The following is a 72,089-nucleotide window of genomic DNA, read 5'->3' as shown; positions in this document are numbered from 1 at the left end:
GGGATTTGTGGCACTGAATGGACTCATTGCGATTGTATGTGTGTTTGTGTGTTTGATTGTGTGTGTATTTGAGCATGTAGTGATGTTGTTCAAGGGGTTTACAGAGGAGAGAAAAACCCAGAAGAATAGTGAAAAAATCTTCATTTATCATTCAAATTTATATAAAGGAGAAACCCCATTGTATTATACTTTAGGACCAGGAAATATCAATTGTGTCTGAGGTGGCAACACTCACAGTTTGGCTGTTGATCTTAAAAACTACTCAAAGCAGAAGAAAGCAAATTAATTTAGTTTTAAATGCAGGTCAGGTGAAGTATCAAATATATATACAGGGCTGTTAAGTTCAGCTTAAAGTGAGATTTTGGGGGTGGGGCTTTGTTATGGGGCAGGGGCTTATGGAGGGGCGTGGCTTGGTTCGGAAAAAATACAAACACAAAATCCTTGCATTAGCAGAAGTGTATTAAGTGTATATTGATTGTCAAAGTATTTGGTATCTGTACAGAATTTAATTTTCACTAACATTATACAGAAATAGGATTAACATCCATACTGACACCACCACCAGTTAAATATCTGGACATGATTGATGAGTTGTGATTGATATAAATACAATCTTTTTAATATGGGACGCCATTGACTTGACATTCTTTTCTTAGAAAACAATAATTAACATTAACTACTAGGCATGTCCAGATATTTGTCATCTGGAAATGCTTTTGTACTGTTTTTTTTATGATAAAGTTATGTAAAATAACTGCTCAGTGCTGCAAAACAAACAACTCAGCTAATGCTAACTTAATTCTATGTAAACTATGTAACAGCATAGGCCCATTAGTTACTAGCCTAAACTGGACGGAGACATGGAGCACCCTGTAACTCACTGACCTGCCTTCGTTTAGACTGTTGTATGACAAGGCCCGCACGCTCCCGCAACCTGTGTGTCCATTCCCGCCTGCTCCAGCGGACTTTAAATGTACACAAATAGGTATGCTACTGAGACTTAACATTCGTTCAAGTTAACATCCAGAATAACCGATTTTAAACATGATTGCATTTAAATAATATGAAGAAACCGATGCTAAACCAAAGCACCACACATGACAAAAACATTGGGTATTTTTTAATTTTTATTAACAAAACTGAAAGTGGCACCTCATTATATAAACATTTAGGCCTACTACATACATTTTATGTTGAAATTCTTGGATAATTGTCTAAAATACTGCATGCTGATAAATAGCAATTTTCAAAATTAAATACTTAAATTCTTCCTAATTTTATTAATTGTATTAGGCTAATTAAAAAGTATTTAATATAATAATCTAACCTTAGCAAACATAGCCTACCTAAAATGCAAAAACTGAAGAAGTGTATTTGATTTTCGTTCATTTTATTTCCGTGAAAATAGCAGCCATTGTTGTGCAATAGAATATTCAAAACCGGCTCATTAAAACACAAACGGACACACATGAGATGAAATGTGCATACATCTTTAAACAATACACCTAGATTATAATGTCTGTGAAAAGCACGCACACAAGATAAAATGCACTTAAAGAATGCTTAGATTATGAATTGGGTTGAGCGAGCTGAGCTCGGTTTCCAGGGTGACGCTGATGAGAGCTCGGGACATGTGCCCCCCCCCCCCCCCCCCAAGCGTCGTCCTTTTCCTATGGAGAAGCGGAGAGATCGGGGGAGGGGGAGGGCGGGGAGTGGAGCCTGACAGACCTGCGAAAGCTGCCCAAATCCGGGCGAGTGCATCGGCGTTGGCCGTCCCCGCTCAGTGTTTCACGGTGAAGTTGAAGTCCTGGAGCGCGAGGAACCACTGCGTCACCCTGGCATTCATCTCCTTGGCCCGGGCCATCCACTGTAGGGGAACGTGGTTGGTCATGAGGGTGAAGTGGTGGCCGTGGAGGTAATAACTGAGCTCCAGGACTGCCCACTTGAAGGCCAACACTTCCCTCTCCACCGTGGGGTAACGTTGTTCTGCAGGGGTCAGCTTTCACCTTATGAAGATCACCGGGTGTTCCTCACTGTCATGGCCCTGCCATAGGACGGCTCCCAACCCGGTGTCGGATGCGTCCTTCTGCAGCAGGAAGGGGCGGTTGAAGTCGGGGCTCGAAGGTCTGACTCCGTTGTGAGGGCTGCCTTTATACAGTGGAACACTGTTTCCGTCTCGGGGGTCCACCAGGCCATTCTCTGGCTGCCCCTTCCTGGTCAGGTCTGTCAGGGGAGAAGCTAAGAAGGAGAAGTTAGGGATAAAGCAGCGGTAGTACCCCGCCAACCCCAAAAAGGCCCGTACCTGCGTCTTGGAGGTGGGCCGCGGCGCGGAGAGGATAGCTGCCACCTTATTCTCTTGCGGTTTAATGAGTCCACAGGTCAAAGGTCCAGTCGTTGAATAGCTGGGCGGCACTGATTGGAGACGGCCCCATCTGGCCCAGGATCTCCTTCTGTAAGTCCTCGTAGGAGGTGCTTTGTTTTGGGGGAAGCGCGAAGTAAGCTCGCTGAGCCTCTCCCGTGAGCAGTGGGGTGACGAGGCACGCCCATTTCCCCTTGGGCCACACCTCCCGCGTGGCCATGGTCTCGAACATCTTGAGATACATCGTTACATCATCATGCACTGTCATCCTGTCAGCTAAGAAAATACCCACAGGCTCACCAAAATTGGACAATAGAAGATTGGAAAAATGTTGCGTGGTCTGATTAATCTTGATTTCTGCTGCAACATTCAGATGGTAGAGTCAGAATTTGGTGTAAAGAACATGAAGGCATCAAACCATCCTGCCTTGTCTCAACTGTTCAGGCAGCTTCTGGTGGTGTAATGGTGTGTAGGATGTTTTCTTGACACACTTTAGCCCCATTAGTACCAATTGAGTATTGTTTACAAACCACAGCCTACCTGAGTATTGTTGCTGACCATGTCCATCCCTTTATGATTACAGTGTACCCATCTTCTGATGGCCATTTCCAGCAGGATAATGCACCATGTCACAAAGCTCAAATCATCTCAGACTGGTTTCTTAAACATGACAATGAGTTCACTTTACTCAAATGGCCTCCACAGTCACCAGACCTCAACCCAATAGAGCATCTTTGGGATGTGGCGGAATGGGAGATTTACATCATGGATGTGCAGCCGACAAATCTGCAGTATGTATGTATATGTACGGGACTTATGTTGACTGGACTTTTTATGGTCAGCAAGCAATGTAACAATTGAAAGATAATTTCAAGATTAATTAAATTTTGCAGAACTGTATTAAGTAACAGTGTATTAGTGTTTACGTAATACTGTTTTGCTTGGACATTTTCTCGCTGCTCTTATAATTGAAGATGTGCGTGTGAGACTGTATGTGCCACATTTAGAGAGGTGATAATGTTAAATAGTGAAATGACATGTCCTGATTATGCTCAGTCCTGGTCTCTTTTGTGTGTGTGTGTTCATCTAAGCAGAATTAATACAATCAGTCGCAGGCCTGCTGTGTGTAATGAGGTATCCCGCTGCTGCATGCTGTTTCACAGCCCAGTAGCTCTGTGTTTGCACAGTGTTCTACTGCCCACCATCCTCTCCTTCATCCCTCATGCTTATACTCCTCTTTCCCCACAAACCTCAATCGCATTTGTGCTGTGCTTTCAATCAGCAGTGTTTCGTTTCAATCCTAAAGTCTGCGGTGTGTAAATTCTGCACTACAAGTGGCAGCAAATGGCAAAAGTAATGGTTGTTTCCAAACAGGTTTCCAAAACAATCTTAAGGCCCTAAACTCAAACTCACATCACTGGTCGGCCTAGAATTTGACCTGTCAGACTAATGCTTCCTGTTAGCATTCTTATTTACCAAATTTTTATCCAAACCAGAAAAGCTTAAATTCTGATCTGCAGATCTCATTGGTCAACTCATAGAGTCATCTGCCAAGATAAGTTCAGACTTTTCAGGTCAGAAATATTGTGGATGCATCTTACTTGCCAGGAATTTATATGATAAGAAGGCTACATAAGCAGCAGTCATTGCGACAATTTTTAATCCCTTCTCCTCCCAATCTCCTCCTCTATTTCTGAAATTCTCCCTCTATATATCAGCGTAATGGTTGATTGAACTCAGAGCTCAAGCTGAGCCTGGGGTTTGAGCCTCAGTCAAGGGAAAAAACCTTGGGAGAAACCAGGCTCAGTTGGGGGCCAGTTCTCCTCTGACCAGACGAAACCAGTAGTTCAATTCCAGACTGCAGCAAAGTCAGATTGTGCAGAAGAATCATCTGTTTCCTGTGGTCTTGTCCTGGTGCTCCTCTGAGACAAGGTCTTTACAGGGGATCTGTATCTGGGCTCTAGTTGTCCTGGTCTCTGCTGTCTTTCAGGGATGTAGAGGTCCTTTCTAGGTGCTGATCCACCATCTGATCTGGATACGTACTGGATCCGGGTGACTGCAGTGACCCTCTGATCTGGATACAGACTGGATCTGGTGGCCACGGTGACCTCTGAATAAGAGAGAAACAGACAAATATTAGCGTAGATGCCATTCTTCTAATGATGTAGCAAGTACATCGGGTGTTATGTGAAGTGTTTCCGGTTCCGGTTTACCTAATTAATGCAGCCTAAAAATCCTTTAACGGATTTGGATATTAAAAGCATATTAGTATGTTATGTGTAAGCCAGGTTAAAGAGATGGGTCTTTAATCTAGATTTAAACTGCAAGAGTGTGTCTGCCTCCCAAACAATGTTAGGTAGGTTATTCCAGAGTTTAGGCGCCAAATAGGAAAAGGATCTGACGCCCGCAGTTGATTTTGATATTCTAGGTATTCTCAAATTGCCAGGGTTTTGAGAAAACAGCGGATGTGGAGGACTTTAATGTAACAAGAGCTCATTCAAATACTGAGTTGCTAAACCATTCTGGGCTTTATAAGAAATAAGCAATATTTTAAAATCTATACGATGTTTGATAGGGAGCCAGTGCAGTGTTGACAGGACAGGGCTAATATGGTCATACTTCCTGGTTCTAGTAAGAACTCTTGCTGCTACATTTTGGACTAGCTGTAGTTTGTTTACTAAGCGTGCAGAACAACCACCCAATAAAGCATTACAATAATCTAACCTTGAGGTCATAAATGCATGGATTAACATTCCTGCATTTGACATTGAGAGCATAGGCCGTAATTTAGATATATTTTTGAGATGGAAAAATGCATTTTTACAAATGCTAGAAACGTGGCTTTGTTTCTTTGAAAGATTGCGATCAAATAGCACACCTAGGTTCCTAACTGATGACGAAGAATTGACAGAGCAACCATCAAGTCTTGGACAGTGTTCTAGGTTATTACATGCAGAGTTTTTAGGTCCTATTATTAACACCTCTGTTTTTTTTTTCATTCAGAATTTAGCAGTAAAAAATTACTTGTCAACCAGTTTTTGACACTATGCACTATATCGACTATGCATTCTGTTATATTTCCAAATTGGTATATTTTGCTGTGTCGCGACGAAATATAGAGCTGAGTATCATCAGCATAACAGTGAAAGTTAACACCGCAAACATCACAGTAATTTTCTGCTGTTATTTATATCACACAGATCTGAGTTAATATCTCATATTATCACAATCTAGTTTATATACAAAAATCTGAATTATGTAGTGATGTAGCGATATCAAAATCTGTTTTTTTTTTCAAAATTAAGAGCTCCAATCTATGTTCTTAACTTAGAAACTCAAGTCAGAAAAAGTCAGCGAATTTGATCATTTTACCATTTTTTATCATTTTTTCAAATAATTTTACCTTTAAAGGAGACTCAACCCTCTTTCTATCTGATATACAATTTTTTATTTTATTTGATAATCCTCTGGTGGAACCAAACTTTCATACAGTTGTAATTTTTGTGAAAAACAGCAACAATCGTGCTGAACTGACTCTTCATAACTCCTCTTCCTCTTCTTGTTTTATGGTAATTAGTCTGTTGTCAATAGTAAATTAACAGTCATCTCCCATGCTGTGGCTCCTGGAGTGAACTGCAGTCCAGCAGGGTCAGTGTGTGTGTCCAGGAGCTGAATGCTGTTCTGCAGGTGTGTGTTCCGGCACACTCAGCATCTAAACCCTACAGAAACATAAGCTTATTTCTAGATGAATCCTGTATGTGTCAGCTTGCGAAAACAAGCATAATGTGATTTCTGTGTGCTTCCTCTGATCTCTGATATTCCAGTAGGCCATAATATGATTGTTTATTCTACACAGTATCATTTACTGTAAATTCAGCTGTTTAGATGTATTTTCATCCCTCAGTGTCAGTTTTGAGAGACTGAGAGAGAAACATAAAGCATTTGTGGCATAATGTCGATTCCCACAGAAAACAATTTTGACTCATCTCTCAGTAAAAAAAAACAAACCTGTTTATAGCAATGCATTAAACATTGATTTGTGTGTCCACAATTTGTATATAAAGTGTCCGCAAAAAATCTCTTTGTTTCATAAGGTTTGATTTTTTTGAGCCATTTTTAAGCAAAAAGAATGTGCATGCTATTTATATGAAGAAACACATATTTTACTCAGACATTTTTGACAATATGCACCCGAAGATACAAAATTTATTATAAGCCTAGTTCAGAAATAATAATAATAATAATAATAATAATAATAATAATCAGTGGTGGCTCCTGCCAATTCTCTGAGTGAGGGCAAATGTTTGCTCGATTAATGAGGAAAGGTCACCCATTCAATTGATAAATTAACGGCTAGTTAAAGATGTAAAGGGAACTGAACTACTATAGGATTAATTAAAAATAAACTGACATTGGGAATCAATCTCTCGTCCTCCTTATTTTTCTAAATGCATGTAAACATAATTCAGCGGTAAATGAAGACTGATGCCAGGATGTGGTTTTCCCTAAAAAAATGTCTGATGTCTTCCTTGTTCTGTGAAGTCCCTCCTTCAGAAATACGTGGCGAGTTCTGATTGTGCCAGCGGTTCCTGTGTTGTGATTCGACAGCAGCTGAGCGCACGCTGCCCTCCTGGAAACGTGATTGGACTAGTTTTGAGAAGCAAGTGGGCAGGATTTGTTTTGAAAACCTGTCAATCCTGATCTGAACGCACATGCTGGAGATGTACTTATAATCACAGGAGCGTTTTTATTGAGATGCACATGAAAATCGCATTCGTTTTTTTGCACAGCCCATACATCTAGTTCACAAAGCTAAACAGTGTTGCCCTTTGTGTAATAAGTTACAGAAACTGTTAAAAGCACCAACTTAAATAATAAAATACACTTACGGTTGTGGTCCATAAACAACACCTTCTCCAGACTAAGATGGAACTGCTCAATCTTTCAAGAATAATCGTTGTGCAAATCCAGCATTAAACTGATTGAGATTGAGGAAGCTGTCCTCAGCAAAATGTGCTGCACATAGTTTTAAATGTGGATTATAATTTTCGGGAACCAAGTTAATCATAAATTGTAATCATTGATCTCCAAGTACAGTGTCCCTGGGAAGCCCAAACAAAGATGATTGGACTCCGAGATGAAAATAACAGCGTCTCGACGACATGGCGACAAACACAAACGCAACTCTTCCTCTTCTCCGTCGGAGCCCAACAAGACCCTTTTTTGTGTATTCATGTGGGCGGAGGTTAGTCAAAAAACTGTTTTAGTGATGTCATCACTACAGGAACTAGAGGGATGTAGTCTTAACTGGTCGTTCGATGTAGGCGAATTCTGTTAAATAAAATATCTCGTTGGCATTAAACTTTGAGCTTTAAAATTTTACAGATATTATTTATACTCTAACAACAACATTACACACTAACTAAAGTTTAAAACATGGGATCACGAAGAACGGGACCTTTAAATTTGGTCTTGGTTGTCCTAGTACTTTAATTACCAATTTATCTTTATTGCTACAATGAATGAATGGTATTTCTTTCAATGTCATGATATAATTAATCTACGCTGAGGTTACATTTGCCGTGACGTCGATATATGCATAATTTTTTCACATTTGATAAAGATATTAAAGTAGTTTTTCATTTTTTTTCTTGTTGTTAAAATTCCAAATAGCTTTTAAATATTATTGGATGTCACTGTTCCCACCAGTCATTGCACAAGTTAAGGCTACGCACGATGACGAAAGCACGTTAGGGCTAGCCCTCCCGGAACTCATTGAGATTGCATTGCAAAAAAAAAAAAGATCTTTGAAGTCGATGAGAGCACTAGGGGCGATTCTCAGTTTGACCCAAAATCAGAAATCACCCAAAAAGGGGCGGTAATACACAAAACGCGACTCGATGCTGATTGGACTATTTAGAGGCAGCACAAACCGTCTAGAAGAGTGAAAGCTAGCGTAACGCTGTGGTTGAATGTAAAAGAAGAAAAAAATCCCTCCCTTTCCTAATGCCCTAATGGAGAAACCGCCACTGATAATAATAACAAATAAATTAATAAAACATTGTAAAACCCATGTATGAAAGTGATATAGATGTGTATGGTTTGAACTTTAAATTAATAGATCCACACATACAAAGCTTCATATATCTGACTAGGCTGGAGTTGGTTAATTTTAATGATGCTTTACAGTTACTCTTCTCTTAGAAATCCTTATGCATATTGTGGATCAGGTTTATTGACTGTTCATGTTCATGTCATTGAAGCTGAAAGATTGGACGACAATTCAAGCGATTCTTTGTGAATTTTAAGATAATTTTGCTATCCTATCTGTGAAGGTCCACATAGGCTAATCTCTTTACTGTAACCTCAATTTGAAAGTCAAAAGATTAAGGGCCTAACTTGTATCAAACTAGAACGTTGTATAATGCACCTATAAATGGTTCTTTCTGTTCCGTTTGCTGTGCTCTGTTTAGCTGTTTCTGAACGCAAGGACGGCCTCCTGTAGTGCTGTGGCGTTCTGTCAGCGCGCAGTCATTTATCTGGCTTGATTAGGACGCCCTGCCATGCGACCATTTGATATGGGAACAGGAGTCGTGTGAGGAGCGGGGTGGATCAGAGGAGATCCCAGACACACTGAAGCAGCTTTGATGCACTTGAACCGCACAATCTGTCTGAATAACGCGGTTGAATGTGGGTATATGGTTGTTTTGATGAACCCGATCTCTTGGATGGTGGTTTATACCTGCTTTCTTGCGTTCCCTTTGTACTCGCTCTCTCTCACACACATATATATTATGCCCTAAATCTTTCCCTCTAGGTATATAAAGCAGCACACGCTTTGCCCAGCCCCCCTCCACTAAAAAACAGTCATTATTATTGAAGCCTGCAGGCGAAGCACACTAAAAAGGTGGCAGAAATTCACCATGCCGCTATGGAAATGAGGCCTCTCTCATAACGTTAGTCGCCAATATTTCTGTTTTCCTTCCAAAGGGAGGGAAGAAAAGATCCGAAGGAGAGAAAAGAGAGAAAGAAGGGAGAAAATGTGGGACAATCATTGTTCCTTCTCTTGGGTTTTATGAGCTATTAATTAATTATGAATGAATGAGTGAGTGACTTACAGGAAGGCAGGACCGAGGTTTTACCGGTGTTAACATAATTACAATCCCTGCTCAGTCCAGATAGCCACAGAGACCCTTTTCTTTTGCACCTTTTATCACCTCTCATTTTGAAATGAAAGCAGATAAAGCTTTATAATGCATTAATTTGTCATTGATTTGCTGGAGACTCTAAATTTAATTGTCAAAAGTGCCTGCCCCCTCTATATGAAGGCTACTTATAGAAACAGATATACTGAAGGCTAAAATGTTTTCTTTATTACTTATTTTTTATTTCTTTATTTTCTTTAATTTTCTTCCTATTTAATACATGTATTAATCAATTTCTGTTAAGCATTGAGATGCAATTAGAATGATACTGAGCAGGATGAAAATGCTATGGGGTAAAATTATTAAAAATTATATATACTTCAAGACTCCCCACACTGTGTGCTGTGGCTGACTGTGACATTGAACTAGTCTTCTGGACTGATCTGTCATGTCTTTCCCTTTGGTCTGAGCCATGTATCACTAGTGTAGGCCTAGTATAATAAGGCTGGTTTAATGGTTTAGATGGCCCCATCCGAAGGGCGAGATGCAACTTGCAATATTACATTTAATATATTTAAAATATACTTAATCATTGTACTTCACCATTACAAATATGTAATTACAAAATTATTTAAATGCATGATGTACAAGCTTAGAAAGAAATTACATCACAGTATAGTTAGGATAATTGTTAATACATTCAGTAGTACACTTTATCCATATGTTAAATATAGTGCAAATGATTTATGCCTATGTTGAGCTAGCTGTATTTAATACATTTCATATATAATAATAAATATTTCGCCGACACAGCTTTCAAATTGCATTTGTGCATGTGTGCATTCAAACCTGACATGTCAGTAATCTTTGCACCAGATTTCTTGTGAAAGACGCCAGATAGGTTCATTGGTGACAGGTGTGAATGTGAAGAAGCGTGAATTACTTATTAGAATACTGTTAGGCCACACCTTCTCATAAATAATAATGCGAGGTACTTAGAGAACAGTGTTGTGGAGAAATATAATACAATGCTATGATATATTCAACTCTTTTTTTTCCTGCACTAATATCAGACAATATGGACGAACTGGTAAATGATCCAGTTAGAGACCCAATGGGAAATAAAAGAAAACCCTTTCATTCAAGTTCAAGTTCCAAAACATCATAAGGCTATTGACATTTCTGCAATTGCTTTTTTTTTTTTTACTTTATACTAAAAAGTCCTACAGCACAATATGTGTGAATGTACTTTATGTGTGGTCATGTGAAAAACAGATGACACATGCACACACAGAAACCACACATACATTTAAGGAACATGGTTCAATCGAGGTCAGTCCATAAAGGGATTAGGGGTCAAGTATTCTGTCCCTGTATAGCTATTGTGTGATCAATAGAAGTGCATTTCCAATACTAGAGGAGAGAGCAGGTTCAAAGTGTGCTAATAGTATTCACTTTATTACAAGACCTCATTATTTTACCATATACGTAAAGATTGAAGATGGATGATGAATCACTATGCTGAATGTCTCTTCTGAATGTTTGGTTACATGGTCTTGAAGCAATAATAATTAAAAAAAAAGATTTAGTTTTGGAATTGTTACTACCATTTTTCAATTGTAATACTTTATTTTAAGAACTTAGTTGCTTATTAGAATGAATATTACTTACAAATTCAAGGATTTTGTATATCTATGTATGTGAGGACAGAGTAGGAATATAGAATGTGAAAAAACTTAAATATAGACTATGTATATGTTATCTATATATGCAGAGAGGGCAGTGGAGTCCTGATGATCTTCTCAGAAGTCTCCACCACTCTCTTGCAGACTTTTAAGGTCCCTCACTATAGTTCTGCCAAACCATGCTGTGATGCAGCTGGTCAAGACGCTTTCAACTACACAGATGTAGAAGTTGCTGATGATCTTAGGTGACATACCAAACTTCCTCAGCCTCCTCAGGAAGTTCAGCTGCTGTTGTGTCTTTTTAACCAGCTGGGTGGTGTTGAGTGTCCAGCTGAGGTCCTCGCTGATGTGGACTCCCAGGTACTTAAAGCTGCTCACCCTCTCCACTTCAAGCTCTTGGATAAACAGTGGCTGGTGAGTTATCCTCTTTTTCCTCAAGTCCACTATCATCTCATTTGTCTTGTCCATCTTGAGGGTAAGATTGTTGTCCTCACATCATGTTACAAGACTGGCCTCCTCCCTCCTCCAGGCTGCTGATCCAATCCTATCACTGCGGTGTCATCAACGAACTACAGTATGATGTTGTCCTTGTGCGAGGCAATACAGTCGTGTCACAGTGTGTAGAGGATGGGACTGAGAACACACCCCTTTGGGCTGCCAATGTTTGTAATGACAGTGTCTTAGGTCCTATTTCCAATCCTGATAGACTACGGTCTACCAGTCAGGAAGTCTGGGAGCCAGTCACAATGTGTGGGGGTAGTCCAAGTCAAGTCAACTTTATTTATATAGTGCTTTAAACAAAAAAGATTGTGTCAAAGCAACTGAACAACATTAATTAGGAAAACAGTATGTCAATAATGCAAATGACAGTAAAAGGCAGTTCATCATTGTATTCAGTGATGTCAACATCACAGTTCAGTTTAAATAGTATCTGTGCAATCATTTGCAATCAAGTCAACGATATCGCTGTTAAAGAGGTGTCCCCAACTAAGCAAGCCAGAGGAACCGAAACTCCATCGGTGACAGAATGGAGAAAAAAACCTTGGGAGAAACCAGGCTCAGTTGGGGGCCAGTTCTCCTCTGACCAGACGAAACCAGTAGTTCAATTCCAGGCTGCAGCAAAGTCAGATTGTGCAGAAGAATCATCTGTTTCCTGTGGTCTTGTCCCGGTGGTCGTCTGAGACAAGGTCTTTACAGGGGATCTGTATCTGGGGCTCTAGTTGTCCTGGTCTCCGCTGTCTTTCAGGGCAGTAGAGGTCCTTTCTAGGTGCTGATCCACCATCTGGTCTGGATACGTGCTGGATCCGGGTGACTGCAGTGACCCTCTGATCTGAACACAGACTGGATCTGGTGGCTACGGTGACCTCGGGATAAGAGAGAAACAGACTAATATTAGCGTAGATGCCATTCTTCTAATGATGTAGCTAGTACATCGGGTGTTATGGGAAGTGTTTCCAGTTCCGGTTTACACTTATTAACACAGCCAAAAAAATAATTTAACAGATTTGGATATTAGAAGCGTATTAGTGTGTTATGTGTTAGCCAGGTTAAAGAGATGGGTCTTTAATATATATTTAAACTGCAAGTAAAATCAGTTTAAGGAAGGATTACCATTTTAAAGTAATCAAATAATGGTCAATAAATTTATTGAATCAATAAAGAGCATCCTGATATATGTTTTCTTATCTTCCAGATGAGAAAGGGAAACATGGAGGGCAGCAGCAATGGCATCTGAGGTAGACCTGTTGGGCCGATATGCATACTGCAGTGGGTCCAATATGTCCGGCATACTGCTCTGAATGTAATTCAGCACCACTCTCTCAAAACACTTCGTAATGATCAGAGTGAGTACTACTGGCCTGTCGTTCAGGCAGGTCAGGGGCTTTTCTTGGGAAGAGAGACAATGTTCATGGACTTGAAGCAGGTGGGGACAGGGTTTGTTTGTTTGAGTCTTTGTCAGTAGGCCGGGTACATGAACAAAGAGATGTCTGAGTATCCTGTTTATTAGTATTTATTAGTTAAAGCACACATCAATGGCTTATTCTGTGCGACCATACTTTAGATCCCTTGATCCACCTCATATCTAAGCTTTACTAGCTATTAATAAGCAGTAAATAAGGAGTTCATTGAGGTAAAAGTTGCTGTTAATATTTAGTTAATAGTGAGAATTGGACCTTAAATAAAGTGTGACTGTAAAAATAGATGGTAATATTAAAATAAATCACAGTAATGATTGAAAAACCTCTTCAAACATAGGTACTACTAAAACAAACCATTCAACTTGACGAGTAGCTTACCAAGTTCCTCTTCCAGGATAAGAGAAGAAGAATGACTGAGGAAAAATCTCACCATGGTGAAGTGGTCAAGGTTCTTGAAGTCATTCCAACTCAATTTTTTGAACTCTTCCTAATCAAACACACCTGAATCAACTCAACAGCTCATTGGTAGAAAACTCCAAGACCTAAAATGGATGGGTTAGTTATGGGAGACATCCACAATGTGTTCTTCTGGGGAGCCTTCAGGCTTTAGAGCAGGGGTGTCCAATCCTGCTCCTGGAGGGTCACTTTCCTGCAGAGATTAGCTCCAGAAAACCTGACTGAATGTTTCTTCTGATCCAGAAGACCTTTATTAGCTGGTTCAGGTGTGTTTGATAAGTGCTGGGACTAAACTCTGCTGGAAGGTGGCCCTACAAGAGCAGGGTTGGATGCCCTTGCTTTTGGAAATGTGTCCATGTTATAAGTGCATGGTGACATTGAATGAAACTTGCTGAATCAAAATCCAACCGCATTCGTATTGAAGTTGAGATGATAAATTGTAGTTGGGAGATGGACAAGAGGTCCTCATCTCATTCTTGTGCAGAGATGCCACATGTTTCTCCATCTCTCACTTTCCCTCTTTGGTGTGTGATTTATTCCCTGGTCTCAGTGGGATCATTGGCATAACATATCTGGATGAACACTGCTGCTCTGTCATCTTCATTTCATTCGAGTATTCATTCAAGTTAATCTCTCCAGAAGGTTACTGGCCATTGCCTCTACATTAGCGACGGTTAATTCTCATCTGTTAGAGCGGGAGCAGCCACACCGCTCGTTAATTCTGCATATCAAAACTGACACGCTAACCCTCCCTGCAGACAGTCTGATCACGACCAGTTGACTGGGTCAACCTGAGCTCAGCTGCGAAACATTCTAGCTTTCACTATCCATTCTCTCTCACATTGAAAAGGCCATTTAATATTAGTTAATTGGTTTATTCGGATGCTTCGTTTGAACTGAGTTACACATCAGTTTAATAAAGGACCTATTTACACCTAATCTGATTATAATAATACTAGGTGCAAATGATTTTGAGGTGGATTTCCGTCTTGTCATGCAAAATGAAATGCATTCCAGATGCGACTGGACAAAGTGTAAATGCATCCATTTGTTGAAATCACATATGTAAATTTTACTCCTTCCAAAAATGTTATTCCAGCTTCCAGTGGCCAGATATCATAGCTCTACTGCAACATGCATCTCCATCAGAAATGAGTATCTCTCTTTAGCAAGCAGATGCTCAAACTGCCACAAATGAAATTTGACAAGTTTGACATTGCATCCTGGAGCTCAAGACGTAGTCATCTTTTTATTATTATTATTATTATTATTATTATTATTATTATTAATAATATACTTAATTAAATTCTGCTGATCATTCTTGTTTGAAATATAGAAATTATATTGTCAGATTTATTGTAAATTGATCTTTTTAAATGCTCTTTCCTAGGTACCAAGTGAGTCAGGAGTGCTCCTGGTTCCCTGTCAAAACGCACAGACTTGTAGTGTAGCTGACTACTTTTTTTAAGGCTTGCTTGACTGTAGCTGAATTACTTATTAAATTATGAGAAATGTTGTTGGGATACAGTGCTGAAGGAAGTATACATAGAGAGAGAAGACTAGAAAGAGCAAGTTCACTCATCAACGGCAAGAGTAAATCGAACGCAGGTCCTGTCTGCTGTCTTCTACCTTTTTTTTATTCCTTCCTTGATTGTCCCTCCATCTCTCTCTCTTTCGGTCCCTGCCAAAGCTAGTGTTGAGGAACTTATCGATTGCTAACTTTTCGGACATTCTTTCAAAAAATCTTTCCCATGTCATCGTTAAGGTTAAAGGGCCACGGCAGACCATAGCCATATGTGCACTTACCTTAAAAGCCCATTTATACTGAAGAGTGAAAGAGAGAGAGAAACACACACGGTGAGAGAGCTGTCTCCTGTCACCTTGTGATATGGATCGTTTTGTTTTGTGGAGCTTGTTACTGAATATCAATGTCTGCGGATGCGACAGGTCAAGGGTATCCCATCCAACAGAACAGACAGCAGCACACAGATCAGAAGTGGCATGACTTTTTCAACAGAATAAAGAATAATGTATTGATCACAAAAAAAAGAAAGAAAAAAAGTCATCTGGTGTTTGATAAACCTGTAATTTTAACATGTTTCTTGTTGCCGACTTTTCTGATTCGATACATATTATTTATATATTATTGAATTCATTAATACATAACTAGTTGTATTAATGCAAATTAAACATTTAGTTTGGACTTTGGTTTTTAATGCAGCTTGTATAATGTAGCTGCAGTTGATAAGTTGCATTTGAAGCCTTTTCGAGCTAAGAAACATTAACAATTACAAAGCCACGCGATTGAAAATGTGATCAGCACCAGAGGTAACACGGTGAGGATTGATTGTAATGATTATATTGTTTTGAAGCTGTCTCTCTTTCATTGACTTGTCTGGTCTGGCAGCGGTGGCAGACAGACGCTAGGGTCCTGAAGGGCGAGAGAAGAAGACAGGTAATCTTTTAATCTCACCTCTCCATTTCTCTGGCTCCATTCCCACCCACTCCCCACTTCCGAGAGATTTCATATTCTAATCATTCCTTTTTCTCTCCTGTCGAACCGCCTCCGACTGCTGTTCACAGTCCTCCAGGGCCTTTGCGCTTTTAAACCCTCTGCTAAGTTTATTGAATATTTCCCTCCTTTTCTTTCCTCTTTTATGGAATATATTTTGTTTCTTGGAATATAAAGGAATAGCACTTTCCTCTCTAACTCACCCCTTCCGATTCTTGCCCCTCTCGACTGCCTTGTCTTCCTTCTAAGCCTGAAGGTTACAACTAAATGTGCATTATTCAGCGAAAAACAAAAGACTGGGAAAATTGATTTGGTTATCAGACGCAGTAGCGGTGGGGCACTTTGATCAGGCCCTGAAAGGCAGCGCTACATGTCAGAAATGTGCTATAGCAGCTCTTTCTGAGTTTTACAATAACAACACCCTTCCAGTTGTGCAGGGTAAGGCCCTGTGGTAATTTTTGACGTGTCTCCCTCTCTTCCTGCTTCTGTCTTTCAAACTATATCCTCTCACATGCTAACACAGTAGAGTCGTGTGCTGCTTGGCCTATTTGGAGCCATGGCACAGTGGTTAATACATAAGTTTTTGATATTTTGGCTCTATGTGCTCATGTGGAATATGCAGGTTCGATTTTGACTTGAACCAGTTATTGTTCTTGTTAATAATTACTTGTGACACTCTAATATGTTTAAAGTGGATTTATTTTGCGATAATGACTGTACATTATAGCCTGATTGTGAACACTTAAGTATGCAAGCCATTCAAAGTACACATCAAAGACAATGGATGCCTTTACGCTTGCACGATGCCTAGTTATCCTTTGTTTTAGATCACTTTAATCACTCATGCGTCCACAGATGTCAACTCACAAGAAAAAACAAAAACAAAAGGCTGCATGCAAGCAGTGGCATTATAATAACATCATACAGTCTGGATGTGAGCCAGATAAAAAACACGGACAAAGAAAGTATACTTACATCTTTATCCCTCTTATTAAACAACTACTTACCAAATAAATATATGGCCATACTGTAGATTTATGAATATATATTACAGTATTGTTTCTGTATTAATGCACCTTCATTATTTGAGAGTTCACATGAGTACATTTATTAATTCAACAAGTTTATCATCCGTTAAAACCAGAAGTTAACCTGTGTGGCCAAAATGTTTGTAGTATTTGTGTTGACAGCCAGAGTTGGCCGTCTTCTCCATTGCCTGTGGTTCCTGATGCTCAGCTAACAGCCAGCATGGGCAGTTACAGGGCAGCCTGGTACTTAAAGCAAACAGCTTTTAATAAGCAATAGAGGCAGGAGTGAAACCCACAATAACAGACGGCCTACATCAATTATTGGATACATATCCATCACTGGGCTGACTTATATGTGACCCTCAGCACCTGCCAGCCGGGATATTGACCGCGCGCTGCTCTCTAGCGTGCGGTGACAAGTTCCATTTGCAATCGCATTTATTAACTGGCTGTTAAAATGACTGAAAGCACTCCCTCTTTGGCCCGCTTTTCATTAATTTGAGGCTGAGAAGAAAAAAAAGATAACTACAGAAGAGAGAGAATGAAGTGGAGGTGTAAATGTGATTGAGGTGGGGACCTGGAGGAGGAGGAGGGGAGGGGGTCTCACCAAACCAATGTGCCTTTGAAGTGTCTCTCAATTAAAAAGGGAATTTTTGTGGTTGCAAATGTGATGAGGTTCTTTTTTAACCAACAAGCTCTTTGTGTGTGTCTCAGTGACAGCTGTTACGAGCAGCACTGTTACTTTCCAACTCTTCTCTTCTCTTCTCTTCTCTTCTCTTCTCTTCTCTTCTCTTCTCTTCTCTTCTCTTCTCTTCTCTTCTCTTCTCTTCTCTTCTCTTCTCTTCTCTTCTCTTCTCTCCCTTTCCTTTCATTTCCTTTCCTTCTCGTCCTATCCCCTTCTCCTTTCCCTTCCCTGACTTCCCTTTTTAGTTCAGTAAAGGAAGGTTACAAAAATATAATTAACTAATAATATAGAATACCCACTTTTTTATGCTCCAATCCAAAATTGATGGATATGTTATGAATATCAAAATTGTACTCCTCCCATTGCTTTATTTTTAAATTGTACCACTTAAAACTGGTACAGTACACTGGGACGGTAAGACTGAAGAGGGAGCTGTTCTTGAATGACAGGCAGCTCACAGGTAGTAGATCCATTATCTAATGGCCAGTCGGTTAATTACATGCCCAGCTGACATGTTTATAAGGCTGAACTTTACAGTACCATTACAACAGTGCCCGCGGTGCTGAGACAGAGCACTGGGTCGGCGTGGGGCTGCCGCGGGGCAGACTTGGCCCTCTCTCGTCTCCCTGCACCCTATTATATGCTAATGACGGCCATTTGGGAAATGCAGGGTTACAAGGAGTTAATTTAGAGGGTCATTACGCCCGGCTATATTTCACGACGGCCGACCTGTGCTGGCTCTCACAGGGGCTTAGCTCAGAGGTTGCTGTAAGGGGGGCTGAAGGGTGGTTTACATCTCACCAGGGAGAAATGGAGCGGTGATGGCAGATACTTGAAATAAGGACCCAGTAAAAAAGCATTGCTGGCATCTCTACAGGTTAGAAAGGAGGAGACAGGCAGAGGAACAAGACGAGTTGCACCAAATTTGAACAACAGCACAGTGAGGAGACGTGTGGCGCGTGTCAAACACAGTGTATTTGTGTATGCCTGCATGTGTATGAGTTATGCACTGAGCAGGATTGAGAGATTTATCGCTGACATTTATAAGGGTGCGAGAGTGAATGAGCGAGTGATAAGGTGAGGGCTGAATGATGTAGGGCTCACTATCACTCAGACAGGAGTCAAGCTCCCCGCGCTCGCTGCACCCTAAAGGGCAGCCCTTTATAGCTGTCACCTGATATATGCTATTCAACAGCAGATTTAAGAGCACCGCCATCACCCATACTGCACCACTACAGTATTTCACAGCCTTCTGTGAACATATTTAGATTCTAATTTGACATAATTTGCCAACCAATTAAATAATTTGCCCTCACATTTAGTTTTCTAAATCTTTTTCAAAATGTGGACCTATTTGTATGTCTATATACAAAATATCTATGTTTCTCAAATGTTACAAATTGTTTATAAATATCTGAAATTTCAGCTGCTCCTGAAAGGAAAGCAAAAGGGGGAACAATCAAACCCAATGAAATCCTGAATTAAATATAATTAATATATAAATATAATCAAACCTTCCATTCAAATGGTTATGCTGATCACATAATTTAATAATACAATTACTGAAAATTAAAATTAGATAATGAAACATTTTTAAATATTACATATTAGTAAAGTATTAAATTTTAATTTATTCATCATGCCTTACATTTTTATTATATTGTTTTCATATATATTTTAACCATGTTCATGTTTTATAATACAATAATTTTTATGGGTTTATGTTTATTAATTATAAATATACCAGAGTTTAATGCAATATAATATATTACACAAAATAATTACAGCTGATATTATAAAGCATTCCAAATTTGTTTTGGTTAGTTATTTATGAAAAACAACTCATTAAACTTTAATTCAGTATGCATTACAGAAAGAATATATTTGAAAAACTTTTTAAATAATAATAATAATAATAATAATAATAATTATTATTATTATTATTATTATTATATATTTTTAATGCATTGCACTGCATTTAGTCATAACTGGGTATTACTGTAAGAATGAATTATTATTTTATATAATTAAGAGTTATTAAATAATGACACATTCAGTTGGACACATAAGGACTTTCACATTCTGCATCACACACACACTGACTCGTTGACAGCAGTGCTGTACGGAAGTGTTTGGGTCCAGACCTCTTTTTCAAAAACACGTCACTGCACTGAGCCTGTTCAGAAATCGAAAACAACCCTATATAAATCTGTCTGAATGAGATCTCACTCAGACATAGGGCAATTTATTGAATCTTTCGAATTACGAAGTTAAAACAAATTTAGCGTATATTTACGTTTCAGAATTATGCAGACTCTGTCGTCTGACAATGGATGCTCAAATTATATAACAAAGACCACTCTCATTTTATGAATCAAAACAGAGCAGAAGTGCTCTGAAACAGCTTTCTAATTGTATTATCATCCAACAACTTAATCGCTGATTTTCCGTTCAACAACAAACACAGCCTGTAGCTCATCACCTAATGGAAGCAGCGTCGATTGTTTGTGTAAATGGGGATTATGAGACTATTTGAGAATAGATATATTGGTCTTCCTGGCTTATGGTGAGCTATTAGACAAGCTTTTAGATTGTTTGTTATGTACATCCAAGCTCGCTGCATTCAACAAGAAACCCTGGATTCATTTCAAAAGCCATTACTAGCGATCAATGTCATTTTACTTTTGCATTCTACGACTGCCTCCTCGGATAATTCCAGTTATGTCTCGTCTGACTCGAAACGGTGATTTCCTGAATTCCTTAATCAGACGTGCCTTCAGTGGCACAAGCGGTTTGCAGGAACGACTGTCGAATTCTCACCCTTTTGCACTGCAGTAAAACAAAGCTCATTCACCATCCAAATGACTTGATCTTAAAGTCTTAAAGAGTGGAAGTGGTGTTTTTGGTTACCTTGCCATTAGATTTTCCACACAGAGGGTCCTGGTAAGCTGGCCTCGGTCAGCAGTGCAGGACAGGATTTATGGTCACACTTAAGGAGTGGGATCAATAGAAGATAATGCTAGTGAGGAGCAGTACGGTCCAGCGATTTCGTTTTTTAGTGCCGCAACATTTGCTAAGAAAGGCCTGTGGGGATTCAGCACCGGGGAACTGGATTCTAACACAATTTTTTCTCGCGAGCGTCCTCTGAACAAAAAGAGAGGGAACCGTTTTAAGCTTGGTCAGGATATCTAGAGAGATTTCTGGATGAGGGTCGAGGAGATTAAATGCTTCAATAAAATTTACTTGGTAACACTCTACCAGACTTGAACGTGAGACTCTAATATCAGACAGCTGTAAGCAAGACATGCTTGTGTTTTCTAGCAGGGGAGCGCAGACTTGGACTTGTTTTCTTCTTTGAGCTGTGGCTTAGTGGTTAGAGCATGAACTCAAGACATATTGAGCCTTGGTCATTACGGAGAGCCTGGTTCAAGTTCAGCCTGTGCTGATTCATGATCTCACAGACTTTCTTTCATCCCTTCAAAACTTTCAATTAATCCCTCAAATAAGGAAAAAAGCCCTCACATGCATTTATCTTAGGCCAGATATATGCTTCACACAAGTAAGTAAATGTAAACGTATACATAAGTAAGGCAAGGATGTGACCCCTTTGTAAATATTTCTTTAACATGCATTTTCGCATTACTTTGGGGGCAATAATCACCAGTCCTCAAGGTATCATTCGGTAACAATCTATAAACACCTTTAAATGGTTGCTTTTCCTTGTTAGAAGAGAAATGTTACTGAAGAAAAGTTTAGGTTAACTTTCTTTGTGACTATACTCAGAATGCAGAATGATTGCATTTAAGTGGAGAGGATGTTTTTATTCCACTTACCGTACTTCCAGGTGATTATTTTATGATAAAAAAACATCTGATACTGATGGATTCTTATAGAGGGTCGTAGATCTGTTTCAGGGCCATGAATCTGGGCTACTTGACTTCACCACTGCGTCTTATATTTGGATATGTGTAAATTTATTAAAAATGGTAAGTAACCTAGATACAAACACTCATTGACTTTTTACTTCAGGTGTGTCCAATCCTGCTCCTAGAGGAGGCTGTCTTGTAGAACTTGGCCTAATTAAACACATTTTTTCCAGCTAATCAAGTTCTTCAGGATTACAAGGAACATCTAGGCAGGTTTGTTGGGGCAGGTTGAAGCTAAACTCCGCAGGACGTTGGCCCTCCATGGGCAGGATTGGACACCTGTGTTCTGCACAAACTTTCAGTGTACCCATCTTAATAAGCGATGAATGAAGGACACCTATCGAGGATCTGCTGTTCAAATATCGCTGCTTTGACACTGACATAGTTCTGCTTAAAAAAAAAAAAAAAACCAAAGGCAGAAGACACACTCATCATAACGTCAGCTGTGTCCTTCCTGCAACCTCTGACCTGACCATTTTGGAGGCTGGGCATCTTAGTGAACACTTAAACCTTGCTTGAGGAGTCTGACCCATACACTGACACAGACTCCCTCCGCCTCCTTCCAGACCTCCGCCCGCCCTCTCACTGCAATTCACCCCTTCAATAATCCCCACAGCCAATCAATAGTAACCGTTCTCTCAATAATTCATAACATTAACATGCGCTCAATGGCCCAGTGGATGGATGGGCGAGACAGAGGAGGCCCATCATTCCAGTATTGATCCCCCAGAGGGAGTCGATAGCCCAGGATGTGATGGACTTATTGCCAGGCCTCTTGCAGACACCACCGCTTATCTGCTTGTAGAGAGTCCAGAACACCCTAAACACACCATGATATATATAAATCATATATGCATGGGCTCTCAGGTGCTCCTTCTTGAGGTCATTAAGTTCAACATGATGTCATTTTGTGATGTAGTTTAGGTTTGTATTTTCCTTTGCCTTGTTCATGGTTTTCAAGGATTCGAAAATGTTCAGGTTGGCATCAACAAACTTTGCCTAACCTCAGCCAAGTTTTGCTCCAAAATGCAATAGAGCTTGTGCTGTCAATAATGAACGTTAACAGAGACTAGCTTTTAAAAGTTAATACTTCTATATATTTTAATATCTCTATCTTGATCTTAAACCAGCTTGAGCTGGTTTTCCGGCCTTAGCTTGTCAGTTTTCTGCTTTAAAAGAGTTTTTTTTTTTTTTTTTTTTTTTTTTGGGTACTTTTCAAATTATGAGTCTGGGAGACCAGCTAGCTGCTAAACTAAAATAGCTAAACACCAGCTTGTCCAGAATGGAAATTCAGCTTGACCAGTTAAAGAACAAATTGGCCAGACTGGGAGACCAACTTAAACCAGGTAAGACAAGTTTGAGCTGATTTAAACATTATTTTCCCCAGCAGGGAATTTGAATGTTTATTTTGCAACTTGTTACTTGCAATTATTATTTTTTGTCTCACAATCAGAACAGACCTGCAACACATTTTTGGCTTGAAACTGAGCCACTGATACATACTGGGGTCCAAAAGTTTGAAACTATAAATGAAAATGCATTAACACTTTAGTATAAGAACCAAGCTGCTTATTAACATGCCTATTATTAACATGTTATAAAGCACACATTCTACACGACCATATTCTACATCCCTAATCCTTCCCATTACCTAAACTTAACAACTACCTCACTAACTATTAATAAGCAGCAAATTAGGAGTTAGTTGAGGCAAGATTCATAGTAAATGGTTTGTTAATGGTGAGAATTGGACCTTAAAGTGTGACTGAAAATGCTTCTATTTAGCCTATTTCTACTGTTTTCATTACAAATAATATTAACAGCAAAACATATTGAAAGAAACATTGTCATGAAATGTACTTAAAATTGATTAATGACCTTGAAAATGTGCAGAATCTTAAATATAGAAACACACACACACAGTATCTGCTATTCTTACTCCCCGGAGCCTAACCAGGGCAATTAACCACTAATGAATTAATCTAGTCCTGTATATTAGTCACCAGTCTTCAGGAATATGGCAGTGTGTGAAGTCGCTGTAAAGGTTTAGGGACTCTCTCTCACACACACACACACGCTCTCGTGGTAAGTGTGTGGCGGGATGGGCGGTTGGCAGGCAGGTTTCCTCTCTAGGGAGCACGCTGAACTCAATTCCAATCGTTTCCACTTAAAGAGAGCAAAAGCGGGTGGAGGGAAGGGAGGGATGCGTGGGGAGGAAAAGAGCGTGGCTGACAGCAAGAGCTTGAACTGATACATGGGAATGTGTGTATGAGTGGATGCCCTGCATATGTGTGTGTGTGTGTGTGTGTGTCTCATTAGCATGTCAACTGACTACATCTGCTTTGCACATGAAAGGTGTAGGATCACGATGTGTAGGCGGACAATGGAGGAGGAGGAGTGTGTGAGCCTTTATCCCTGTCAGTCTTTACTTTTTCTCCCCACTGTCCTCCCCACTGTCTTGAGTTATTCTGGACACTTCATTTCCACCATGTAAACTCCTGGCCCAGCACAAATTTCTCACACAAGTTTGCTTAATTATTCTTAAGCATATTTTATTGAAAAAGACCCTTACGAAAATTATCCATGGTTTTACTTAAAAAAACAACAACAAAATATGATTACTACAGTTAAACCATGTTTTGCTTCACTAACCATAGTTTAACCATGGTATTTATTGTAAAACTGTGGTTATACAAATGATACCCATATGGAAATGTAATATATGTACACATATGAAATATACATATATAAAATATATCCACATAGAAAGGGAAAATATAAATGTACATATATATCTGCCCATATATAAAACCTATTAGAAAATGGAACAATTTCATATATTGACATATAAAACTGGCCCGTATATTTTATGTATGTATAATAGTGTTTTTTATATATGTCAAAATCAAGATCAAAATGCTAATACCAAATGACAGAATGCTGACACAAAATGGTGGGGTCCCTCAAATCTAAACGTGTGCGAAGTGTGGGAGAAATGAGGGCTCTTTCCACCCCAAGCTCATTGGATATATGTCCATGTGACGACATTTCGTCAACACCAATATTATATACCTGACTGCATGTTTTAATGGCAGTTTCAAATTGAAATGTCCAGTAAGTGGTGCTAAATCGCACATTCAATACATGAATTTGGCCATGTTTTTATTACATTGATACAGACACGTATTGATGTGTTTTATTATGTTATTTCGTGTACATATTGTAGTTTTTCAGAATTCAAATGTGCAGTGAGTGTCACAAAAAAATTTATCCTCTCTCATGTTGGAAAATAACAACCCCCCTACACCAAACCCAGCCCTAAACCTACCCAATAGTGTTAACAAATGCAAAAGTGACATAAAAGCTCATTCACTGATGCAACAGTGACATTTTAGTTTCCTTGTGTGTGGGTTTTGAGCTGTTTTGTTGAACCGTAGTTTCATAGGATTCGGAGCAATTCACCACACAAGCAGAGCACCATATTGCATGAGCTACCATAAAAAACCCATACATATGAAGCTGGACATGTGACGCTAGCATTCAAAAGTATCAGTTTTCAATTTTGCAGCATGTTGTGAGGTCATTGTGTGAAAAACAGGCTCTTTAATTCAAAACTCTGGGCCTGCAAATCATACTTAGTGTGAGAAGGAATACAAGTTCTACTGAGTTTTACTGCCTCTAGTGTTCATTTCAACTGGAAACTTCAGTGATTCGTATGTATAGGTGTGTTTTTTGTGTGTTTTGCAGAAGAGGCAGGTATTTCCAACAAGACTGGCTGAGTCCTTTCAGCACGACTCCTTCAAATGACATTTATGAGATCTATTAGACAGCGATTTGAACAATTTCACTGTGTCATACTCATTCTGTTGCATTATTTATATCATTCAGATGTCATTCTCCTTCACATTCCCACATCAAGGTGAACCGTCAAAAGTGCAGCAGCGCTCGCAAACCACAGACTCGAGAAGCATGTAAAAGGTGAAATAGAGTGTTAGTGCACAGAGAGGCGTTTAAGTGAAGGGTATAGACCTCATCCAGCTGTTGTGAGGTAAACAAAGACAAAGGAAGAGCCCTTGGCTGCTTCTCTGACAACAGCATGTTACGAATTAAAGTGAAATGGGCCGTACTGGATGATGGGAGGGCAGAGGGGGGCGAGGATCACTCCAGAGGTGATGAGAGGGGCTGTTGTTACCACGGGCAAAAAAACCCCACAACAACTTAATTCACCATCAAACACTTTTTGTCTTTGGGCGCTGTTAGCGTGTTGGATGACCTTCCTCATACACACATGCACTTTATAGTTCACCGATGAACCACACACAGAGAGAGAAAAAAGTAAATCCTTAGAAATGCTTCTTAGGCATCAGGGTTTCAGAGTATTAAAGAACAGATGCACAACTTGACATATTCTCAGAAGTCCAGGATGAAGACTTCATTAAAGGGGTCATATGATGCAATTTCATTTTTTCCTTTCTCTTTTGAGTGTTACAAGCTCTTGGTGCATAACAAAGATCTGTGAAGTTGCAAAGACTAAAGTCTCAAACCCAAAGAGATATTTTTCATAAAAGTTAAGACTTGTCCACTCCCCCCTAAAATGACTTGTTTAAATGCCACCACATGTCTAAGTCATGATGTGGTAAGAGTTGCATAATGCCGGCCAAGTTTCCACACAAAGAAAGAAGGTGTAAACTTTGATTCTTGCTGTTGCCGCCGTCGCCATATCATGGAGACGCTGTTTTGTTGTTAAAGCAAAAATACTTTGTTTGGCCTTCCAAAAGAAGACACGACTAGAAATCAGTGGTTAAGTTTTATTTACAACACTGTTCCAGAACAGTTCAACCCAAATATTCAGATCTGTGCAAAACATTTGATGGAGGACTGTTTCCTGATCCTGGGAGAGAAGACTACAATGCCGTCTGTTCTGACTCACAGTCTGTAAGTACGTTTACATTTGTAAAGGATTTGCCACTGATGATTCAAACGTGAGTTTTGAGCATTGTAGAGCTGCGGTTCTCAATTCCAGTCCTTGCGCCCCCACCCTGCTCTGCACATTTTGAATGTTTCTTTTATGGTTTCAGACGTTTGCTCTATTAGAACAGTATCACAGTACTGAGACTGTTCTAATTAGAGTTACAAATGACCTGCTTTTATAATCTGATCGTGGTTGGATCTCTCTATTAGTGGATCTTAGTGCTGCGTTTAACACTATTGGCCACAGCATTCTTTTGCATAGACTAGAAAGCTTTGTTTGCATTAATGGAAGTGCATTAGCATGGTTATATTATTATTTCATACTTATATGAAAGCCATCAATTTGTACCAGTGAATAAAGAAGGTATCATATTGATCACAAGTGCAGTATGGAGTACCTCAAGGCTAAGTACTAGGGCCGTTACTCTTCACACTTTGCATGTTGCCTTTGGGAGATATAATTAGGAAACATGGTGTTAGCTTTCACTGTTATGCTTTTGATACTCAGCTCTATTTCTTTGTGGCCTGGCTAAACATACCAATTTGAAAAATGAACAGAATGCATAGTCGATATAAAAAACTGGACGACGAGTAATTTCTTATTGCTAAATTCAGAAAAACAGAGGTGTTAATTATAGGACCTAAAATCTCTGCATGTAATAACTTAGAATGCTGTCTAAGACTTGATGGCTGCTCTGTCAATTCTTTGTTATCAGTTAGGAACCTAGGTGTGCTATTTGATAGCAATCTTTCCTTAGAAAGCCATGTTTCTAGCATTTGTAAAACTGCATTTTCCATCTCAAAATTATATATATAAATTAAGTTTTTCGTGCTTTTTTGAAGCTTTGTGTTTACAGTGTGCAATATAATGTGTTCATGTTTCGCGTGTAAAAACAAACACAGTATTTTTCACACAATTCACCTATCTGTATACCGCTGTTTTCACTGTGATAAAAATGGGCTGATGACTTCCTTTTTCTATAAAGTGCCTCCTTCAGAAATATGTGACGAGTTCTGATTGGGCCAGCGGTTCCTGTGTTGTGATTCGACACCAGCTGAGCGCTTGCTGCCCTCCTGGAAACACAATTGGGCTAGTTTTGAAGCCATTGGGCAGGATTTGTTTTGAAAACCGCTGGAGATCTACTTATAATCACAGGAGCGTTTTTACTGACAAGATGCGCATGAAAATCGCATTCAATTTTTTTTTTTTGTGCAGCCCTAACATCTAGTTAACAAAGCAAAACAGCGTTGCCCTTTGTGTAATAAGTTACAGAAACTGTTAAACGCACCAACTTAAATAATAAAATACACTTACTAGTTGTGGTCCATAAACAACGCCTTCTCCAGACAAAGAGGAAACTGCTCAATCTTTCAAGAATTATCTTTGTGCGAATCCGGCATTAAACTGATTGAGATTAAGGAAGCTTGCTGTCCTCAGTAAAATGTGCTGCACATAGTTGTACATGTGTATTATAATTTTCGGGAACCAGGTTAAACATAAATTGTAACCATGAAACTCCAAGTACAGCGTCCCTGGGAAGCACAAACAAAGATGACTGGACTCCGAGATGAAAATAACAACGTTTCGACGACATGGCGACAAACACAAACGCAACTCTTCCTCTTCTCCGTCGGAGCGCAACAAGACCACACCCCCTTTTTTGTGTATTCATGTGGGCAGAGGTTAGTCAAAAAACTGTTTTAGTGACGTCATCACTGCAGGAACTAGAGGGATGTAGTCCAAACGGGTCGTTTTTTTTGTACGCGAATTCTGTTAAATAAAATATCTGGCTTGGCATTGAACTTTGAGCTTTAGAATTTTACAGATATTATTTATACTCTAACAACAAATTACACACTAACTAAAGTTTAAAACATGGGATCACGAAGAATGGGACATTTACTTTTTAAATGATAATATTTCATTCTGTTTTGACTTGCCATTTCAAAGACTTCATTTTAACAATACTATACTTCATTATAATGTCTGTGATCATTTAATCATTATCATGCAATATTGTATTTAACTTGTTTATCATTTCTCACATACTGTAATATGCTGCCAGATCTTAGCCTGATTTGGGCCACATATCACCTGACTGATCTGGGCCACACTCCTCCCACCAACAATCGGCCCGGATATTGTTTGCCGGATCTCTGCATGCCGTCATTGCCACACATGTCCCAGCTCTGGCTGAAAGGGTAAATGCCATTGCCGACATTAGGCCACATTTGGGCCAAGTCCGTTTCCTATGTGGGAATCAGCTAATTAACTAAAAAAAACCTGCAAAGGCCTTTAAATGGTCTCTCAGTCTAGTTATGTAGGCTACACAATCATGGAGAAGACTGCTGACTTGACAGTTGTCCAAAAGATGACCATTGACACCTTGCACAAGGAGGGCAAGACATAAAAGGTTAATGAATTAATGAAATTAATGAAATGAATAAGCTTTCTTATTAGATATTCTAATATATGACCAGCACCTGTAAATATTCACGAGCGCTTTTCCTCAAGTCATGTCAAGTCGAGTCTTTTCAGGTTAAGTCTGAAGTCAAGTCTGAAGTTTATAAAACTGCTACTCGAGTACAACTCGAGTCCGAGTCACTAACTCGCGTGCCCATCTCTGCCTAGAATAACAAAATCAACTGCGGGCGGCAGATCCTTTTCCTATTTAGCACCTAAACTCTGGAATAACCTACCTAACATTTTTTGGGAGGCAGAAACACTCTTGCAGTTTAAATTTACATTAAAGACCTATCGTTTTAACCTGACTTACACATAACACACTAATACACTTCTTATATCCAAATCTGTTAAAGGATATTTAGGCTGTATTAATTTGGTTAACCGGAACCGGGAACACTTCCCATAACCTTCCCATAAGGGGAAGTCGTGGCCTAATGGTTAGAGGGTTGGACTCCCAATCGAAGGGTTGTGAGTTCTAGTCTCGGGCCGGACGGAATTGTGGGTGGGGGGAGTGCATGATCAGCTCTCTCTCCACCTTCAATACCATGACTTAGGTGCCCTTGAGCAAGGCACTGAACCCCCAACTGCTCCCCGGGCGCCGCAGCATAAATGGCTGCCCACTGCTCCGGGTGTGTGCTCACAGTGTGTGTGTGTGTGTTCACTGCTCTGTGTGTGTGCATTTCGGATGGGTTAAATGCAGAGCACAAATTCTGAGTATGGGTCACCATACTTGGCTGAATGTCACTTCACTTTCACTAACACCCGATGTACTTGCTACATCATTAGAAGAATGGCATCTACGCTAATATTAGTCTGTTTCTCTCTTGTTCCGAGGTCACCGTAGCCACCAGATCCAGTCTGTATCCAGATCAGAGTGTCACAGCAGTCACCCAGATCCAGTACGTATCCAGACCAGATGGTGGATCAGCAACTAGAAAGGACCTCTACATCCCTGAAAGACAGCGGAGACCAGGACAACTAGAGCCCCAGATACAGATCCCCTGTAAAGACCTTGTCTCAGAGGAGCACCAGGACAAGACCACAGGAAACAGATGATTCTTCTGCACAATCTGACTTTGCTGCAGCCTGGAATTGAACTACTGGTTTCGTCTGGTCAGAGGAGAACTGGCCCCCAACTGAGCCTGGTTTTTCCCAAGGTTTTTTCTTCATTCTGTCACTGATGGAGTTTCGGTTCCTTGCCGCTGTCGCCTTTGGCTTGCTTAGTTGGGGACACTTCATTTACAACGATATCGCTGGCTTGATTTCAAATGATTGCAAAGATACTATTAAAACTGAACTGAGCTTGATCATGTTGAATGCATGAATTCAGTGATGAACTGCCTTTTACTGTCATTTTGCATTATTGACATACTTTTCTAGTTGTCCTAATTAATGTTGTTCAGTTGCTTTGACACAATCTGTTTTGTTTAAAGCGCTGCATAAATAAAGGTGACTTGACTTGAAATGAGGTAACTTCAACTGATTTCCCCTGCTGGATGGATTTTATTATTTTTGTCTTGTCACGCCGATGTTCTTCTGACTGGGACACGCATCACAGTATGTTAAGAGTGAACATTTCCGTCACACTCTTAAGGTATTCACATTCAGCCAATCATATCGCACTGGATAGCTGGCCAATCACAGCACACATACTGTAGCTTTTCAGAATGATGATCTTTGTAAAAATCAATGTATTTCAGAAAGGGCAGGGCATAGAGGAGCAACAATAATGTACAGTATGTGGAAAATAATGTTTTTTTTTTTTACCTTAAACTGCATAAACATTTAATTACACCAAATATACAGACTAATGTAATTTTTTTAAGAAGTTGCTTATTAGCGTTCCTGTTATTAACATATTGGCTGTTTATTAGTACTTATAAAGCACATGTTCAGCATGAGTATATTTTAGTTCCCTTATTCCACCCCAGACCTTATCTTAACAACTACCTTACTAACTGCTAATAAGATGCAATATATATATATATATATATATATATATATATATATATATATATATATATATATATATATATATATATATATATATATATTAGGGGTGTAACGGTTCACAAAATTCACGGTTCGGTTCGATACGATACACTGATGTCATGGTTCGGTTCTGTACGGTTCGGTATGTTTTAGATACAGCAAAATGTAAAAACATCTCAACTTTTCAGAATGCCGCAAGCGCACCGCGGGTCATGTGACAAGAACTAACCAATCAGCTTCATCCTTTCCTGTAACAATGTTGAAAGCTAAGCCAAGATGAAGGAACAGCTGATCATAGTTGTATATGGATTGCAATTTTGAAATAAATTTAGTAGCAAAGCTAGCCTACTGCAAGCGATTTTTAGAGCTGCAAATCCATTTATCCTTTGCTGAAATTTCCGTGTCTTCATGGAGAGAGCAGGTCATTGTTGCTTAGCAAAGGCAGACGCCTCAGGGGCGCTTCTGCCCGAGCGCTTTGGAAAGGAGGAGAAAGACACGCCTAGCGTTTTCCACGCATTTTTATCACGCGCTGAAGGCTCGTTGCAAAATGTCTAATGCATTTAACAGACCAGAAATAGAAGATCCTCCAATAACCAACAGTTCTGGTGTTTGGGTGCACTTTGGATTCCCTGTAAGCTATAATGGTGATGATAGAATGAATTGTAAATATTAAAGGGGGGGTGAAATGCTATTTCATGCATACTGAGGTTTTTACACTGTTAAAGAGTTGGATTCCCATGCTAAACATGGACAGAGTTTCAAAAATTAAATGATACGTTTGAAGGAGTATTTTTGTTCCCAAAATACTCCTTCTGGTTTGTTACAAGTTTCGGAAAGTTTTTTTCGAGTATGGCTCTGTGTGACGTTAGATGGAGCCGAATTTCCTTATATGGGTCCTAAGGACACTTCTGCCGGAAGATCGCACGCTCCGTATAGCGAGGCCGAGCACAGACATTCACTGATCAGAGCGATTCACTGATCAGAGCGAGAGCGTCGCGAAAATTCACAAAAGAAGTGTGTTTTTGGTTGCCAGGGCAAGACAACCCTGCACAGATTACAAAAAAAAAAAAAAAACAGCATTAAGGGACCAGTGGATGGAGTTTATTTTTACAGAGCATCAACGGAGTTGTGCAAGTGTTTTTGTTTGTTCCCTGCATTTCGAAGATGCTTGTTTTACAAACAAGGCCCAGTTTGACGACGGATTTGCGTATAGTTTTTTTTTTTATTCCGGTTATTTTATTGTCATGTAGATGCGACATACCGTTGTTTTTTTTATCCACCACTCTCTTGCCATCACCATTAAAGCTTACAGGGAATCCAAAGTGCACTTAAACACCAGACCTGTTGGTTATTGGAGAATCATCTGGTCTGTTAAACGCATTGGCCACCGTGTACCGTACATGAACTGCTCGCTCACTCAGTACGCGCTGAGTGTTAGGCTACTGACTGAGTTAGGCTACTGACTGAGTAGCCTAACATAAACATATAAGTTGTTGTTTTTTTCTTCTTCGGGGGTGTCAGGGGCGTTGCCTGTTACGTCGTTTGGGTTATTGGGCTACCTTGTTGAACGCATATCATTATATTTCACTTTTTTTTTTTCAAATATAATCAATTAGTCCAACGAACCGTTCGGTACATAATGCGTACTGCGTACCGAACCAAAAGCCTCGTACATAACGGTTCAATACGAATACCCGTATCGTTACACCCCTATATATATATATATATATATATATATATATATATATATATACATACACTCATACAGCTCAAATGTCTCCCCTAAATCATAATCTTTTTACTGCTCTATTTTGTTCTGTGAAACGCTTGTATGTAGGTCTTTCCATATAATGACAGTTCATAGTGACCATCTCTTGAAGAAAAAATTATATCATGGAAATAATACACAAAACTGAAACTGAATGTAATGTTGGAAAATCGCAAGTTAATTGCAATTGCATGGAAATGTAGTAATTTTTTTCATACTCAAGTATGTTTTTATGTAAATTCATAATTAGTTCTAATGTCTTTTAAATATGGTTAAAGTGTACTGCCAAATGCTGACAAACATTTATTGTTAAACTGAAATTTTTGTTTCTATTGAAACTTTTACATCATGTATTTAAATATAATAATTACACAATTGTAATGATGAAGTACAATTTATTAAATTTGAAATATAAATAAAAGTAAACATTTTTAATAAGAACATATTTTTTCAACACATGCAGATCAATGAACTTTAAAGCTTGGCAGAATACAATTAAAACAATAATTTCAAATGTGCTTTAACTTTTATTTTATCATTACAAAGTGCACTTTTAGGGATCATTGTATGCCCATTGTCAACAAGCTGATATGATTCTTTAGGGCCTTAATGAAAAGTCTATAACATACTTTGGTTAAAATATTTCAATGGTAGTGTAAAACAACAACCTTTTTACCCTGTCAAAAACAGCTCTGTTCACAGCATGTCGTTTCAGTGTATGTCCCTTTTAATGCTAATGAGCTCACTGCTTCTAATAAGACTTTTTACTTTAGTTTCATTCATCAAGAAACTTGCTAACTAGCACATTATTAGGAAAGGAGATTTGCAATTATTCATAAAAAAAAGACAAAAAAAAGACAAAAAAAGGAACAGAAAAAAAATAAAAAAATTATTTAAACTGTGTATGAACCAAGTACCAGTAACACAGTAACAGTTTAGTTACCACCTTAATCCACCCCTGCACACTACCAACACACACAGAACAACATGACAACTGAAATAACATCCGCTATATAAGGGTATGTTTTAGCTGTTACCATATTTTGTATTTTAACATGACTGAGTGTTGGCATATCTGTTTTATTTTATGCCAAATAGTGAGAAAACATAATTCCTAGATGGCAATTTTTACCATGTTTCTTTGTGCATATTCTATCCCTGTTTTCAATGTGAGGGTCTGACGTATTTTTTTTTTTCCCTCCACTAAATTTTAACACTTGTGAAAAAAAAGTTAAGGTGACAGTGCATAGAATGTGAAATACATGCAGGGCAGGGATAGAAAGCAGAAAATGGTCTTTGTACTACAAAGGACACTCAGATGAAGTTGTGGCATGACTTTATCTAACTTTGTAGTAAAGGCACAATGTCTTTGTTTGAATGACAGATTTCTTGAATTGTGTGTGCTTCTGGTAAACACAGGTATGCGCAATGCCAGAACATCATGACCCAGGACAGAGCAAACGATGTTATACATAGTGAACGGACTCACTGCTCTCCGCAGTCATGTCCTACATTGTGCTTTTACAATGTTCACATTGATATATAATCAATACATAACTGGGCTTCATTTTATGGCCATGTTATAGTTCACAATATCCACCTGACACCAACCAACCCATTGTCCAACCCAGTTAAGTTTCATTCAGCTTACAACAAAGTAAATGCAGCTACATTTGATGACATGACAGATGGGCATAATCAAATGTTTAAACTGTATTTGTATCTATTCACGTTTATGTTTATTTTAAGACATATTCTAGGTTTTTAAGCCATCTGTGAAGTTAAATCAGCATTTTCTTTTTCTGCTAAGCTTTCTATAGGTTTATTTCGAAGTGTCTCCTGTTTGTTCCAAGTGAGAATAGTGTGTCATCCCAGAATAAGAGTTTTTTTTTTTTTTTTATCTCCCGGTCTGAGTCATGCATGACACAGAAATAGGGGAAGCATGACTGTCCTATACTCAGGTTCATCAGTATGTCATGTTTTGCCTTTTCTTGATACTACAGCCGCTGAAAATATTGCAGCAAGGCCAAACAAACATCCGCAGACCATGAAGTTCCCGCTCTGGGAGGAGGGGGCGGCAGTGTTCCTCAGTCCCACTCATGGGCTCTGGCGCTGGGCAGAGGGGGCACGTCTCGCTCCAGTGTCCTGGTTGTGGTTCAGGGAGTGTTTGTTTAGTAGAAAGACTGGAACAAGTCAGCACTGGAGCAGTGCTGACACATTCAGTTTATCTTTAATAGTCTGAAAACATGTTTTGGGTACGGTAAAGAAGATTTCTAAAGATTTATTTGGAGTAATAACAGATAGGCACCAACATAAATGCATGCGTGCTCAAATGTTTTGAGGAAACTGTTTTTATGGAAATTAATAATCAGACATTCTCTCATCAGGTTACAAGCTTTTTATCTTCATGTTGGGCAGTTTTTTGTAACAGTCCAAAATGTGTCATTGTTGCATATGTTACATTAGTAAAAGATATAAATGATCAACCCCTAAACCAAACCAAACTCTATTCCTGACCCTATAGTAATTACAGCTGCTTAATATTACTCAGTACTTAAATGTATATTTAAAATAGTAACAAAGACACTTTGAAATAAAGTGTCACCAAACATTCTTGTATATAATTAACTGAATTATACCTATAAATTTGAAATAAAAAAATAATAATTTAATAATAATAATTATACATTTTACAATATTCTGGATTTTAATACACTATAATACACTATTTTAATCAATTATAAAGAACTGTGATGAGTGGGGCGTGGCTGAGAGCGTGGGAACGGAGCGAGGCCGGTGGAGTGATTTGGAAATGAACAACCCCTGCGACACTCACCGGTCTCGAGTCCCACGGAGGAGATGGAGGGATATAAAACAGGAGTGACAACAGTGACGGACGAGAGAGAACCAGGCCTGAATTTTAGTTGTGTTTGGATTTTGATTATGCGCGGCAGTCGTCCGTGAATGGCTTCCGCGCTGTTTTGTCTTTATTTCATTATTAAAGTCTCTTTTGATTGTCTGCCGGTTCCCACCTCCTTCTTCCCACGAAAGTAAGTGGTTGCAAGAACCTTTTCTGGAAAGATTCTTCTTGGAACCACTTATGCTACATAATGCTTATTTTTAAGAGTGAAATACACACACAAATACATAAGAATTAGATTTAAAAATAATATTAATTATACATTTTAGAAATACACAATACGTGTCAGGATTTTTTCCCCATTAGGTACAACAGAGAGAGAGAGAGAGAGAGAGAGAGAGAGAGAGGAGGGCAGCCTAGCTGTGATTTGAATACAATGGTCAGATACTGGACCCCCCCCTCCCTCCCTCCCCCACTTTAATATCAGAAGAGTTCCTCCTCTTCCTGCACCAAGGAGGGATGTCAGCTCGGGCTGAGTTTCTAATAAACGCCTGGCCTGGGGTTATTTGTGAGCAGTGAGCCGCTAGACAGACTGAATGTAGTTTGAGGTTATCACAGCCGGATATTGTCACCGGTTCAGTGGCAGAGAAAGAAAGACAAAAACATCTGACTCTTGAAATGCTGGAGAAAGACAGAGAAAGAGCGAAGATAATAAAGTGTAGGATGAAGAATGGATGCCAAAATAAAAGTGTAAAATAATTTGTAATATTTTACTTTTGTGGTATTTTTTTTAACCTTGATCGCATACATACTATTTAACTGACATATTACAGTGAGTCTAGTTTAATTGTAGATGATCTACCCATATGACCTCCACACACACTGGGACACTAGGACTGGGACACACACACAATCATTTGATTCTAATAATAAAGGGCTAAACAGATGAGGCAGAGTTTATTCATCAGTCTGTCATTCAACATCTAAATTAGATTCAGTGCTGAGCGGCTCCCTCTACAGGTGATCGTATTTGTGAATGAAAAGCCCTGAGGACGGACTATAACACACTAATGGATTATGACTCATTTACAGTGTGTGAACTCTATAGCCAGCAGCGTGCTGAAACAATTAAAACAACACAAGCCATTGCAGAGATGACTAACGCAGACACTGTGTGTGTGAAGGGTTAGCACGAGGACACAGCTGCAGGGGCTTACGGGATTCACTTCTCCGTGAAAACTCACTTTTAAACATCTGCACGGATCCATCACACGGAAATGCAGCACAAAGCAGGGCCACGACAAAATAAATACAGAGCCTGTGATCTTCAGCATTAATGGGGATGAGTGGGGTTGCGTGTATGTGAGCGGTACGTGGCATGGCAAGCTGTAAAATCATTAACAAGCAATAAAAGAAAAGTTGCAACACTTTTAGATCCTTTCAGGGCAAATGTTGGATCCTTGCATCCACTTACGCTGAATTCATTGCTGGTCCAGAAAGCCTGTAAAGCTACCTCCTCTGCATAGCGTCACGTCTGCATTAACACTAAAAAGGGTCATATTGTACACTTTTGAAGCGTTTTGCCCAATTCATGTTATTAGATGTTTGTTAAAATCATTTTACATCCTTTATGTGATTAATAGAATAAAAGGCCACTGCACCTATAAGACTTGCATATGTAAATGGGCACTGTTTTGATTGGCTAACTTTTGTGTGTAAAAACAGATCACCGGATATACAATGTAAAATAATAATAATAATAATAATAATAATAATAATAATAATAATAATTTATGGCAAAAAAAAAAAAAAACTGACAACTGTTGTTGCCAGAATTTTACTGTAAAAACAAAAAACAAAAACACTAGCAACATTTTAGATTCTACGGATTAACTTTTAACTGATATTATGTTCATATACAAACCTACTGAAACACTGAAATATATTTAGTACCTTTTTGATACACTGATAACCATCAAAAGCAGTTGGTGATGAGAAAGTCACATGACGAACCAAAGCCCATCACAAGCAACTTTTAAATGATAATGCAAAAAGAAGGTGCATAGTGTCATTCACACAAACACTAAACAACATCATGGTATGATAATCCAATGAACATTCATTTAACAACATTAGATGATAACTGATAAGAACAACAACTAAGAAAAAAATAGTTATTTCAGTAAAAAAAAAAAAAAATAATGTGAAATGCAACACAGAAACTGGGGATGTAAATTTTCTTTTTTTCTTTTTAACTTCCAAAATCTGTATTTTACTATAAAAATGGACATTATAGTGAAATGTCCATTACAGATTTTCACTGTCTATTGTAGGGGAACGTAATGTTAACCAATTAACAGGTTTTATGGTAGCCTTTTTACATTATTTTACCGCTAAAATCACATTTTTTTTTTTTTTTTTTTACAGTGTACAGTTAAATAGGCACTTGTAAACGTGGGTGGGTATGAGCTCATATGATGCCACAGCAACTTCTCAATGACACGTTTTTGCAGTTCAGTTTCAATAAATATCATTTTGGGGCACACAGAGCATTGCCTGATGTTAGAGTGTGTCTTGGATCCAAAATAATGAACACTGCATATTGAAGGTTCCTGGTTGTGACTATGAACTACTGTAGTCTGCTAAAGCCTCTGAAAATTGACAGATCCGAAAATGTAAGTAGACAGGACTTTATTTATGAAGAAAAGTCTGGAGAAGAAAATAAAGAAATAATAAAAATGGAACGAGAGATTACATTACAAATGCATTCATCAAGACGTGTTGGTCAGAAGTCATTCACTTGGCTCCACTGTCACAGTTATTTTGGCTCCATAAAATACATGATAACTAAAGTATGCTACAGGACTTCTGAACATGACCAACTTAAAATCAGGATAACCAAAGGCTGAAATATTTAGTACCATTCCTTTAAGCCAATCTAAAAGAAGGACAGTCTGGAGAAGAATTGTGTATTCTTAACACAACCAGCTTGAACTTATTGACTCTGTTTGTTACTAATGACTATGGTTACAAACGTTTGTAAATATCACAATAAATCACACTTTGCTCAATCATGTTGTTAGCGACTTGTTTTGGAATACGCTCCGTTGCTATGGAAAGATCAGATGGAGCCTTCTGGGCCAAACAGAGGTTTCTAGTCTAACTGTCAAAATAAAATGATCTCTCATGCAATGTCATGAAACTATTGAAAACAAGACCTTGGTTTTCTAAGATATGTCCAGACAAGGAGGCTGAGTCTCCTCACAGGGGAAAATCCGCAGCCAGAAGGAAACCTGAATCCATTCAAGGAACAGCCTGGATAAGTAAGAAACTATTTTCCACAACTCTCCTTAACCCTGTTGTGAGTGTTCTTGGGTGGAGGAAGATGTTATGGCTGGAGCTCTGGAAAGTGAGACGTGCCAAGTTTTTTGTTGTACACAAAATTGATAACGTCCCCCAAAAAATAGGCCATGCTTTCTGTAAACTAATTGAGAACTTAGTAGTATCTCTAAAAGGGTTTAGAAAGTGTATCTTAACCCAGATTACTTTTCTCGAACCAAGGGAGACTAAGGAAAAGTTCTGGAGCAAATTATGTGTGAGAGACTATGTGCAATGGTTTGTTTCAAAGAGCCATGGAGTACATACATCTGTCTTAACAATTTTCCTGAAAGACTGAAACTAGTCTGGATCCATCATTTTTATTAACTGAAACTCTACCTTTAGACATATTAATTAAAGCGGTCCTATTCATTCCCTTTTACAAATACTTGATTTTATTCTTAGTGTGAACTACAGTAGTATAGGTTTTCTTGCTTGATTGTTCCGGAAACTTTTTTTCTCACATATTTTAAATAATTGCAGCACTTCTCCTCCCAGTCTGTCTAAAACACGCCATTTAGTTCCTGTTTCGATGAAGCCCCTCCTTCTAAAATAGAAAATGTGGTTCGATTTGTCAGCAGGCCCAGTGAGTTGTGATTTGCGAACCGCTTAAAGTGTTTTCTGAAAACGACATGCCTCCTACCTTAACCAGGAGTTTCATCTGCTTAGCTCTAAATATTAACAACCATGTCAACCTTGCCATACTGCTATCCTCTGTAAAATGTAGAGCAAACAGAAAAACTTCGCAGTTATCATGTTTAATAATACATTTGTCCGCCCAATGAATGCCAAACAAAGGGTTTTTGGCACTGGAGTGAAAAAAAAAAACAAATGAAAAAAACAATGTCTTTTCACCATCTTGTTCTCCATCCTCTCTAATGCGGCTCAACAAGGCCCTGTCGGCTTTCTTGCATATTCCATCTATGGGAATGTTTTAAATGAGTGACATTGTGACTTCACAATATCCAGAATATGATTTCTGTTAAATAGAATATGTTTAGTTTTGAAACCTATTACCTTTTTGGATTTTTTTTATTCTCAAATGGCAACACTACACACTAACTAAAGCTGAAAAAGTGAAAAAGCATAATAGGCCCCCTTGAACATCCACAGAGTGCATTGGTAGGATCTGTAATATAAAGCTTTCACAGAAAATATTGTTATTATCTTTGCCTTGCCGACTCAAAGAGATGACTTCATCTATCCATGACACTTCAAAAGCTCTAAGTTCTTCTTGGCAGGAAGGGCAATGACTGGGCCTAGTGGTATTAGTTTACTATGAGATCATGCAGGCCGACACTGCAAATGTGTAGAAAGCAGGTGGGTGGCTAGAGTCAGCAAAGCTAACACACCTGGCCAGACTAGGTGTTATGGTATGTCAAAATCTGAATTAAAGGCGTCCTGGTGTGAAGCGACTGGGATCTTTTTGGGGTTTTTCAGCTGAAATGATTTCGCACATTTTACAGGTGTTACAGGAGTTTGCCTTCGCATTGCTCACATCGCCTGGAGAGGGGGCAAATAGAAGTGTGTCCTGCTGTGTATGTAGCTCTCGTCACTTAACCCACTCAGATGTTGGGAATACTTTATTAAAAAAAGGCTTGAGTTTGCTGACTCTCTTTATTTCCCCTAATGCTGCGTTCACTGATGTGGTCACAATGGACCACACTGGTCCATCTGGGAACCATGGCTGACAGACAGAGACAGAGACCGCTGGTTTCAGGGAGAGATGTTAGCAGGTGGCTCAGTGATGTGGGATTCTGGAGTCCATCAGTCCATCAGGAAGCTATTTGGGGTGGCAGATTAATCATTCTCCCTACCTCTCTCACTAACCACAAATGTATAGTCCAAGTCTCTCATCCAACAGGTTTCACAAAAGTAGTAGAAACCAATGAGGAGACAACTGTGAATCTGCTTGCCTGAAGTAATATGACCAATAATAGACTAGCATGAACTCATAATTTACTGCTTATTAATAGTTAGCAAGTTAGTTGTTAAGTTTAAGTATTGGGCAGGATTAGGGATGTAGAATATGGTCATTTAAATATGTGATTTGTACATACTAAGAAACAGTTGTAATTGTGTAATAAAGTGTTACCAAAAAGTGTCTTGTGCTCTTTGTGTTTTTAACACCAGCCTTTAGAACTATGGGGCTCGTTAGATTAACATGGTTCAACTGTGCTAGCAACTGTGCTAAGATTCAGAATTGTCATTAGGAATCAGAAAAGTGATCGTGAGATGAAACAAATATGTGCCTGTACTAACTTTTGAACATGATTTGAAGTTTTTAGGTTTGGTGTTGTACAATGATGGACCTGGAAACTAGATGTGGTCTTTCGTGTTCTTTTTTTTTTTAACCATTGTATTGAGATATGTAGAGATGTTTTATGCACAGACTATAACAGTTTCATACTCCCCCATGTCCTGACCTAAGAAACTGGTCCCCACACTGGATTTCCAAGGTGGCCCGCAATAGGATGCAAGTGAGCCAAGGTTAGAATACTTTCCACTTTATCCTGAGGAATTACTGCCAGAGCTTTTTTTCAACCCTCCCAGAAGCCACACAATGAAGGAGACTGTTTTTATCAGACAATTTGAAGTGGGAGCCTGTTATTGGTGTCCATGAACACTGACGTATACATGCGACTAAAGGTTACGACCTGACACTCCTGCTTCTGTGTGCCCTCCTTCAGACGTTGGAGTATCCCACTGGAGATGGAGTATGTGAAGTATCTAGAACTGCTTTATAAAATATTTACTACATGGCCTCTACAAGGCAGCATCTGTGGCTTAAAATGCAACCTGTCCTCCAACCAATCCACCCATATAGGTCATTTTTCCAAATCCCTGTATACCATATACTTCAATTGTATTCCTGTCGGCAACATGATGTTTTCATATTAATGTTTTGTATTCTTTTAATGGCACCATACTTTGGGTTTTATGTAGCTCAGTTGGTAGAGCATTGTGCTATACAACGATATATAATCATACGATCATTGATTTCGATCTCAGAGAACGCACATGCTCATAAAATGTATATGCTCTTCAAATCATAATTTTGCATGATTTCTGTGAGGGGTATGTTTAGGGGAGGGGTTAGGTGTGGTCATTCGAATGCATAAGCCACCTTGTAAAACTTGTACGAATTACTGTGAGATCGGTGTAAAAAGTCCACACATTGCATTTAAATAAATGTGTATTTTGATTGGTAATGACAGTTATACGTATTTCATGATTACAGACGCAACACGATACTGTCATTATTTTTACGCCTGCTAGAAGGCGCTTCATTTTAAAACCTAAATATAAGTTATAATAAGGTGCTTGCACAAACGACCTGCAGTATATGGTTGTTTTTTATTGGAGGATTGTTGGCTCTTAAAATGACAGCACTTCAGTATAGAGACCCATTCTCACTAATAACTAATTGTTCATAGAATACTTATTATCAACATATTAGCTGTTTATTAGTACTTATAAAGCACATATTCTGCATCCTAATTCTACCTAATAGCTAAACTTAACAACTATTAATAAGCAGCAAATTAGGGGTGTATTGAGGCAAAAGTCGTAATTAATGATTTGTTAATAGCAAGAACTGGACCTTAAAATAAAGTGAGACTCTTAGGCCGGCGACACACTGGATGCGTGGCGCAAGCGTCTCAGCCGCGTTGCGTGTCGGCTCTCATGTTAACAGGTTAGAGCATACAGACTGCCTGCATGAGACACGCGTCTCGGAATAGTGGCGCGGAAAACGTGTGCATGCTAGAAATAGAACCAACGCCTATTTTTACCGCTATCGCGTCAGGCACGCTTCTGGTATGTAAAGACACTGAATCCGCCACGCTTCTGGGACGCTTCAGACATGCGGCGCTCACGCCACACAGCCAGTGTGTCACCGGCCTTACACTGGCAGAAAAGTTAACCGACCTGGGAAAAGCCACAATGTAATATGGTGATCAATCCCAAACGCTGGCTAGGTGATCATAGCCTACGACTTTTGCTAATGATCTCTCACGTTTGACTTCTTTTGATGCTATCATGGTAAGGTTACGCAGAAGTTTGTAAACAATGCTACTCTTTAGGCTGCCCAGATAAAAGGCACTATTTTACCTGGTGTTGTTTCCCAAAACTATTGTTTGCTACCTATAGTCGTTAGTTCCATTGAACTCTATTGGTAACAACATAACTTTCGTTTCATAAATTGGACCCTGACCAACACTTGAAACATACGTCCAGCTGTAGAATTACTAAGTCTCACACACCAGCAGAGGTACACACTAGCCAGTATTGCACCCTTTAGCATTTCTCATTTGTTGGCTTCACATCTAAAGTATGTTATTACAGGAAAGGTACAGAGAATTATGAAAAGAGAAGAAGGTGCTCTGGTGTGTGGGCCATATGTTCTGCCCTGAGGATTTACAGTGTGTGGTAAGTGGGGCAGATGAAGGGGAGCAAGGCAGCATGACGTCTGCACTTATCTTACTGGGACTCCATGGTTCCTTTCCTGTGTTTCTTTGATTACAAGTTTTGTGGAGCAGGTGTTGCCAGTTCCTTTCCTTTACGTTTGTCCACGTAACCGTGTTGGTGCTCAGGGTGGTGCTGAAACCTGTGAAGTTAAAGAATGGTTGTTTAAAATCTGTTTAAATATCTGTTTAAAAGTCTTAACCTTCAGTACAATACATTTTTTTTGCCTAATTTACATGCTCCAATCTGATATATATTAAGTACAGTTGATGCTGCTGTACCATGGACTGGCCCATTATGATCTCTGATTGGCTCTATCACCCCAGGGTGCCCTTTGTGTGATCTGCACATGACACACAGTCTGAACCGCTGACTCCAGCTCTGTGGGGTTTTGCACTGGAAAGTCCCTGGCCAGGAGAGCGGTGGATCTGTGGGCTAAATGCACACATACACACACTATCTGGATTTGTTTTCCTCGTATCGTGGGAGGAAGTCATAGTCGTGCCTTAGCAGCCCCAAAACAGTGCCTGAATCAGGTCAGGGGGAGAAAAGGAGAATAAACGATGATGAAGGGATAGAAGGTATTTACCCAGTCATGTGATAGTCCTGTTTTTGTGTGAGTTTATGAGGTGGGGGTGAGAGTGGGCGGCATAGGCCGGATGGTGGCACAGATCCAGACCTCTCTGTACTTCAAACCCCCTCCTGTCTGCTTCTGCCAATAAGCTCTGCTGAGTGCTTGTGACACATCAGACACACTCTCCACACCGCATCTTACACACGCATGGGCTACATTACGCCTATGTCTCTCTTTACCTTCCTAAGCATGACTGCTCAAGAGCTATTTTTAGCTGACCCTACTGTGTGCTATTTCTCACGAGAGTGGGCAGGACTTACAGGAACTACATCTGTTTGGGTCTCAATGTGTAGATTCTTCATAATGTTTTGCTTTCGCCTTACTTCCTCTCAATTTGCTGTTTTGGAAAAGAGTAAGAGCTCAGAAAAGTACACCCTCAAGGCCACAGTTTCAGATTGACCACACATTCTGACATCTGTCTCGATTCCCACATTTATGACAGCAGCTGCTTTTTGAACACTTTGTTCTTGATCAGAAATTTCCAAAACTAAGAATCTTACAGACCCAGGATCAAGTTATCAGGAAGTAAATTGGCAGGCCACCCCATTTTATGATCAACTGAATTTATCTGTACCATTTGACAAAATAATGTCTAAAGCGGTCATGAACTACCTTTGTTTTTAATTTTGTACTGTTTTCTGAGGTCCACTTATAATGTTATCAAGATGTTTTTGCATCAAAAACCTTTAACCCCGTTATCAGAACGCTCTGTATGAAAAGGCCTGGAGGACTGTACTCAGAAGTAAATGCCCACCACTATGATTGGCTAATAGTTGTGTGTGTTTGACCGTGTACATTACTCACAGATGGACGCTGCTGTGATTTAGGTTAAAAAGTAATAAATACTCATATAGAACTGTAATAACAGACAAAGTGACCACACTTGTGTGTTGCAACATTACTGTCAGATCCCATATAGTTGCACAGCATTGTCTTTTTGTTTTATATCATTCTGAAAATTCCTAGTCAAATTGTGCCTTGTTTGTAAACGAATACGCAGTAAAATGAAGTGAAAAAAGGACCAATTTCTGATGTATATGTAAAATCAGTGGGCAGGGCTAAACAGTCAATGATGTAGAATTGGTGGGCGGGGCTAAACAGTCAGTGATGTAGAATTGGTGGGCGGGGCTAAACAGTCAGTGATGTAGATTCGGTGGGTGGTGTTAAACAGGAGTGATGTGGAATTGGTTTGGCCGGACTAAACAGGCAGCACCTCCATCTTCTGTGGAGGTGGTGCTTTGCCACACTATTACATCATAGACTGGTACATTCCACAAGATGTCGTTTTGGCAGACTGCCTTCAATACAAGCTGTTTTTAGACTAATAAGGAAATCTTGATTTCCGATACTTACAAATAAAAAACTTATAAATAAATTACATGTTTATGAACAAGTAAGCACTGCAATTAATAGAAAATATATCTGTCCAACAGTGTTGGGGAGTAACTAGTTACATGTAATGGTGTTACGTTAATTTAATTACAAAATAAATGTAACTGTAATCAGTTACAGTTACTAAGAAAAAATGTGTAATTAAATTACAGTTACTTATGAAAATGTTAAAAATTACAAAAGAGATTACATTTTTATATTTACACACATCCACATACAGAGTTGATTTATTTTCCAAATTTCACTGACTACGCTGAGACAAACGGCCCTATAATTTCCGCAATGCAGAAAACACAGTCTGGTTCGAAGAATCCGGTCATAAAAATGGAATTCCTATTGCCTAACATGGACGGAATTTGCACATTTTGGACGAATAGATCAATAGGTCAGTACACTTGAATCAAAACGCAATATGGACAAGTGTCTGTCACCTTTATTTATATAGTGCTTTAAATACTGAAAATAGTGTTCCTGTAGCTCAACTGGTAGAGCACTGCGCTAGCAAGCAAGTGCAAGGTTGGGGGTTTGATTCCCTGGGAACACATGATATTTAAAATTGATAGCTTGAATGTACTGTAAGTCGCTTTGGATAAAAGCGTCTGCTAAATGCATAAATTTAACTTAATTTAATTTAAATTAAATTTAATTAAAAAGATTGCGTCAAAGCAACTGAAAAACATTGATTAGGAAAACAGTGTCTCAATAATGCAAATGACAGTTAAAGGCAGTTCATCATTGAATTCAGTGATGTCATCTCTGTTCAGTTAAATAGTGTCTGTGCAATCATGTGCAATCAAGTCAATGGTATCGATGGAGTTTACCCAACTAAGCAAGCCAGAGGCGACAGCGGCAAGGAACCGAAACTCCATCGGTGACAGAATGGAGAAAAAAACCTTGGGAGAAACCAGGCTCAGTTGGGGGGCAGTTCTCCTCTGACCAGACGAAACCAGTAGTTCAATTCCAGGCTGCAGCAAAGTCAGATTGTGCAGAAGAATCATCTGTTTCCTGTGGTCTTGTCCTGGTGCTCCTCTGAGACAAGGTCTTTACAGGGGATCTGTATCTGGGGCTCTAGTTGTCCTGGTCTCCGCTGTCTTTCAGGGCAGTAGAGGTCCTTTCTAGGTGCTGATCCACCATCTGATCTGGATACAGACTGGATCTGGTGGCTACGGTGACCTCAGAATAAGAGAGAAACACACTAATATTAGCGTAGATGCCATTCGTCTAATGATGTAGCAAGTACATCGGGTGTTATGGGAAGTGTTTCCGGTTCCGGTTTACCTAATTAATGCAGCCTAAAAATCCTTTAACGGATTTGAATATTAGAAGCATATATTAGTGGATATCAGTGTTATGTGTAAACCAGGTTAAAGAGATTGGTCTTTGTGAATATTAAACCGCAAAAAGACAATATATGAATCCTGTATGTTCTTCGTGCATGTAAAAATCGGACGCGGACTGGCCATTGGGAGAACAGGGACAATTCCTGTTAGATCAGAGTAATCAATGAAAGAGAGAGAATGAAGTGGATTGTGGAAGCTCACAGGTGGAGCAGAGAAGTACTACTGTTCAGGGTTTCAAGTGCAGGTCAGTTTCATCTGTAAATAAGCTATTGTTGTTTTGTCTTTGTTTAATTAGTTAAGCAGCAGCAGCCCATTGCTCATCAGCCATCACTCAAAATACTGTATAAAGGACATATTTTTTATCTAATGATACAATAGTAATTTAGCAGACAAATAATCATATTTTATAATAGGTTTAGGGGGAGCTAGGGCAGACAACAACACAAACCTTAATTGACAATGATTTTACTATAAATTCAAAGACAAAGGTTACTCATTTTAAACCATGGAAACCACAAATTAGCCAAAGTTTTTACTACACTAACCATAGTTTAACCATGGAATTTGTAGTAAAAAATTAATTCAAATGGTAATCCATTTGCCCCCCCCAAAAAAAGATAAAATATAAAAATAAATAAAAACATGGTTACTGTACTTATAATAAAAGCATGATTATTTTTTTACCAGGGAAAAACATGACTCATGTTCAGTGTTAGGATTTTGTTACAAAGATATTGTAGTGATGTACTAATTTTGACATGTAGGCAATTTAGAAAGTATAGTTTTGTTAAATCTTGAGTATTAAAGTCATGAGAGAGAGATAGATATCAGGCCAAAATAAAGAGGCTGAAAAGAAAAATGGAAGTGAAGGTGCAGTTCAGGAGAGAACTTTGAATTATTTTGCATGTCCCTAACCTTCAGATTGAAACCTTTTTTATGTGAGGTCCATATAATACAAAACAATACGCTTCTCCATGTTTCAGAATATGTTGTGGGTGTATGAGTGTTCAAAATTTCCCGGCCTGAATGTTTTTTCCCAGTCCGCCCCAGTGGAAATTAATTGCACAGACATGCAATTTAATTTACTACACATAGACCTACTAATGCATGTGGTGTTTTCAGAGTACATGAACACACAAACATAATCTCTAGAATTGCTCTGAATCACTTCATGAGCATTTGACTTATTTTGAGAAAACTATCTTCATATCATAAACAAAGAGATGTTTCAGGAGTTTAGTACACAGAATAGGACATATGCTTCATAGATAACCGTATTTGAAACATTCTTTTATTTATTATTTATTTAATTATATATATTTTTTCCAAACCATTGTTAGATGCAGTGTTTACTGTAGTTATGTAAATATCTGGTTTCAAAAACAGTATCAGTAAACAATTTCTTATGATTTTAAATCTGCATTGAACTTCAGATCAATCTCAAAGTAAAAGGCAGTACTAAAGTCTGATTTTGTGGTGGATGTGTTCAAATCTGATAGTCTTAATTTAAAAGATGAAAGATTTCGAAAGTCTGACAGTGTTGAGCACTACTGTAATGTTAACCCTGCATGGTATTACTGTTTGAAAATGATTAACAGTTTCAAATAAACATTCATAAGAAATTTAGAAAAGTAATCAAAAGTAATCAAAAGTAATCAGTTACATTACTTTAATAAAGTAATTGAAATAGTTACAATACTATTACATTTTAAACAGGGTAACTTGTAATCTGTAACCTGTTACATTTCCAAATTAACCTTCCCAACACTGCTATCCAACGAGAGGCACAATTTGACAAAACTAGATCAACATTCAGCATTGATTAAAATGGGCTAGGTTTCCCACTTTGTGACCTAAAAAGAACAAATAATGTCAGAGAGCTAAAAAAAAAAAGAACAATGAACGGCTAAAATATTTGATAAATATTTGAATATTTTTGCTGCTTTGTTCAACGCACAGATCCTCAATATCCTACCAGCTCCCTTACCAATCCATTCCCATTTCAATGAATATATAAATAAATCTTTAATTCAGAATATAGAGAAAATAATGATCATGCATTTCTCTCCTGATGAAAAATGAACGCCTCGTGGTATATATTTCACTTTGTGTCTTACACAGCAGTGATTTGCCCTTCAGATAAAGATGACTCAAACTTTCAACCCTCAACTCACAGTGCTCAATGTCTTTATTAAGGTAGTAAAATGAGAGAAATGAAGGAGGGTGAGGGCGAGGGCTTGGGTGGCGGAGGTGCATGGGCAGGGGGTGCAACTTTAGCCCTCTCCCTCATCTGTTCATGCCCCGACCCAGAGGGGCACCTTGGTATCCTGCAGACAAGCAGCTGCTTATTGTAATAGCTCCATTTGACTGTCCTCATGTTCTCAGCCCTCCGCCGTAGGTGTGATGCCTGTTTAGCTTGCATGAAGTTTGCTTGAAGAACGTCCTTTACCTCCTGTGTATGAGGTTTTTATGAAGGGCTCTGACCTTCAGCACGTGCTCAATAAACAACGCTGTAATAACATTAAAGGAGTTTGCGATTTTATCCTTCGATATGCTGTAAAGATGTATTTTGAACATTACTCAAGTAAATAAATCACACTATCAAGCAGACGTATGCGTATGTGTATGTGTATGTGTTTTTTTTTTCTAATTATTTCAAATAAAGGAAAACAAAGTGTCTGAGAAATTATCTTTACCACTTTCATGCACAGTTGGTTTAGCACAATATGCTCTAAGGTCAATGGGTCTCTTCTCAAATCCTTTGAGGGTGTCTGGACGTCTGCCCAGTGAGCTGTCAATAAAAGTGTTTCTCTAGAAAATTGTGAATAACTTAGAAAAAGAGGCACACAGTATGCTCAACACTGCACCACAGGCTAGTCACATAAAGAGTTAAATTAAAAGATTAACTTCAATTAAAAGTTACCTTGCCAGCAAGCTAGAAAGGACAAGGTGGAGCTAGATAATTATAAGATGGGTAAGAGAGCAAAATAACAAAAATATGCATATTTACTATCCATCCATAAACTAGCTGCAAAATACATTGGAATTGTGCACATCTGGCATTTTGATAAATTGATTTTAATTTCAGCAGTGGAATATATATCATACATTCAATAAGATAAATAAAATAAAATAAATCAACATTAAGTTTACATACAGTTAGTTTTATCATCTCAATTAAAATATATTTAAATATATTGTAGGTAAAAAAAAGGGGTAGATATAAATAAAGGGAAAATAATTACACTTAAAACAGGCTTCTCCTGCAGTTTGATGAATTTCTGTTTTAAGCTCCACCCACTTCCGGTTTTATTTCAATACAGACACAAATCATTTTGAGATTGTTACAGATAAAGTTATTTGGTCCACTGCACGCTTCAATTGCAATGATCCTCTAAAACCTATACTATCGCACAACATACATGGGCAATTGCATTGTATTTAGTTATATATAGAGTTTGTTTACACTATGACCTGATTTGCATAATTTCTTTTAGTGAACTGGGTTCTAAAATAGCACAGCATGTGCAGACAAATTACATGATCAGATATTAGTTCATTTTTGGCAAATTTCCCCTTCTGTGCGTAGCTGATGAATGAAAAAAGAAGAAAAAAAAAACACAAACAAACATTTAGATCCTTGTAATCTTAAAAGTCCAATTAATTGCACTTTCAGTGTGCATCGGTTTCCATAACCTTTGAAAGATTTTTCATGTTAGTCTGATCGGGTTGTGTGCTTTATTGTGTTTGAGTTGAGCAGATTATTTGTTTTATGCTGTCTCCGTACTTGCTTCTATCTGTTTTTTATTAAAGAGCCTGTTGCTCTGAGCTGATCTGTTTCTGTCTGCCTCCTCTATTAGTCACATGAGCCACATCACAGCTGAAGAATCTCTCTCTCTCTCTCTCTATCTCTCTCACACTCACACACACACACACACACACACACAGAGACACGGAAATTAAGCCCACATATATCCAAGATGACCCTCAGTGTACTTTTGTAAAACATATTTTAAAAGTCTGTGCCACTTTTTATGTTGAACTGCTGGTGAGAAGAAATCCCCAAACTGTCATTTTTAGCTCATTTGAGCTTGGTCAAAAAATCCTGGTGTGTTTACAACCAATCCCAGTGACTGAGAGGAGCCTAACTGGACTCTAATTGGCCAACTCTGCTGTCTTATAGAGGGTCTTACAGCTCCAGGGGGCACAATTTCCACTGGCAGTCCAGGCTTTAAAAAGCATTTAGTGAGTACATGACTCACTGAAATGACTCGAGTTTAGGGCTTTGGGCTTTTGTGCTCACAGGATGTACAGTGCATACCTGACAATACAGTACAATCCTTTGATATGTCTGCAGTTCTCATCTCAGAACTGCTCTTGATGTACTTTTTAGGTTATGCACAGGCTCAGACAAACTCTTAAAAAATGTTACTGAACAAAATAACCCCTAGGCAACACCACTTTCCTTGATTGTCCACGGATTGATTATGCTCTGGTATTTCATCAAGACTTCTTGACTAGCTTATTCAACAAGATATATTTGGTTAATCAGTAAAACCAAACAAAAACAGGTGAACTGGTCAGCACAGACCAACCTTGACCATCATGGGTCACGCCTTTCCAGTGTTGGAAAAACTACTTGCCAGCTATAAGCTGCTCATAACTGGTAGAAGACAAACTACTTTGTTATGACCTCAACACGTTTAACATAACACATTATTTGTAAACAGATTTTCATGTTTGTAGCATATAACCAACTCCATGTGTACTGTATAATAAATGTAGTTGGTAACTATTCACTGCGTTCCCACCAGTCTTATTATAATCTTCATGTACCTTCAGCTCAAACTAATCTAGATAAAACTGCTTTTGAACATGTCTTCAAATGAAACTTGGGCTAAATCAGTTGGTTTCTTTTAGTAATTTTAAAACACTTTTGCGTGTAATAGAAAATTATTTAATGATTTGAAAATGCTTTTAATGCTGTATTTTTTCAATATTTTATTGTTGCGATGTAATGATTTTTGTTATACCTGTATTTGTATATCTGGGCCACCTATTTTGGCCAGGACACTTTTGTAAAGGAGATTTTGAATCTCAATGAGGATCTATATATACTGTATACTTCACTTATATGTAAACTTGCTTGGCATCTCACCTGGTACAGCATTGCATGCTCAAGTCATGACACTTAATAAAAAAGCTCAAAGACTAGTAGAAACTACTGTAGCTAAAATGGCATGGTTGTTTCAGTGGCAGGTTTACGTTATACGGGTCTTAAGCAAAAAAAAAAAAATATTGCAGGGCCCCACGTTATTGCATGCTTTGCGTGGTGAGTATGTCTCAGTTCTGAGAAAATAAGTCAGAATTGTGAGATATTGATTTGAAATTACAAGAAAAAAGTAGTCAACTTGAAAAAGTTACAAGTGTGAGAAGTCACAATTATTAATTTTCCTTTTTTTGTAAATGAAGTGGCAGAAATGGCTTCCATAGTCAACACCACTGGTTAGGTTTAAGGTTTTAGGTTGGTCTAGGTGTTGCTTTCCTTTCAAATGCGACTGAACATTAATCTTTTACTGCCACTCACCAGACATATCATTTCCAAACTGCTGTGATACGTACAAAAACCACTGTAATAAAATGTTGCTATATTCACAACTTGCTTTGAACTCCACTCATTTCAATTTAAAAGTGCCGTGAAAACTGCAAGAAGCAAACTATAATACTTTTGCTGAAATGTCACCACAGGCATGATTTTCCAATGAACCTGGCTTGAAAAAGTACTTATCTACATTGCAAGGTATTACCAAAGACTAGTTGGATACATTGAAGCTATTGAAAGGGGTGCAAAGGAATAACCTCTTCTTCTCTCTTTACTGTCATCTCATCTCTTGTGCTCTCATAGCGATGTTCTTGACTGGAGCAGGCATTGAAAAGGTAGGGTACCACAGGGGATGCCGGAGTCATAATTCTACCAAAAATTCTGCAAAAAAAACCCCCCAAAACAAAACAAACAAACAACAGAAAAAACCTATATGTATGAATTGCTGAAGTTTCCTGTTGAAATGAACAGTAACATTCTAACAAACTTCACAATTATTTTTAGACAAGGTGTTGTTTACAGGGTCAGAGTTTTGAATAAGAAAGACACATTTTGCTACAATTCTTTTATGACTGTTACGACTTCAAAACAACATTCTGCAAGATTCGAAAGCTGTTACTTTGGAACATTAGCATCACATATCCAGCATCAAATGGAAAGGTTTTCTGAGGCAGTAGGTTTGCTCGGTAGCTCACCTGATACGTCGTTGTACTTGTGAGGTGAAGCACTATAGTATGGATCCTGTTAAACTACACTACGACAAAACAGCTCAAACCCACATATGAAGAAGTTTTTTTTTGCATTAGGTAGGTTTAGGGTTAAGTTTGGTGCAGGAGGTTTGTTATTTTCCAACACAATATAATTTTTTTTTTATTTTTTATTTTTTCACCAGACATTAGAATTTTGAGCTGCCACAAAATAAAGCAAAGTAATAAAAACACAGTGATACATGCCTTTACCAGTGTAATCAAAATATGGCTATGTTCATATATTGAATGCGTGTTTTATTCTACCTTGTCTCTTGGCATAAAAGTACCTGGGACACTTTTTAGTTGACAAAACAGTTAAGTTGCAAATAAGGAAGTTGAAATTGCACAGTTGCATGAACAAATGCGTTTTACACAATTTTTGCATTCTGTTAACACTATCGGTTGGGTTTGGTGTAGGGCATATTTCCAGCACAATAGAGAATTTACTTTTCGCGACAGTCCACGGATATTTGAATTCTGAACCGCCGCAATATGTACCAGAAGCAACTTAATAAAAACACAGCAATACATACATATATTATAAAAAACGTGCCAGGGTTCACGTATTGAACCAGTGTGAAATGTGCAGTAAGGTATGTAAAATGGTGTTGTACAAAAAGTACATTCAGGTACGTATTTTTATGAGACCAGGTTGGTTTTAGTGTCACTCACTCGACATTTCACTTTGAAACTATCACAAAATGTGCAGTAAAGTATGTAATATCAGTGTTGCAGAAACGTTGCCACAAGCATGCATTTCCAATAAGCCTGGGTTACTAATCTAAAAAGAACAGAGCCACTGTCACAGTAGTTAAGTTGGTAGCACCACTGCTTTTAGTTAGTTTAGTTTCTGCTCTCCCAAGTTTCCCCCAGAGCTCTTTCACGCTCATTATTTCCTTTCCTTTTTTGTGGTAATGTATCACTTTTACACCTAATGCACGTCCGTTCCATATTCTCCATCTCGATACCTCGACGACCCTCGACCTCTCCTCTCCACCAGTCTAAGAGCCATCGGCAGGAGCATCATGAGGTTAATGATTTCACTCCTGACAGCCCTTTGTTGGCCGAGCACCAGCACAAATGTGGTGGTTAGGGGTTAACGCCGTGCACCCTGCTGGGGAAACAGTGCTTAATTCTGGGCAAGCAGCCATGCTGTCCTCTGCCTCTCACTCTGGATTCCCAGAGGAATCACTCTAATACTATAACTTGTGTTTATAACGTTGATTATGTCTCAGAAAGCCTCCTGCTTGACTGCGGTAATATAATTACTATCACAATATGAGCATTAAATTATGTTTTCATAACATCGCAATAATGCTTATTAGGCACATTTGTTTGGGGTGGGAGCTGTATATCATTTTATGTGATCAATAGCTGCATAGATTTATAAGTGAAGATTAGTATTATGAATATCAATTAAGAAGAGGGATCGATCGCAGTCACACAAACAATACGTTTGTTAATACATAGGACAGCACCGTGGGGTCCACAGGGAATTTACCACGAGGAAGATAGCGCCTCAAATAGCACTGAATCCTGGGAATTAGAAGACTTTTTAACTGCATAGTATGCAGTAGAAACGGTCTACTGTCCTTTAAAAATAAGAATGCGTTTAGCTATGGTAAACATCTCAAAACCATTGGCAAATATAATGCTATAATGACTTCCGGTTCATCCATAATGCTGGAAACGAAGATAAGTAGAGTGCATGGCATTGTGATATACGTATACTGTACAGTTGATCATTTTGTAAAATCTGCCTTCTGAACATAACTAGAGAGACAAAAGACTGATTGGATACTTGCATACTCTTTTTGTTCTATTAGCGTAATTAACAGATGGTGTGTTCTGTGTGTGATGAGGTGAAGTGTAATTTGGTGAACAGGGGTTGTTATAACGTGAGAAAGAAAGGGTGTCATTTGTGCCCCCCCCCCCCCCAAAAAAAAAAAACACACACATTCACTCTATCTCACACACACATACACACACAAACACATTTTATGGGCCTGCGTACTTTGTACTTACATTCAGATGAATAATTTTTGCACACTCACACACACACACACACACACACACATGCACACACATTAGTGTAGACAAATCTGTATTTAATTCCTTTAGTTACATCTATAATTACACCATTTACCCTACTCTTACACCTTAACCTATTTAACCCTTAAACCTAACCTACCCTAACCTGACCAGACCACCAAACCTGTTCCTAACATTAACCACATCCCACCTCAATAACAGCAAAAGAGTTTTTCAATACATCATGAACACAAGAGGCACATTGTACCTAAGTAGATAAATTATCTACCTACATAGCTAAAGAAACCTAAAATACAGTGGGACCAGTTTGATAATTATGAAATTTTTTGCTTTTTACAGAAATATAAGGATATGTGACTATTCCCTTGTGGAAAACAATACACTTTTACATAGTATTTACTTATTATGGAAATAAGTGCAAACTGAATGTATAATGCTGTTAAAAGTTATAGTAATTACACATTGGTAAGACTTAAAATATGTTACATTTAACATGCTACAGTTATATATATATATATATATATATATATATATATATATATATATATATATATATATATATATATATATATATATATTTCCTTGTGACTATCATTCACTCACAGTCAGTGTAATTTGACTGTTTGTGTTGCATGCAATCTGTAGTCAGAAAATATGGTCAGTGTGTGTAAGTATGAGTAATGGAACATGGTGTGTGTTTAATTCTGGTGTCTCATCAAAGCTTATGAATAATCCCTACGAGATCCCAGACAGATCCAATTGTTTCCCATTTTAAACAACCTGCATGTTTAACAGAGAAGTGTATTCTCTCTCTCTCTCTCTCTCTCTCGCACGCACGCACACACACACACACTCACTCTGCTGTTGTTTAAACCGGTCCTTACATACTAAGCGTGACGGGATACAAGTCACACACACATCATGTCCTCAAATGAGAGTGAGTGAATCAGCCTGCACTGCTCACTAATGGTTTACACACTCGTCAAAACTGTCAGTATGCCCCTCCACCCCAGATATCTGATCCCTGGAGAGCCCGTAGAATCACATTTCTTTTCAACATCAGCATAAAACTGTCCAGATCTCGGTCAGATTCACACCACACCCCTTCACCGTGTCATCTTACTGAATGTGTCAGCTCTTTAAGCACTCATCATTTAATTTAGGGCTAATTATTACCGGACTCGGATGCTCTGTGGGAGAGATTCACAGTTTTGTGCACGCTGTCATGAAAAACACTTTCCTTTCTAAGGGGAACTTTGCCTTTTAACATTTGAAAAGTCTCATACATTTTTGTAAAACTTTATTTTGATAGTCCACTTTAGACATTATACTATGTCAACTACAATCATTAGGATATTTTGTAGACTGTCTGCTATCAGTTTATTTATTACTATCTGCTTACAGTTTATATTGATTGTTCCTTAACAGATATTCTACTGAATATAAATTTGCAACTTATTCTATTAACTATAACCTAACACTAACCTAATTTAAAAGGGAGCGAATCTTTATTTCTACATCTTCCCCATGGTTGTTCTTATCTGCTCCTCAGATGTCCCTCATGCTGGCTTCAGACTTCGAATGCCTGGAGATATCAGAGACTTGGTGTGATCCTGCCTGGAGCTGGTCCACCATCATCATCATCATCAGCTGCTCAGTGATAGAGAGAGTGAAGGAGGAACAGAACTGATGTTACTGATTTCTCTCCAGACTATTGTGTGTGCACTGTAAGTGGGTCTATAATGAGGATCTCTGGAGCCGTGTGTTTATAGTTAGTATGACTCAAACATTTACTTTTATATCAAATAGGCCCCTATGACCCCCCCCCCCCCCCAATATTTTGTTTACTGTTTCTCTGAATCTTGTTATGGTCTGTTTTAATGATGTTTTATCTTGATTAAATCCTACTAACTTTAAAGTTGTTAGTTATATAGTTTTATAATACTCTACTGAGTGCTATTATTAGGTTCACTAATCACTTCTATAATATTTGAATTAAATGTAATACATTTTAAGATGCATTAAGATGTTGGACGTGCTGCTCAAGTGATGATGAATACACTATTATGTATTATTCTCATTAAATTCTCTTTACTTTAAATAACTTTGAAAAGACATGGCAACAGCAGTTATTACAGCATTAATAGACTGTAACGTAATGCAAATGTAACATCAAAAATCGAATTAAGTGTAATACAGTTGTAAGCCCTTTTTAAATGAATGGATTTAAAATTTAGCAATTTCTGTACTACTAAACTGTTGTTCTGCAACTGTCCCTGCAATATAGACTAAAACATATATATATATGTATATTTTATATATCCCTGAGTTAACTTAATTTCTGTCATGATAACTCTCTCTGAGAGTTTAGCATGGTAATAAAAAATTTGACATGACAAAACATGACAAAGATTTATACTTTCAGCACATCCACAGACGTTCTGCTGTGAGCATGTAAGAAATACTGCTGCTGCACATATAACACCAATGAAATAACCCCCATATGTAACACACATGAATCACACATGCAGGTGGAGCTGGGGAGGTGGGGGGATTCTGAAATGCAATACAACTACAAGCACTAGCCAAGTATTTAAATGCTGAGCAGCAAGCTAATTGTCTGATGCTGATGTGAAAAGAAACCCATCAGCTGCACCATGTGTATGATGATGTTATGTCAGATTCAGTTAGGAGCTATCGACCTGCACCATCTAGAGTTTCATGACACAACTTTGGATTATTTTTATTTTTTATTTTAAGGTGTCCTTGTTGCTGTCTAGTTATAAATGTAAGTACTGAGTAATATAAGTTCACTACATGTACTTACTAGATAGTTAGCTTTAGGAATAGGGTTTGTCTTAGGGTCACTTGCTTGTAATTATGCATAATTGATTGTTATTATAATAGTAAGTACATGTAACCTGTAACAAGGACACCTTAAAATAAAGTGTTACCGAACTTTGCATTAATTTATATCACTAGTTTATGTGGGTTAAATCATGTAGAAATAGCTCTTTAAAATAGCAGTTGCAGGTTACTACTTTTTGCAGTGTAGTAATGTACACCATCAGGGGTTATGCATGACCACAAAAGATTTCTGTGAAAGATTTCACCGGATTCAATGTGGTCACACAGATTTGCCATGTTGAACAGCTGAAACCTTCTTGGTTTTAAAGTGATTTCTGTGTGAGCTGTGCTTCATGCATTGCTTCACTATTGATAATAAATAATGGACCTGTGTTGCCTGTTACATCTTTACACCTAACCTTTATTTCGAAGGTTTGTAGAGTAAACCTTGTGACTTTCACTATTGTTTTATCAAATGAAAAATTACTCCCTATCCATTATTTGCCAAATTTCATGCCATTAAACCCTAAATCCAGTTTTTATGGCTGTGTTCCATGCTTCCGTTCTGGTTTTCTGTGGTAATCACAGGACGTCTTGCCCTGTGCTGTAGGCTATAGCACTTTGAACAGTGCTCATTTGAGAAAGATGAACTAGACTGACAGATTGCTGAAAGATGGGACAACGAGGGACAATAAAAGACGAGAGGAAAACAAGAGGAAGGAGTGAAGTATTTTTTCACGAGGTCATTTTAAAGACAAAGGCTGAGGTGCAGGTTCCCCGAGCGCTGCAGTTATTTGCTCCTTGTTGCTTCTGTCTTATTGAGAGTGACATTGACACGATTATGGTGAAACAAACCCGATTAGACACATGGCTGGAGAGCACCGGGCTTCTCCCGCTGAGAGAGGGTGACTGTTTTGACGAAAGAGAGAGAAAGATGATCTAATCAGTAACTCTTTCATTTATCAGCGCTGCTTTCACCTCCCCGCCTTTAATGCTATTAGTATCGGTGGATGGATTTGTCTAATGAAGTCAAAGTGAAGTTTTTAAGATGCTCTGGCCTGGGCTCTCTCACCTCAAATGAACCTCAGCAGAGCCACACTAACTGCAAATGAAGATACATACTACATACTGAACAAGAGCCAACAGAAATGCTGTGTGGGACATTTAATCTATGATGGCCTGGTTCAGTGGAGATTTAAAATAATGTCAAGAAAAACATGCATATCTACATGCACATCTAAATCTGTGTAGTTATAATTAGAATAACTCAAATCTAAATGTGCGAATAAACTCAGGTATTTTTCGTTCTTCATTTAGGGGTAAAAAGAAGTTTGAAAAACTTTGCATACTGTAAGTGATCATCCTTACGCTGCTAAGAGCAGGTTCTAGGTCAGTATGCAAATATGTGCTGTGCATTTTCCTCTCAATAACAAAATAAACACAATAACAATGACAACGACAATGGTGAGAAATCAGCAGTTAGGAAAGCATCTGATTATATTCATGTTGATATGTTTGCATGAGTTCTGCAGTTCAGCACTCCAGGCAAAGAAGATCATGTTATGTCTGACCTTGAAGGAATAAATGGAGGAAATTAACTGGACTGGAGCAGATTTGATGGTCAAAAAACGTGAAGCCCAGTATGGAAGCTGTTTCCGCCTGAGATGAAAACCTTTTAATCTCACAATTTTAACTTCTTTTTCTCAGAATCGCAAAATATAAACTCTTGCTTGTTATAAAGTCAGAATTTCAGAAATTAATGATATATCACAATTCTGGAAAAACGTATTTTTCCCCTTTAGAATTTGACTAGAATTGCAATTGCGAGATTAATCTCACAGTTCTGAGAAATTAGGCCAGAATTGCAGGATATATCACAATTCTGATGTTATTTCTCACAAATGTGAGTTTACACCCCACAATGTTCACTTTATAAATCTAACTTTATAAGTTTGAAGGTGTGAAAGTTTCCTTCACAAGCTGTTTCAGACTCCTGAATCGAACTTTGTTTTGGCCTGGTTTTATTTAAAATGATGTCATACCAGTTTGTTATTCAATTTCACAAAGTATATTGAGGCTTTAAAGGTGTGTCTACATTCACCGTTGCTCTGGGAAATTTTGTGGATGAAATTTAGTCATTTCAGTAGAAATCCAAGTGTTCAAGAGTTTGACGTGAGGGTGAAAAAATAAGTTCCACATGCAGATTTCAGTCATGTTCAAGCTGGTCCCACAAAGAAAGAAAGAAAGAAACTTGTTATACTTGTTTCACAAATTTGTTCACAAATTATAGCTAGTAAAGTAAACATTCTCAGAAGGTAATTACAATCACCTGAACCTTTTAGTCTTTTCTACACATTATTAACTACAGTATTTGTATTAAGCCGCCTCCTTGTGTCCTACACTGTGTGTTCTGCGGTATAAAGACTTTAGGTGGAATCTGACCCTTTGTCTCTCTCGCTGGCTGATTTCTGTCTTTCCCCGAGGGGCCTGAGGCTGGCTGCAGCTATATGAGTCTTACAATTCAATTGATCTTTAATATCACAAAGTGGTATTGACTCTTGAGCATGTCCGTACTAAAGTACCAAATTGGTGTGCAAGCAGGGGTGGGACTCAATGGTCTGGGCCCTTTCTTTCTCTGCTATGTTTCTGTGTGCACTGCAGGACATTGCAGTGGATTTGACAGGACAGTAGCAGCAGCTTCAGTCTCCAGATGATGCTCATTCATTTACAGATCATTAGAGAAAGGTTTGGGGTAAACATGAAGATGGTAAAGCAAGTATCAGTCATTGATATGCTACTTTTGTGTAATTGTCAAAGTTATATGTCGATCAAAACTGCACCCAGAGTACTTTGACACTTGTTGTCAGCATGAACAAGTCAGACAGCATTTCTACCCAGCATGCATCTGCTGATTATCACTGGTAATCGGTACAGCAAAGATTTTTTTATTTTTTGCAAACAATCCTATTATTATTATTTGTATAATAATGCCTCTAAATACACAATGTTGAATGAAGAATGTGTGAAAAAGTGGCCCAGCTGACATAAATTCACCCTTCATTCACCTCTTTAACCTTTTCAAATCACATTTTCATAATCAATGTTAAAATCATTATATAAAGGATTTTTTTTTTCGATTGGAAGTCTAATTAAGAGAGAGAGAGAGAGAGACTGACCTCTCTCTCTCTCTCTCTCTCTCTCTCTCCACTGATATATTCACAGTATAGGAAGAATGAACAACAGGTAAGCCTTATAAATATGCTCTCTTTACTGAACTTAATGGTTGGAGTGAAAAGGTCATTTCTTGAAAAGAAAGCCTTTGTGTATGAGTAAGTGTACAGAATGACTTATGTACACATGCTTACTCATGTGTTACTCATCTGTGTACATGAGAACATTTTCCCACCATGTTCTGCTTCTTTTTTTCTCCATGGAGTATTGGAATATAGTGTGTTTTGCCAATGAGGATCCAGAACGTTCTTCTTCCATAGGTGCACGTCAGAGATGTCCAGCTACCAACGTTTTATACTTCCTTCTGAAAGATTTTGGCGATTTAATTTAAGGTTTTCATAGGGTGATTTTGGGGATTTACAAATTACTTTCGAAGTAGTATATTACAATATTGCATTACTTTAAGATGTAACTAATTAAATGACATTCACGTTACAACTAACTTACTAACTATTTTAATTGACTCCAAATTAGGAATTTACTGAAGTTAGTTAATAGTGCGAACTGGTGCCCAAAGTAAAGCACTACTATTATGAGTAACACTTTAAATTAGACTTTAACACTTAGTCACTATTAACTACAACTTTTCCCTCAATACATTCCTAATTTGCTGCTTATTAATAGTTAGTAAGGTAGTTGTTAAGTTTAGGTATTGGGTAGGATTAGAATAAGTCATTAATATGTGCTAATTATGACTAATAAATGGCTAATATTCTTGTAATACGCATGCTAATGAGCATCTAGACCCTAAATAAAGTGTTACCACTATAATAGTGTAATATCAGTATTTAATATAGTATAACCACATGAAAATAACACTGTAGACAAGTGACTACCACGAAGAGGTGTGTTTTCTGACTTTTTAATGTGGTATCTTTTCTGCAGGAAATATCTGACAAAAATAGTTTAACGTGAATTGGTGGGCTGAAAGACAACTTTGTTGCACTCCATAGATGACCGAGAAGCCTCTCTAGAACTACAATATCCATCATGTTCACACATCCTGCACCGCTGTTTTTATCAGTAAATGAATCGAATCATTTTAAGAGAACAAGTCACTGTTAACGTTACATATTATTCCAACACTGTTTATGAGTAGCAAGTATTGAGCTGGAAGGTCTGATTGTGGTACCCAGTGTGTGTGTGTTTACTCTTGTCTTTTAGTGTTCCTCAGCTCTCTCTCATTATATTAGTCTCAAGGGGGGAGTAGTGCATGTGTCCATCTCTAGATTTCCTTTGAAAATATAATTGGACTGAATGTAATTCTCTAGTGGCGTTTAATTAAGGCAAGGTGATGAAGTAGAACATAGCAGAATTTAAGAGTTTCTAAGTGTAAATGTCTACATAAGAGCGAGAGAAAGTGTTTGTATCTGATTATGCTCATCTTTTTAATGTTTATCACACATTTTAAATCAAACCTGGAGCAGCATTTATTTTGTACATGATATATGTGTACTGTTAAATCGTCCTCGTGTAATTCCCACCTGACATGGAGCGTGGGTCTTATTGCTGTAAACATTTGAACTTTGTTGGTTCTTCAGATCTTTTCATTGATGTGTGTTTTCTCTCAGACACACTTGTGTACACACTTTTGTTTGGTTCTGCTTATGCTAGTGGAGCCGTTTCACAATGAAGCTCGCTGCTACTCAGATTTCTAATCTCAGACAACTAATCATGTTTTAAAATGTATTTGCGTAAATATATTTTCTACTAATATAAAAATGACAAAAAAAAAAAACAAAAAAAAAATGGAAAAAAAGAAAATATTTGTTAAAATATGATTTAACATATTTATGTAAATATATTTTCTACCAATATATGTTTGTGCCGTTTTTTGGTATATTATTGAAAATATATTTTAAAAGTATACTTTGACCTCCATATACTTCAGTCCAAGAAAATGCATTCATGCAGTAGAGGGAGAGTCGTTTTACTGTAGCACTCTCATGAATGCCTGTTCAATCTGTTCATTTTTTTCCCAGACATCTCACTAATTTCCTTTTTCTATCTCATTCACTTGCTTTCACTTATGGATCAATCCAATCATTGATCAGAAACATTGATTGGTTGACTGATCCTTCCAGCCATCCGTCAGCCGCTGACAGGCTTTTAATTGATGGGAAAGCAGGTCAAATGAAGCTATTAGGCCAAACAGTGAAAGCAGACGGATAACTACACCCTGACCAGGTGAAGAGACACCGCTGGAGTAACCACGGTGTGGCAGGAATAGGGAGATGTGGAGTGTTTATGCTTTTTCATTTTGCAACGTGAATGAATTTTTCATTGCGATTCATAAAATATCCATCGCTATTTTACCTGAGGAGAGAATAAAACAGAGGACAAAGAGAAAGAGAGGCCTTATGAATCAAGAGTTCATTGAAGACACTGATGGTGGAAGGTGTGGCTCTGAACACCTGACAGACAGACATACAGACTGGGTCTGGGGGGGGGGGGGGGGTAATATCCGGGTGGAAATCTGAGGAGGAGGTGTGGGGAAAGATGGGCCGCTTGAGAGGGGTGACGGAGGCAAAGATAGCACCACTTACAGTAACACCAGCAACAGGAGCGTGATTGGGTGATGCTCATTCTCACCCTGTCAGGAGACAATAGATGATGCCAAGCGTTGTCACAGCATCATTCCACACGTGAGAGGAAATCTTTTGTTAAAAAACAAGATAAACACCAATATCCAATGAGAGCGAGCAAGTGTCTTACTGGATGTTGCATGCTTCTATAGCTGAAACTTGGCAGCCCGCAAACATGCCATGAAAGCAGAATACATAGCCCATATTATTTTTTACACTTTGTTTTTCACAGTGAAACAGAACGAGGGCATGGAGAGCCAGCTGACTATGTTGATTGTGAGATCTCCTGTCACTGTGAAACCATCCCTACAATCGACAAGTGTGTGGTCTTGTTCTGGCAGAATCATCTAGTGTGCATGTTCAGAGGTTTATATAGCAAAAAAATCATTTGAAACTGAGTTCATGTCACTGGTCTCTTATGCTTTGAAAATCGGTTAAGATTTGAAAATTGTCTAGCGTGCAGCCAGCTTTATGCCACCCAGACTCTCTACCTACAATTCTGTAAACCACACACATAAAAAACACACCTACATGTACAAATCCCTGCAGTTGAAATTAACACTAGAAGTAGTAAAACTCTCACAACTTTTACACCTTCTCACACAAAGTATGCTTTACAGGACCAGAGAATAAGAAAAAAGAAATATACACGAGTCCTTGCAAATTATAATGTTGTGACCTCAAAACAATTTTAACATGTGCAAGATTTGAAAACTGATCCTTTTGAACCTTAGTGTCACTAATACAGCTTCATATGTGTGAGTTTTTTTAAAACACTGTAGGTTTGTGTTGCACTTGTGAGGTGAAGTGCTTTGGTATGAAACTACAGTTCATCAGAATAGCTCAAACTATCATGCATGCAGTCACACATTCAGCTCTCTGTATATACATACCCTTACACGTAAAATTTTACCTGGATTATTTGTGTTCCATTCAAAAGTCGCTCTTGAGAAATGTTATGTGTATTGCCCCCGCCCTCCAACTGAAGTTAATGCCCCTGATTTTAGCAACACTTACTAGACATTTGAAAACTGAACCCTCACCATATGTACATGAGGGAACATAATAAACATGTCACAATACATTCCTGTACCATTGTGATATAAATATGGCCATTGCCACATGTTTGGTTATTTTAGCATCACTTACTTGACATTTCACTTTGAAACTACTGCAAAACATGCAGTAAAGTATTTCATACATGTGTTGCAGAACCATTAGCCACTAGCACAGATTTTCAGTGAGCCTGGATTGTTCTTAATTTTTATTTATTTTATTTTTTTCAAATCAAGTCACTTTTATTTATGTAGTGCTTCATACAACACATATAGTTCAAAAGCAGCTTTAGTGTAATAAACATCAGATAAGAGACGCATTTAAATTCTGCTGTAAAGCAGCTCTAAAAAGTCAGTGTCATTATTCAACTCCAATCAGTCAATTCAGTTCAATAACTGTGTCAATAACATTCATTATGAAACAAGTTCAGTTCAGCTATAAGCAGCTCTAGAGAAGACAATAGTGTAATTATTTTGCTTGATTAAATTCAGGTCATTAACAGTGATGATGCTGCTTCAAGTTTTGTTCTTGTCCAATAGTGTCCGTGCTGTCAAATCGATAATTGTACTAAACATTTGGCACCTAATTGAACTAAATAAGCCAAAGGAAACATTGGCAAGTTTTTTTTAAATTTATTTCTTTATTTTATCATAACTTGGGATGACTTGACAAACTGTACAAAACGTAAGGTGAGGCAAAGGATATTTCATCATATCACATGCAGTTGAAGTGGTTTTCGGCCCAGAATCTGTCAGATTTCGGAGATTATGTCCAGCCACACCAGGGCATTGGTAACTCCATCAGCCTTATATTGGCCTGTGACCTGTGGACTGCTTTGCTAAATCCACCCCAGCTCAGCCAGAACACTGTCCCATTTGCATGAATTTATGCATGCAATGGATGCCATCATCCGTCTGCAGATAGTCAATTAAATATCTAATTAACTCAGGCGAAGATTTAAATAATTCAGATGTATTGACTGGCCTCTGGGAGAGCAGATTCACCACTAAATCATGTCAGTGCCGTGAGTCTTAGCTAGCCCTGCTGCAATCATAAAACAGACCCAAATGATTCCTTCTCTGCTCCGGCAGAAAAACCTTGTTAAAGGTTCAAACTTGCTATTTCGCTATTGTCTTAATTGAACTACTACTTACTACTTACTGGTTTGTCACAATATCATCTGTTGGATGTGCAATTGTTACAGTTGTTGTTATTGCTGGTGTAGAATACAATGTGAAAGTACATGCATGCAGGCTTTAACTGATCCAAATCTTTCTATTTTAACATATTAAAATCTGACACACACTTCAAGGGCCACAGTAAATAAATCTTATTTGGATATACAACATCTTTGCTGATGCTCTTAATGGTAGGGGGAAAAAAGTATTATGAGGGTTGTTAATGAAGCTAAGTACAGTATTTTTGCATTTACAAAATGACTTAAAAATGAAGACAATACAAGCAATCAAAGCAACAAAAGAGCAACAATATTAAAGTGCTGTGACAAGGTCCAGGGCTGTGTTTCCCATAAGCATCATAAGCATAAGTTGATTGTAGCTCCATTTGTTTCAATGGGTTTACAGCGTATGTAAGCTTAGGATGCTTTTGTGAAAAGTAGCCCTGCTTAGTCTAATGCAGCACACGCAACAAGGTTTATGTATTAGTTTTATATGCATAGAAAAAGTGTGCTATTGTGAGAGGATCAAGTGTATATGGAAGAGATGTGTTTTTAGCTGTTTCTTAAATCGATCTCCCTCTCTCTCTCTCTCTCTCTCCCTCTATATATATATATACAGTACATATATCTAACAAATATATAAAATCGTAAGATATAAAGTATTGAACTACTTAGGCAATGGGCAAGTACAAGAAATCTGGGGCTTTAACCAAACAACTCATTAATTATTATGTTTTTTTTACTGTAAAGCTGTAAATTATTTGTGCTATTTACCACTTGCTTTTAGTAAATTATATATCATTAAAATATAATTCAACTGATCAGGTGTGTGTATTTTCTCTATTTCAATTCTAATAGAATTCTATCTGATTTTAAAGCTACCACACCGACATCCATTTTATGATTAAGATCATCGAACTGGTTTGTGAATACAAAATACATTGCATTCATGCAGTATGTGACATTTTAGTTTTCCGTTGAGGTAAGCTAAACACTTCCCACGAGAACAGCCATGAAACTGGTTTGTCGAGAGAAACCGACCCCAATGAGAATGACCAACAGGTCAGCGGTTTCTGATGATGAGGGCTACATCAGATGACTGAGGTGGTGTCAACTTACTGTTTTCCCATCATGCTGTAAGTTAACATATGCAGACTTTGTCAAATGACCATGACAGAAGTTTTAGTAGCACACGAGAATGTGTCCCCCAAAAATTGAAATAAATAAATAAAACGTCGATGTAAAAACTAGGTGCAGGAATTTATTGGCTGGGCACACATTCAGCATTGTTCAAGTAACAATTAATTTTAATAGATGGCAAACTGTGTAACTGGTTTGAAACAGAATACTTCACCTCGTGTGAACTCAAACTGGGCCTAAGAAGAGAGTATGAGTGCCAGCAGAAGAAAAAGAAAATGCATGCTATCTATAGACAATGATTTATGAGCTCGTACAATAATGAGTCCTTGGTGAGTATCCTAAACCAGAAAATACTTCACCGATTATAATGTCTCATAATATCACAATCTCTCTGAGCTGAAAATCCTCCAGCACTCTGAATGGGATCTGTGTTTGAAAATTAACATCACTACATCTGAAATCAGACCAAAACCACAAAACTGCTAAGACCACGACCCTGCCAATATTGCATTCCTTTTCTCCTGGCTTTGGATGTAGTTTGTGCTTATCAGTTGTTTTTTTTTTTTTTTTTTTGTGCAGAGATTAAAAGAGGTTTGTTTTGTAGCTTATTCTCTCCTTATCTTTTGAGGACACCAAAGTCTTGATGTACGGAGCACGCAAGAACTGCCATGAGCAAAGATGGCCGATTTTACAGCACTGTCTTCTGTGAGGTCCTGTGCGCCGCCGGGATGAATGAGAGTGCTAGTGGATAGCTATTTAGAGGTATTACAGACCTCCTTGGCTCAAACAAACAAATTGCAATGCCATTTTGTGCCTCTAGTGGTGCAAAAATGACACACTTTAACTTAAAACTGGCTTTGAAAAACAGATTGCAAGTTTATACCTAGTTATCCTGAAACTATGTAAGCCACATACACAATAAAGTCAGGCCTGCGAGAATGTAAAATTCTGTCATCATTTACTGACCCTTATGTTTTTTGGGTCACTTTTGTCCATCCATTGAAAATCCATGCAAATGACAACCATATTGATTTTCACGCATCAAGCAAGCAAATCTGAGGTTCTGTTTACCATATCTGTTGTAAGTGCGCTAATCAATGTTTCTATATGAATAAAAGCCTACATATTTTTATTTTTTTTGATCAAATAAAGCATATTAACCACATGATTCATATGGATTACTTTTAGATGTATTTTAGTACTTTTTGAAGATGTGAAAGTACTTTTAATGTAATTTTAGGATGAACAAATGTCTTACGGTTTTAGGGTGACTAAATATTGACAGACTTTTCATTTTTGGGTGAATAATCCCCAAGTATCCCCAAGAATAATTTCCCAGGTAGGATGGATTTGTTACTCACAGTCTTGGGTGTTTTTCTAAAACATTCAAAACGTCTCTCTCTCACAAACTTTCCTTCAGAGTATCTCTGAAAGACTTAATTAAATAAAGCAAGAAGTAGTGTTCTTACTTTAACATGAACCACATTGCAGTAAAATACTTTGCTTTATGCATGATACTGTGATTTGCTCTATGTTTGAAGATCTGCTCATTAAAATAAATAAATAAATAAAAACAATTCTTGGACTTTAAATAAGATAAAGATTTTAAATAAAAGTGGGTTGCACTTTATTTTACAGTATGTGTACATACATGTACTTACAATGTACTTACCTGGTACTTACCCAAGAAAGTACTGGTTATATAACGTACAACCTGTCCTCCAACCAATACGCTCATATAGGTCTTTTGTCCAAATCCATGATATGACCCATTAGAGCGTATACTACAATTGCGCCCCTATCGGCAAAAGGTAATTTTCATATTAATGTTTTGTACTCTTATTTGTCCTCTGGTTTGCGTTTCGTGCAGCTCAGTTAGTAGATTATTGCATTATACCTTGATATGTAATCATGCTATCATGGGTTCGATCCCAGGGAATGGACGTGCACGAAAATGTATATGTTCAATAAATCATAATTTAGCAAGATTTCTGTGAGGGTTAGGTTTAGGGGTGGGGTTAGGTTAGGTGTGGTAATTCGATTGAATAAGCAACCTAGTAAAATATGTAGGAAATACTGTGAGATCGGTGAAAAAAGCCCACACATTGCATTTAAATAAATGTGTGTTTTGCTTGGTAATGACGACAGACGCAACGCGATACTGTCATTATTTTTATGCCCGTTAGAGGGCGCTTAACTTTAAAACGTAAATATAAGTCGTAATAAGGTGCTTGCACAAACGACCTATATGGTCGTTTTTTGTTGGAGGACAGGCTCTTTTCAACACAATGCAGAAAACACACAGCTAAAAGTAGTGCCGTGACCCGGATATGAGTGATGTTTAGGGGGGTGAGAGTAATGGAGACCAGCGAGTAGGTGCTCTGCAGGTAAACCTCACTCCCCTGATCTTAAGAGATGCACTAGCGACTGACGCTAGTGACTGCAGTCTTTAAGCCTCTTGTTAGTGTATCCATTTCCCACGCCAGAGATCCAGGTTCGAGCAATATGTGGTGGTAAGGACCTGGAAAAGAGGGGTCTGTCTGTCTTTACTCACCTATTCATCCGGTCTGTTAACCTCCACACCGTTCCATTCTCTCTGTCTCTCTTTCTCCTCCAGCGGGACAGGTTCTGGGGGAGAGACTGTCCGATTAAATCAGCCTCTGCTCCCCATCACTGAGTGCTGGGATCCAGGGGAGGGTCTTTGGCTTACACTCCATGAAAACACTCCATTCAGAAGCCATTAAAGCTATGCCTGTGTTAAATTCATCATTCATTAGAGAACAGCAGGTTAAAGGGAAAGGATTAGCTGAAGCCTTATATAACATACATGTTTTTAAACACTAATGTGGTGAAATAACATTACAATTTAAAGTATGTGTTTTCTGTGTGAATATATTGTAAAATATAATTTATCAATGTAATAAAAGCAGAATTTTCAGCATAATTTCTCCATTCTTCAGTGTAACATGATCCTTCAGAAATCTTCAAAACATTCAAAAATTCTAGTATGTATCCGTTTTGATGCTTAATAAACATTTTTTGATTATCGTATTTCATCATATTGTTATGTTCAAAACAGTTGTGCTGCTTCATAGTTATGCATAAACCGTGATATATACCACAACACAAATGTTTTCATTCAGGACACATGAACCATTATTAAGAGCTGAACATCAATACTAACTGGTAATAATAATTTATAATAAATAGATTTTGTACATCTCTAAAGTTCTTCCTCAGTAAAGTGTTTTATTTTGGAGCAACAGATATGGACAACTGTCTTTTTATATGTTTGCAAACTGTAACCAAATTCAAAACCTTCTCTGGAGCTGGTTCAAAAAGCATTACATCTGAAACCTGCATGTGGGTTACACATAGACCACAAAACCAATGGGAACTGGATCTAAAACAACTCATATCTTTATCTCTGTGAGTCACCAGGACCCTCTCATGAAAACAAACACACAAGACAAGAGCGACTATAATGCTAAATTACACTATCCACTGCACTGAATTATTATTATTATTTTTTAAGTTGTAAATAATATGCTGCTTATTAATAGTTTGGTAGTTCAGTTAAGTTTATAGGGTGAAGGGATCTAAAATATGGTCATGCAGAATAAAGCATTAGTATGTGCTTTATAATTTAGCCTATTACTAAGCAGCCAATATATTACTAATATGCATGCTAATAAGCAACTAATTGATATTAATTTAACAAATGAAGATAACTGGTGCCCAATCTGAAGTCTTCAATCATCAATATATATTGGGTAGAATAAGGGATGTAGAATATGGTCATGCAGAATATGTGTTTGATAAGCTATAATATACAGCTAAAATGTTATTAATAGGCATGTTAATAAGCAACTAGTTAATAGTAAGAATTGATATCTATACTAAAGTGTTACTGAATATATATTTTAAAGTCAACATATCCTCCAACCAATACGCCCATATAGGTCATTTGTCAAAATCCCTGAAATATGACCCATCAAAGCAAATACAGTACTACAATTCCACCACTATTGGTGGAATAAATATTTCATATTTATGCTTTGTACTCTCTTGTCTACATCATAATTTGTGATTCGTATAGCTCAGTTGCCAGAGCATTGTGTTATACGATGATATGCAATAATGTGATCATGAGTTAGATCCCAGATAACGCTCATGCTCATAAAATGTATATGCACTGTAAATCATGATTTTGCAAGATTTCTGTGAGGATAGGTAGGGGCAGGGTTAGATTTGGTCATTCGTACAAATTTGTAGGAATTAGCAAATATATATACGAATTGCAGTGAGATCGGTTTGGACCATGTAAAAATTCCACACATAGCATTTAAATACAAACACAGCAATATGTGTTTAAATAAACAAGCATTTTGATTGGTAATGACAGTCATACGCCATTTTTATGACGACAGACGCAACATGTCACTGTCATTATTTTTATGCCCACTAGAGGGCACTTAACTGTAAACATAAATATAGTCGTAATAAGGTGCTTGCTCAAACAACCTATAGTGTATAGTGTTTGTTTTTTGTTTTTTTGGAGAACAGTCTGTTTTAAATGTACTAAATCTAAATCCTTGGCAACTTTTTAGAATACATTTGTACATGGGGTTTTCAAATTGGGGTCCAGGGACCACAGGGCCTATTA

This window comes from Carassius gibelio, chromosome B23 (genome assembly GCF_023724105.1).
Source record: "Carassius gibelio isolate Cgi1373 ecotype wild population from Czech Republic chromosome B23, carGib1.2-hapl.c, whole genome shotgun sequence".
Taxonomy (NCBI): Eukaryota; Metazoa; Chordata; class Actinopteri; order Cypriniformes; family Cyprinidae; genus Carassius; species Carassius gibelio.
The sequence above is the reverse complement of the archived record's forward strand: the minus strand, read 5'-3'. Positions refer to the sequence as shown.